This window comes from Lithobates pipiens, unplaced genomic scaffold (assembly GCF_037356315.1).
Source record: "Lithobates pipiens isolate NorthernLeopardFrog02 unplaced genomic scaffold, aLitPip1_a1.2 Scaffold_22, whole genome shotgun sequence".
Lineage (NCBI taxonomy): Eukaryota > Metazoa > Chordata > Amphibia > Anura > Ranidae > Lithobates > Lithobates pipiens.
Genome location: NW_027507784.1, coordinates 269683369 through 269755457, shown reverse-complemented (window position 1 = coordinate 269755457; position 72089 = coordinate 269683369).

The following is a 72089-nucleotide window of genomic DNA, read 5'->3' as shown; positions in this document are numbered from 1 at the left end:
CATGCTAGTGCTAATCGTCTGATGACTATTAACCCATGCTGCTTGTCTGTGATTACATTGACTCTACAGTACTAATGACTGCTATGTGTTTATTAATATGCATTTACATGCTGACCTTAATGCTGAAATGAAAATCAGGATCTGCTTAGTTACATTTCCTTAGTCCTTTACCTGTTAGCAACGTGTAATTGCTTCTGTTATTTGTGGTACACCGCAGAGGGATATGTGGTTTGCTGCTTGTAGTGGTAACTACTGGCTCCAGTCTTTCATCTCATCTGTGGGCCAGTAGCAATCAGCCTTCCTAGAGACCAGCAACATTCATTAAGGTGAGGGCAGGTAGGTATATTCTATAGCCTAAAAGAGTGCACATTATGGGCATAATGGATTGTAAATCTCTCCAGCCCTCAACACCAACACCACTTCTCAGGAAGGGGAGAGCCAACCTGCTTCTGCAACAGGGACAGGTCCTCTTTAGCCCTGAAGTAACCACTATGTATTTAACTGCCAGAAGAGGCAGACCAAGGAAATCTTTACAATAATCATCTGGGGTGATAGTGGACCGGTGGTAGCTGGTGTGTCGGCCAAAATGCATGCCAAGTTGCAGGCCAGTGGCAAATGGGCAGAGACTGAGAAGACCTATAAAACACTAATGGTTCCATACCAAGCCTAATCAAACAGCTGTGTTTATTTAAAGTCAACCTCTACCTCAGAAGTAGTTGGTCAGGGAGTCTCTATCAGACTGGCCAGATGGGTCAGCCTTAACTTGCTTCTAGAAAGTTGCTATGGCAAGTTGGCATATCACAAGCAAAAGTGGATGTTTTAACTCTGTCCAAACTGACTGTGTGGATCTCTATTCAATAATGCTCAGGTACTAAGCTAATCAAACAACTAAGTTGTTTAAAGTGTACTTCTGCCTCAAAAGTAGCCAGCCAAATGGTCTTCAGCAGATTAGCCAGGGGTGCCATTCTGCCAGCAGAAAAGCAATATCATTTGCAGAGGCCCTTGAACAGCGAATGGATCTGGAGATGAAGGGTCATACTACTATTAAATAGTGTTTTGTGACCTATGGTTGAGCTCACTTCGGTAGCCAGACTGTCAGGAGCTCAGACTACATGAAAGCAGAGCTCTGACCAGTGATTAACGCTCTATGATGGCTGATCCTAGAGTGAAAATTAAGTAATCAATGATGCAATTCAGGGATAAAGGTGTAAAAAGGTCTGAAATTACTTATCTTTGTCTATTTTTCTTTTTTACATCACAGAAACCTGACATTTTAACAGAGGTGTGTAGACTTTTTATATCCACTGTACTTCAGTGAGCATACTCATACACAGATTGTTCTTTCCCCCAGGGTCTTCCAAATAATGTGGGACACATTGTTCCACCTCTCCATTCAGAGGGATAAGACATCCTCAATATGGCCAGTAACACTGAAGAAGTATTTTGTATGGCTAATTCTCGAGTCTAGAAGGATCTCAAATATCCAAATGTCAAGCCATAAACTACCTTGTTGCTGAAATTATCAGGAAAAATGGCTCTAGTGTCTCCCTCAGCACTATGGAGAGGTCTGCATCTTTGCATCTGGGTTAGAACATCATCCATCCAGCATATCAAAACGAAAGTGTTTGAAGTACCACAAGCATTGGAAATTGATTCAAGGTTGAAGAGAGATCTAGAACTGGCCCTTCTTCAAAGAACAAACAATAGGCCCTTCAGGCCTAACAACATCAGAAGAAGACAATCGCTGTCCATTAAAGACAAGCACAGTGGTGCGGATCAAGTTAGTCAAGGGGCTTAGATGGCTAGGACAAATCCATCAATTGAGGGCAGAGACCACTTTCCCAGACGGACTGCACATCTATGGACAGAACTCCAAATGAGTCCCTCCAGAACTAATATGTAAACTATGGGGCCCATTTTCAAGTGGACCCAGTGGCCTCAGCTACAATACATTTCAGTTGTTAGTGGAGATAGAACTAATCCTTGAATTAAACACTTCAGCATTACCCACCCTTGTTGTCTGGTGATTTTGTACATCCCATACTTATATGCTGTCATGCTGTGTCAAGAAAGACGAAAATGTTATACTTACCTGATGATAATTTTCCTTTCCTGATGCAAAGCATGACAGCATATAGGTCCCTCCAGAAAGGGCTTTGCAGTGATACTAAGTTACGAGAATGCTCCCTGCAGGGAGGAGACTTATATAGTATAACTGGTCCTGGAATAGGGCAGGGGGCTGAGCCTACCCATACATATATGCTGTCATGCTTTGCACCAGGAAAGGAAAATTACCATCAGGTAAGTATAAAATATTTTCCTCTATTCAGACCCCTGTCAGCACAGACAGCTAAAACAAAGAACTGGCAGAGGAAGATTTCCATTACTTACTTACTCTGCCAGGCTCATACTGATTATTTCATTTAATGCAGAGCCTGGGTGAGACAGAAAGTTGTGTTAGCCCTTGTACACACGGTCGGAGAATCTGTCGGAATGAGTCTTATCGGATCGTGTCGCCAGATAATCCGACTGTGTGTGGTATGCATCGGACTGATTCCGTCCGAATCTCCGTCCGCCCCAATTTTCCAACATGTTGGAAATATTTCCCGACCAACTGGACCGGACGGACCTAATCCGATCATGTGTAGAGCATTTTCATCGGACCAAGTGCCACGCATGCTCAGATCAAATTCCTACATCAAAGCTATTGGCTACTAGCCTGAATGTAGTCATCACGTTCTGAAAGATCGGATTTTTCACCAACTTAGCCCGACCGTGTGTATGCAACAGTTTCGGACACAATCCGTCGGACTAAATCCGACGGGCAAAATCCGACGGATTTGGTTGGCAAAATCTCCGACCGTGTGTACGTGAACTAAGTGTTCCTGTGCTAGCTCTATGATCACAAGTGCTGAATGAGACCTGATTTAGGCTGGGTTCTCACTGCTGCCGGATGCGTCTCGCAGCAGGGGGTCTGGTGCGTCCCTGTTCTCCATTTCAGGGATGAATCGGGGCGGAATATTTGCCTGAATTTGGCCCTGAAAGAGAGCCAAAGACGCACAGGACTCCTGTGCAATTTGCTCTGCAGCCGCCCCGGAATATGTGAACCAGCTCCATTGAGAGCCCGTAACAATCTCCTGTCATGCGAATTGGATGCGTCCTATTTGCACTAGTGTGAACCCAGCCTTAAATACACAGGCACCCACCAATCCATATGCATGGGGCCGAATCATCATCTCCCTCACCTTTCGGAAGGGGAGGACAGAGCAGGGTAAATATCAGCCTGAGCAGCATCTGCGAGTTCTTTCTATTGAGGTCCATGTACACTGCTGCTTGGCATTAGCACACAAGCATTTATGTTTTTTTATGCTGAGCATTAACGTGTTTTGTGTTAAAGTGGTTGTAAACCCTCCCCCACAACTTTGTCCCATGTAAATCAGCATAAAAAACCCTAAAGCCCCATACACACTATCAGATTATCTGCTGAGTTTTTCCTTCAGCTTTACCTAAACCATGTAGTAGAAGGGCCTGCCTAATTGCATACGCATTGAAACTCCTAAGGTTTGTCCTCATAGTATATGGTTTTGGTAAATCTGAAGGAAAAACTCAGCAGATAATCTGATAGTGTGTATGGGGCTTAACCACTTGACCACTGGGCACTTAAACACCCTTAATAACCAGACCAATTTTCAGCTTTCGGTGCTCTCACATTTTGAATGACAATTACTCAGTCATGCAACACTGGACCTATATGAAATTTTTGTCCTTTTTTTCACACAAATGGAGCTTTCTTTTGGTGGTATTTAATCACCGCTGGGTTTTTTATTTTTTGTGCTATAAAAGAAAAAATACAGAAAATTCAGTAAAAAAATGAATTTTTCTTCATTTCTGTTTGAAATTTAGCAGATTAGTAATTTTTTCTTCATACATTTTGGCCAAAATTTATACCACTACATATCTTTGGTAAAAATTAAATAAGTACAAATTGGTGGATATTATTTGGTCTTTGTGAAAGTTATAGAGTCCACAAGCTGTGGTGCCAATATCTGAAAATTGATCACACCTGAAGTACTGACGGCCTATTTCAATTCTTGAGACCCTAACATGCCAGAAAAGTACAAATACCCCCCAAATGACCCCTTTTTGGAAAGAAGACATTCCAAGGTATTTAGTAAGAGACATGATGAGTTTTTTGAAGTTGTCATTTTTTCCCACAATTCTTTGCAAAATCAAGATTTTTTTTACTTTTTTTTTTTTTCACAAAATTGTCATATTATCAGTTTATTTTTCACACAGCATATGCATACCACAAATTACACCCCAAAACACATTCTGCTATTACTCCCGAGTACAACGATACCACATGTGTGAGACTTTTACACAGTGTGGCCACATACAGAGGCCCAACATGCAGGGAGCGCCATCAGGCGTTCTGGAGCACCCAGGACAATTCTGACATTTCTCTCCTACATGTAAAAATCGTCATTTATTTGCTAGAAAATTACATCAAATCCCAAAACATTATGTATGTTTTTTTTAGCAAACACCCTGGAGAATACAATGGTGGTTGTTGCAACTTTTTATCTCGCACGGTATTTGCGCACCAATTTTTCGAATGCTTTTTTTTGGAAAAAAAACAGTTTTGTGCTTAAAAAAAAAAACACAGTAAAGTTAGCCCAATTTTTGCATAATGTGAAAGATGAAGTTACACCGAGTAAATCGATACCCAACATGTCACTCTTCAAAATTGCACAGGCTCGTGGAATGGCGCCAAACGTCGCTACTTAAAAATCCCCATAGGCGATGATTTAATTTTTTTTTTACTGGTTATATGTTTTGAGTTACAGAGGAGGTCTAGGGCTAGAATTATTGCTCTCGCTCTAACGTTCGCAGCGATACCTCACATGTGTGATTTGAACACCGTTTTCATATGTGGGCGGGACTTACGTATGCGTTCGCTTCTGCATGCGAGCACATGGGGACAGGGGCACTTTAAAAAAAATAATAAAATTTATTGTTCATTTTACTTTATTTATTTTAGTTTGACATTTTTTTCCTCAAAAATAATTTTTTTGATCACTTTTATTCCTATTACAAGGAATGTAAACATCCATTGTAATAGGAATATGGCATGACAGGTCCTCTTTACAGTGAGATATGGGGTCAATAAGACCCACATCTCACCTCTAAGCTGGGAAGCCTGAAAAAAAAAGATTCTGGATTTGATCGTATTGGCGAGTCGGTAGAAGCACCGGAGGGCGGCGGGAGGGGGGGTGTCTATGGCTGGGTATTGCAGGGTATCACCGACTATGGCTGGGTATGGCTGGGTATATCAGAGTATGGCTGGGTATCTCAGAGTATGGCGTTGCAGAGTATTGCGTTGCAGAGCATTGCAGGATATTGGCGGGTGTTGCAGAGCATTGCAGAGTGTTGCACGGTATTGGCGGGTATTGCAGAGCGTTGCAGAGTGTTGCAGAGCATTGCAGAGTGTTGCAGAGCATTGCAGAGTGTTGCAGAGCATTGCAGAGCGTTGCAGAGCGTTGCAGAGTGTTGCAGGGTATTGCAGAGTGTTGCAGGGTATTGCAGAGTAATGCAGAGTATTGCACGGTATTGCACGGTATTGCACGGTATTGCAGGGTAATGCAGGGTTATTGCAGAGTTATTGCAGAGTTATTGCAGAGTTATTGCAGGGTTATTGCAGGGTTATTGCAGGGTTATTGCAGGGTTATTGCAGGGTTATTGCAGAGTTATTGCAGGGTTATTGCAGGGTTAATTTTCGGTGAGCAGTGATGTGGGCACTGCAGATGCAGCCCACATCGCTGCTGACACCGATCTCTTCCCCCTCCGCTGTTCCGATCGGTACAGAGAGGGGGAGGGAGGAACCAGCATCATAACATGACGCCGGTTTGTTTACAAGTGATCACTCCGTCATTTGACGGAGCGATCACGTGGTAAACGGCCGCTATGAGCGGCCGTTTACCGTGATCCGTGATGCGCCACACGTGATGCGCCACAGGACCCGGCGGTCACGGATGCTCTCGAGTGCGCGCCCCAGGGGGCGTGCGAGAGCGGAATTCTGGGAGGACGTCATATGACGGCCTCCCAGAGTTAAGAAACCGCCATGAAGCCGTCATTCGGTCATTAAGTGGTTAATGAACACTGCTTGTAGATATCTCCTTACTTGCTTAGTATTGTTGTAATCCTTGTTACTTTGTAGAATGAAGTCACTGAGCATGCCCAGATCTCCCCTGATTTAAGGCACACTCTCTATGTCTTATCTATCTGTTATCAGGAACACAGAACTCTGCTAATCACTCAGAGCTTCCTCCTACACAGCATGTGACCATGTGACCTCACATACAGTCTAAACTTTGAAAATACTGCTGCCTAACCCCTGGAAACAAGTTTTTTAAAGTTTCTTTAAACAGTAAGTAATATGCGATTTGGGCTGGATTACAGTGGCTATAGTCTGATAATGACTTATTATAATGGACTAAATGAAAAGAAGCATCAGAGTGGGAGAGTTTACTTCCTCTTTAAGACAGTCCATTTATTTGAATAGGCTGCCTAACACACCAAAAGCATTAAAACGATGAATGTAGTATTTTTTGTAATACAGCACACTACAACTTACAGTAGTGTATTATGATGCATTGTGTTGTACTATAACATAAGTACATTAGCAAGGTGAATTGGGGTGTCATTCATGGAACCACATCACACCAACACATGCGGTAACACATTTCCAAAATGGTGTAATCAATCCCTTAAGGTATCAAAAAATCTGTGATATTATACTACTGTATGTTCCCTATTCCACAACACCTCATTCCATTCCATCCTGTTAAGCCTTATTCCATACACTGTACCATGTTGTGCATTCACTATTCCACATCACCTCATCCCATAGATAATTTTGTGCATCCTCTACTCTACAGTGTCTCATTCCATATGCTATGCCGTACAATCACTATTCTGCATTACCTCATTCCATAGTTAATGCTGTACTGTCCCAGTTGTGCAATACTTCATTCCATATACCATGCTGTAAATTCCCTATTCCACACTGCCTCATTAAGCGTACTTTTAATCAAAGTATACTTATCCTTTTTCTATAGTCTGGCTGAGTAAAACCCACCCTCATTTTTCACAGATCTGTATTTAAAGTGTTACTAAACCCATAACAGTAAAATCAGTCTGTATATGCAATAATGCATTCTTGTTATACTCACTGTGGAACCTAAGGGGTTAATCCTCTGCATTGTGTATAAAGGCTGTGTGACCCTGTCTTTTCTGATCCTCCTCTTCTTTAACTGACTCCCACCCATCTCTCGACAGAACAGAGCATTAGGAGTCAGGCTACACATGCTCAGTTTGATGCGTATTGCTAGAGTTTGTTTTTTTTTCCTCTCGGGAGAGTGCATGTGATCAGAGCAGGGCCAATCAGCACTGTCCAGACAGGATCAGGGGAGGATGAAAACTCCTCCTACAAGCTTAAGCAGACACTGATACATGTCACAATACTCCTATATGTCGCTGATAAGAAAAGGTATTTAGCAGTTTATATTTACTAAAGCTATTGCATTTCCATGTTCTGTGTTCATGGGAGACCAGATATAGTGAGCGCAGGTTCTAGGTTTAGTAAAACTTTAACTCAATATCACCACCATCCTCCTGTCCTTAACCACTTGCCGCCCACCCATCGTCAAATGACGGTTGGGCGGTGCGGCTCTCGTTTTGGGTGGACATCATATGAAGGCTTCCCAGAACGACCGTTCTCACACACCCACTGGGGCATGCAGTGCGGGGATTGTGGCCTTGCGGTGTTGCTAGGACACAGCACGACCCTGATCTCTGTGAAGAGCCGAGGCTGTGGCTCTTTAACCATGTGATCAGTTGTGTCCAATCACAGCGGTCACATGTAAACATGGAGATGCAAGTAATTGGCGCTCCTCGCCTCACACTGACAGAGGGTGAGGAGAGGAGAGCCATTCAGCGGCATCTCCTCACGGGGGGACATCTAGGTATGTAATCAGGGCACTGATCATCAGTGCCCAGATTACAATTAAGTGCTGCCAGTGCCAACAATGAGTGCCCTCCACTGCCAGCAATCAGTGCCAACCAGTGCTCACAATTGCCAGCAATCAGTACCCACAATTGCCAGCAATCAGTACCCACAATTGCCAGCAATCAGTGGCCATTAGTGATGCCAGTCAGTGCTGGCTATCACTGCTGTCCATCAATTCCCATCACTGCTGCACATCAATGCCCATCAGTGGTGCCTATCAGTGCTGCCTATCTGTGCCCACCAGTGCTGCCTATCAATGCCCACTAGTGCCACGCATCAGTGGTGCCTATCAGTGATCATCAGTGCCACATATCAGTGCCACCTATCAGTGCCCAAAAGTGTGGCACATTCGTGCATCCTCATCGGTGCCACCTAATCAGTGCCCTTCAGTGCAGCCTATCAGTTTGTTCTCCTTTGCTGTGATGTGTTGTTCAATGGAGTTTTGCACTTGCATTTGAAGAAATAAAGGCACTTTATTTTTTACTCAATCCGGAGTGCGGCTATCCAGAGTTTTGTTCAGATTTTGCACACTTGGCTTATGCAATCAGCCTGCACCTGGAACCCCTACCTACTTGGAGAGCCAGCAGCCTGTCAGTGGTTTGACCTGGAGCGGTGAAATTTCTGTTCGTGCAGCCTATCAGTGCCGCCTCATCAGCGCACATCAGTGAAGGACAAAAAATTACTTATTTACAAAATTTACTGACAGTAACTAAGAAACTTTTTTTTTAAACAAAAAAAAACAGAAGTGATTAAATACCACCAAAAGAAAGCTATTTGTGTGACGAAAATGATAAAAATTTCACATGGTTACAGTATAGAATGATTGTGCAGTTGTTATTCAAAGTGTGACAGCTGAAAATTGGTCTGGGCAGGAAGGGGGGTGTAAGTGCCCTGTACTGAGGTGGTTATTCACCTGTCTTGGTAGTTAGGAACTTTAATAATTTTTTAGTTTTATTTTTTAATTTCTGTTTGGGGCTCTTGAAAATGTTTGCTATGGTGTCCTGTGATTTCTAGTTACATCTTTGCCAGCACTCCTAAAATCTGCAGAACAGTTAGCAAGCAGATGCATATAGACTTTTTTTTCACTAACCCTCTGATCCATAATGCTTTAGAAACAGGCAATGTGAATAGAACAGCCCAGCTGGACTGCCATAAACTAGAAAGTATGGAAATTATATGCATTGTATTCTGCTGGTGTCTGTCACTTCTTTCATTTTTCAAATCTTTGCATAGTCTGCCTTGGCATAAATGAAACTGATTTACAGCATGCATGGCATGAAAGGTACTGGATTAACAAAACAGTATTGTTTGATACTAGCACTAGCAAAAATAAGTGAAGCGGACAAACTACTGTATTTGACATGTCAAATCGCATGTCAAATCGTACCAATGCGAGCCAGGGCTAAAGGTGTAAAAAGTTCTGAAATTACTTATCTTTGTCTCGTTTTTTACATCACAGAAACTTGACATTTTAACAGAGGTATGTAGACTTTTTATATCCACTGTACTTCAGTGAGCATACTCATACACAGTAATTGCAATTACAGATCAATGATTACTAACTGAGCAACATATGCAGGGCTTTTCATTTTTAATTATAAATAGTACAGTCAGTAATTTATAGTAATAAAAAAAAGTATTAGAAAGATATGAGTTTCAGTGCATAATGGAAACAAAGTTGTCTTAGTCTATTCAAATATTATTATTATTATTATTATTATTAACGATTTATATAGCGCCAACAGTTTACACAGCGCTTTACAATGTAGGGGGGGGGGGGGCAGCACAATTACAGTACAATACAGAAGGGACAGGAGGGCCCTGCTCGTAGAGCTTACAGTCTAAAGGGAGGGGGTGGTGGTACAAAAGATAACAGATGCGGGGAATGATTTGATGGGGTTGTTATTTGGGTGTGGGATAGGCTTCCCTGAATAGGTGAGTTTTCAGGGATCTTCTAAAGGTGGACAGGTTAGGGGCTGATATACTGGGCCAGGGAATTCCAGAGGATGGGGGAGGCTCTGGAGAAGTCCTGATATAAATATATAAAGTTCATGTAAACCATATAATATGCCAGTGCATAGTCATCATGTCATGTGGCAGAATAAAGCTACCCTTTGGTAAAGTCCACCCTTTGGTCTATATAGGCTAATTTATAAACTTGCAAAGCCTTGTGCATTAACCTCTAAGGTCACTGCATTACTAAGCTTATTGCCTTAGCAATTCCTCTGTTATAATTACATCTTAAGGTATAATACTGTAACCATCTTAATGGTTACATATGGGAAATTAGGGTAAGAATATCACTTTTGTGAAGGTTGCAATGGTAAAGATGACTGTTACCTAAAAGAGCTGGGAACAACTATAGCTTCAAAAGGTTCCCATGCTTAGGTCCACACAGAGCAACCAAATCCTGAAAATACATACTAGAAGAGCGCTTACTGCATAACAGCACAGAAATATAATTTTAAGTATCAATATATCTGAAACAACATATGAGCCACAGAACATTGAGTGCATGTGGATACATGGAGGGGGGATACTAGGGGATATTATTTGCATTTTTCAGCAAAGCATACTCTCCTCCTGTTTCTAGTTGGGGATGCCCAAGTTTGCTAAGTAAAAAAATCTCCACATTTTTATTGCACTTAATTCAAAAGTGGTCAAACATTTAATTAAAAATATTCAATATATTTACTATAAATCATTTTGTGAAGATTTTGTTAAATCAAAGGTTAGTTAGGGAAAACCAAAACAGCTTGTATGAGGGGTACCATTGACCCTTGATTTTTCTGAGAAAAATCCTGGTCTCAGTAACTAAAGCTACAAGCCAAAGTGTCCAATCCATTGTTCCCATTCTGTAATATCCCTTGTTAAATCACCTTTTTTCTTTAAAGCTAAACTTGAATGGGACATACCCACATTGTAGAAGTAACATCCCACTCAAGCCCAACTCTAGATTTTTAGACAATGCAGAAGGCTGCTGCCTTTGGAGGTAAGTAAACATCTGAAGGAAGGTGTGGTCATCTTCAGCTGGCCATAGATGGATAAAATTTCAAACAAAAATTCTTAAGAAAAGTCTTAGCTCTTAGAGGTGGAAGACGGCGCTGGACTGACTTGCTCGGTTGAGGGTCTGTCAGTGAGTGGTGGTGGGTGTGTGTTGGGGAAGTTTGCTCCTGGTGAGTCAGGCCAAACTTGGCAGAAAGGTGGCGGTGGGCCCCTTTTAGGGGCATGGGCTGCTGAGCCTCAAGGTAATTTCCACATAAACTTGTGAGGGTAGGTATACAGAGCGCCCAGTATCCAATCAGAAGTAAAATAAAGGTGAATAGTCTTTTTATTGGAAATGGTAGAGCTTGATAAAACCAATGCGTTTTGGGGGAACAAAGATGCCCCCTTCTTCAGGAGAGCTTCTGCTCTATGCTATGATGGATGGAGATGGGCCTCAGATGGTGTGTCTGTGACACTGGGATTGGTATGGTTGCGGTATTCTCCATGCTGCCACCGCCGGAGATTACCGCAACCGTCCCAATCCAGTGTCAGACACATCATCTGGGGCACATCCCCATCCATCATAGCATAGAGCAGCAGCCTTGAAGAAGGGGGAGTCTTTGTTCTCCCAAAGCGCGTTGGTTTTATCATGCTCTACCATTTCCAATAAAAATGACTATTCACCTTTATTTTACTTCTGATTGGATACTGGGCTCCTTATACCTACCCTCATAAGAAAAGTCTTAAGAAAAGCCGTATGAAATTTCTCAGAACATTAGTTTGCTGTTTAACCACTTCCGCTCCAGAAGATTTACCCCCCTTCATGTTCAGGCCATTTTTTGTGATACGTTGTGTGACTCTGTACCCTAAAAAAGCTCATGTCCTTTTTTTCCCACAAATAGAGCTTTCTTTTGGTGGCATTTATTCACCTTTGTGGGTTTCATTTTTTTGCGATATATACAAACACCGACAATTTTAAAAAAATATATATATTTTTTACTTTCTGCTATGAAACATACCAAATAAAAAAAATATTTAGGCCAATATGTATTGTGCTTCATATTTTTGGTAAAGAAAATCCTGTATATTGATTGGTTTGTGCAAAAGTTACAGTATCTATAAACTTTGGTATATTTTTATTTATTTGAAAATTTGTATTTTTTACTAGTAATGGCAGTGATTAGCAACTGATAGTGAGACTGTGATATTGCGGCAGACAAACTGGACACCTAGCTGACACGTTTGACCCTTTTTGGGGACCAGTGACACTAATGCAGTGATCAGTGCTAAAAAAATATGCACTGTTACTGTACTCATGGCATTGGCAGGGGAGGGGTTAACATCAGGGGTGCTCAAAGGGTTAAATGTGTTCCCTAGGAGTGATTGCCAACTGTGGGGAGGTGCTTTGACTGGAATAATGTAAAGATCAATGTTCCTGCTTAGCAGGAACACAGGATCAGCACATTCCCCTCTCACAGGACAGCAGACTGCCATTCTGCCTTTCTCACAAACAATCGGTGGGTCCTGGCAGACAACTCATCTATTAGACTCATCTATTGGACCCATTAATCACGCTGCAAACCCAGAACTGTCCGATCACATACCAGGTACGTGATCTTGCGCAGAGTGGCTGTCCTGCTGCAGTAAATCTAAAGTGGGCGGTTGCCAATTTTTTGTTTAACCACTTAAGGACCGCCGCATGCCAATGTACATCATCACAATGGCATGTACAGGCACAAGCATGTACATGTACGTGCTTGCCTTCCAGCGGGTGGGGGGTCTGATCGGACCCCCTCCCGCTGGATGCGGTGGTCCGTTTCGCTGCAGGAGCGATCCGGGATGAGGGGATAACCGTTGGTTTCTGGCCATCTCCTCTCGATCGTTCCTGGCGAATGAGAAGCTTCCTCCCACTGTGTATAGTAAACACAGGCAGGGAGGAAGTGATGTCATTCTCCTCAGGGCGGTCTTTTTGACCGGACTATGAGGAGAAGTGAAAGTAAGTGTGCACCAACACTACACTGACATGTAGGCGCACACAGGCACACAAACCCCCCCGATCACGCCCCGATCGCCCCCCCCCCCCCCCAGTCACAGTGTCACTGATTGCAGTGATCATTTATTTACTGATCACTGCATTCAGTGTCAGTTGTGACAGTAAAAACTGTCAGGACAGTTAGTGTTAGGTCCAGGGTAGCCCCCTACCACCCCCCCCAATAAAGGTTTAACCCCCTGATTGCCCCTAGAGTTAACCCTTTCACCCCCTTTTGCCAGTGTCACTAAGCGATAATTTTTCTGATCGCTGCATTAGTGTCGTCAGTGTCGCTAGGTAGCTAGTTATTTTTTTAGGTTCACCGCCAGGTTTTTATATCGCTAGGTACCCTGATATACTACTAGTGATGGCCGAACGGTTCGCCCGGCGGTCGTTTCGCGGCGAATTTCCGACTTTCGCCGTCCGCGGGTTCGAACGCCTTTTTCCGTCGTTCGCCCCGGCGGACTTACGTGTTTAATGTATACAAGAACTTTAACCTTTCGTGACACGTTTATCATGTGTTACAGGACAACCAATTGAGACATGACAGCTCATGGACACTTGGACATTCCCCCTAACCTATAAATACACCCGATCCGGTGGCCATTTTACATTCTTTCTTCTGTCACTGTAGGGAAAGGATCCTGTGTGGAGTAGGGACAGAGAAAACGCTAGCTATTTGGTACACAAAAGTTCTTTTCAGGACTGGTATAGGTGTTAGGTCAGCAGCCTGAGTTTCTTTTGTCAGTTTAGATAAAGGGACAGAGCGCTGTATGCTGCTATTTTAGGGACAGCTCAGCCAGATTAGTCTTTCTTCATCATCATCATCATCATCATCATTAGCTGTTACTATCAGGTCCACAAAAGAGCTGTTCCAGCTAATCGTTCCAGCCTACTCTTTTTTGCCAATTTGTATAGGGACAGGCAGGAAGCAGTGTGTCAGGCAGTGAGGATAATTTTAAAGACTTGCTGTTACTATTAGTTCCACAAAGGTTCTTTTCAGGACTGGTATCAGTGGTACGGTAATAGGCTTGTACACGTATAATATTCTTTCTTCCAAATATAGAAAGAATATTATACTTGACTGCTGCCCTTCTGCTGCAGTCTGCTAATCATTCACAACTCACTTGTTCCACAAAGCTCTTTATCAGGACTGGTAACTTGGTCTGTCTAGGGTGCTACGGTACATAGGCTTGGGTGCGGTACAGTCTGCTGTTCTGTAAGGACCGCTATCGGTCCACAATACATAGGGTTGCCGTGCACTACTGCTGACCGCTGCCCTATACTGCAGCAGTCCTTCATTGGTATAGGGACTGACGTACAGTCTGCTAATCACTAACACACAACCTGCTTGGTCCACAAAAGTTCTTATAAGGACTGGTAACTTGGTATAGGGTGCTACGGTACATAGGCCTGAGTGCGTTACAGTCTGCTGTTCTGTAAGGACCGCTATCGGTCCACAATACATAGGGTTGCCGTGCACTACTGCTGACCGCTGCCCTATACTGCAGCAGTCCTTCAGCGGTATAGGGACTGACGCACAGTCTGCTAAACACTAACACACAACCTGCTTGGTCCACAAAAGTTTTTATAAGGACTGGTAACTTGGTATAGGGTGCTACGGTACATAGGCCTGAGTGCAGTACAGTCTGCTGTTCTGTAAGGACCGCTATCGGTCCACAATACATAGGGTTGCCGTGCACTACTGCTGACCGCTGCCCTATACTGCAGCAGTCCTTCATTGGTATAGGGACTGACGTACAGTCTGCTAATCACTAACACACAACCTGCTTGGTCCACAAAAGTTCTTATAAGGACTGGTAACTTGGTATAGGGTGCTACGGTACATAGGCCTGAGTGCGTTACAGTCTGCTGTTCTGTAAGGACCGCTATCGGTCCACAATACATAGGGTTGCCGTGCACTACTGCTGACCGCTGCCCTATACTGCAGCAGTCCTTCATTGGTATAGGGACTGACGTACAGTCTGCTAATCACTAACACACAACCTGCTTGTTCCACAAAAGTTCTTATAAGGACTGGTAACTTGGTATAGGGTGCTACGGTACATAGGCCTGAGTGCGTTACAGTCTGCTGTTCTGTAAGGACCGCTATCGGTCCACAATACATAGGGTTGCCGTGCACTACTGCTGACCGCTGCCCTATACTGCAGCAGTCCTTCATTGGTATAGGGACTGACGTACAGTCTGCTAATCACTAACACACAACCTGCTTGGTCCACAAAAGTTCTTATAAGGACTGGTAACTTGGTATAGGGTGCTACGGTACATAGGCCTGAGTGCGTTACAGTCTGCTGTTCTGTAAGGACCGCTATCGGTCCACAATACATAGGGTTGCCGTGCACTACTGCTGACCGCTGCCCTATACTGCAGCAGTCCTTCAGCGGTATAGGGACTGACGCACAGTCTGCTAAACACTAACACACAACCTGCTTGGTCCACAAAAGTTTTTATAAGGACTGGTAACTTGGTATAGGGTGCTACGGTACATAGGCCTGAGTGCGTTACAGTCTGCTGTTCTGTAAGGACCGCTATCGGTCCACAATACATAGGGTTGCCGTGCACTACTGCTGACCGCTGCCCTATACTGCAGCAGTCCTTCATTGGTATAGGGACTGACGTACAGTCTGCTAATCACTAACACACAACCTGCTTGTTCCACAAAAGTTCTTATAAGGACTGGTAACTTGGTATAGGGTGCTACGGTACATAGGCTTGAGTGCGGTACAGTCTGCTGTTCTGTAAGGACCGCTATCGGTCCACAATAGATAGGGTTGACGTGCACCACTGCTGACCGCTGCCCTATACTGCAGCAGTCCTTCAGCGGTATAGGGACTGACGTACAGTCTGCTAAACACTAATACACAACCTGCTTGGTCCACAAAAGTTCTTATAAGGACTGGTAACTTGGTATAGGGTGCTACGGTACATAGGCTTGAGTGCGGTACAGTCTGCTGTTCTGTAAGGACCGCTATCGGTCCACAATAGATAGGGTTGACGTGCACCACTGCTGACCGCTGCCCTATACTGCAGCAGTCCTTCAGCGGTATAGGGACTGACGCACAGTCTGCTAAACACTAACACACAACCTGCTTGGTCCACAAAAGTTTTTATAAGGACTGGTAACTTGGTATAGGGTGCTACGGTACATAGGCCTGAGTGCGTTACAGTCTGCTGTTCTGTAAGGACCGCTATCGGTCCACAATACATAGGGTTGCCGTGCACTACTGCTGACCGCTGCCCTATACTGCAGCAGTCCTTCATTGGTATAGGGACTGACGTACAGTCTGCTAATCACTAACACACAACCTGCTTGGTCCACAAAAGTTCTTATAAGGACTGGTAACTTGGTATAGGGTGCTACGGTACATAGGCCTGAGTGCGTTACAGTCTGCTGTTCTGTAAGGACCGCTATCGGTCCACAATACATAGGGTTGCCGTGCACTACTGCTGACCGCTGCCCTATACTGCAGCAGTCCTTCAGCGGTATAGGGACTGACGCACAGTCTGCTAAACACTAACACACAACCTGCTTGGTCCACAAAAGTTCTTATAAGGACTGGTAACTTGGTATAGGGTGCTACGGTACATAGGCTTGAGTGCGGTACAGTCTGCTGTTCTGTAAGGACCGCTATCGGTCCACAATAGATAGGGTTGACGTGCACCACTGCTGACCGCTGCCCTATACTGCAGCAGTCCTTCAGCGGTATAGGGACTGACGTACAGTCTGCTAAACACTAATACACAACCTGCTTGGTCCACAAAAGTTCTTATAAGGACTGGTAACTTGGTATAGGGTGCTACGGTACATAGGCTTGAGTGCGGTACAGTCTGCTGTTCTGTAAGGACCGCTATAGGTCCACAATAGATAGGGTTGACGTGCACCACTGCTGACCGCTCACCTATACTGCAGCAGTCCTTCAGCGGTATAGGGACTAAGAGTTTTGTCACAGGGTCATTTAAAAAATGACATGCAGAGGAAGAGGCAGGCCCTTCCGCAGGGGTGGTAGGGGTAGGGCAGGAGCAACAGGCTTGAGCCAAAGTGGGAAGTTGCAGAAGGTGCGTTCAATTACTTTAAAGGATGCACCAGACTTGGTTGAGTGGCTCGCTCAGCCTTACTCTTCTGCACCCTCCTCATCCTCTCGATCTGCACCCTCTTCTTCACTCTCTGCTATGTGCACCCCCAAAGACACTACCACCAACAACACGACCACCACCACCACCACCACATACCTTCCGCTTGAGTCACTGGAATTATTTTCCGATCCATATCAAGAGGACATTTCTGATGCGCAGCCACTCTTGGTATTGGATCAGGAAGAGGAGGTAGCAACAAGCGCTACTCAGCAGTCTGACGCCAGTACCCAGATCAGCCCAAGGAGGAGGTTGGTCCCCGGTGTTGCTGCCTACTCTACTTATAGCGGTGGGGAAGGTGACGTTGATGATGACGTGTCTAGTGATGTCACGTGGGTGCCCACAAGAGAGGAAGAGGAGGGGAGTTCAGAGGGAGATATGGACCAGCAGATAGGGAGGAGAAGCAGCAATGACTTACATTGCACAGCAGGGACAAAGCAGACTGCAAATGTATCAGGAGCGAGTCATCGACCATGTACGGTCACATCTGGCGCTCCCAGGACACCGGCACATGGCTCCGCAGTGTGGGCTTTTTTTAACGTGTCCGCTGCTGACAATAGCGTTGCCATCTGCAATCTTTGCAGTCAACGCGTTAGTCGCGGTAAGCCCAATACTCACCTAGGGACGACCGCCTTAAGAAGGCACATGAGCAGCCATCACCGAGCCCAGTGGGAGCAACGGAACACACAAAGCCACACTGCAGGCTCTCACCGTCCAGCCTCGTCTTCTACTTCTCCTTCTCCTCTCTCCTCACAATTGTCCTCCACTCCACCTTCCATCACGCCAAGCTCACATTTTTCTGCAAAAAGGCAGGCTTCCGTGGGCCTAATGTTTGAGCGTAAAAAAATGATGACGCCGGATAACCCTCTTGCCCAACGGTTGGCGGCTGGCTTGTCAGAACTCATAGCCCGCCAACTACTGCCATATAAACTGGTGGACTCGGAGGCCTTTCGCAAATTTGTGGCCATTGGAACACCACAATGGAAGGTCCCAGGAAGGAAGTATTTCTCAGAGAAGGGCATCCCAGAGCTATATGGCCATGTTCAGCGGCAAGTGAATGTATCTCTGGCACACAGTGTCGGTGCCAAGATACATCTGACCACAGACACGTGGTCTAGCAAACACGGGCAGGGAAGGTATATCAGTTTTACTGCCCACTGGGTGAACCTTCTGACGGCCGTCAAGCATGTAACCCGTGGCACCCGTGTAGATTTGGTTTTACCGCCACGGATTGCATGCAGGCCTGACTCTTCTTCTCCTCCTCCTACTCCATCCTCCTCCCTCTCCTCCTCAGCTGCCTCCTCCTTTTCCGCTGCTAGCGTCTCTTCCACTGCACCGCCCAAGCTCCCCAGAACCTATTCCACATGCCAGGTGAGACGTTGCCATGCCGTGCTGCGTCTGTTGTGCCTGGAAGCAAAGAGCCACACTGGCCCGGCACTCCTTTCAGCTTTGCGTTCACAGGCAGATGAGTGGCTAACACCGCTCAATTTGACAGTTGGTAAAGTGGTGTGTGACAACGGTGCCAATCTGCTTAGCGCATTGAAACAGGGCAAAATCACGCACGTGCCGTGCATGGCACACGTCTTAAACTTGGTCGTGCAGCGATTCCTTGTCAAATACCCTGGGGTCCAGGACATCTTGCGGCAGGCAAGGAAAATCTCGGCCCATTTCAGAAGATCTTACACGGCCATGGCTCGCCTTGCTGACATTCAGCGGCGACACCATCTGCCGGTCAGACGTCTTATTTGCGATTGCCCGACGCGATGGAACTCAACCTTCTATATGCTTGATAGGCTGCTCCAGCAGAAACGTGCAGTTAACGTCTACCTGTATGAACTCTGCGAAAGAAACGGTTCTGGGGAGCTGGGTTTTTTTTCACCGCGCCAGTGGCTGCTCATGCGCGACACATGCAGACTTCTGCGGCCATTTGAGGAGATCACCAAACTGGTCAGTCGCAGCCATGGCGCCATCAGTGACATGGTACCTTATGCCTTCTTTCTGGAGCGTGCATTGCGTCGTGTCATTGATCAGGCTGTGGAGGAGCAGGAGCGGGAAGATGAGGAAGTCGCAATGCTGGATGAATTCCCAGGGGGGGCTACTCTATCTGAGACAAGTCAACAACAGGAGTCTGATGAGGAGTCAGAGGAGGATGGTGCCGGGGCGGATGAGCAGGAGCAAGAAGAGCATGCTTTAAACCTTTCTGGGATCCCTGTTGTGCGAGGATGGGGAGAGGAGAATGAAGAGGACGACATTATCCTGGATGATGAGCAGGAGCCAGGCCACCACACCGCTTCCACTTTAGTGCAAATGGGGGCCTTCATGCTCCAGTGTTTTAATAGGGACCCCCGTATAAAAAGCATGAGGGTCAAGGACCAGTACTGGGTGGCAACGTACTTAGACCCCCGGTACAAACACAAAATGGCGGAAATGTTACCGCCGTCGCAGAGGGCTGTCAGAATGCAGCACTTCCAGGCCTTGCTTCGAGAAATGCTGCATTCTGCTTTTGCGTGCGCTGGCAGAGGAGCAATTCCCACTCCCAGAGAAGGATTTGCGGGTACCAATCCAACAGCGCCTGCAAGAAGAGGCCGGTTTGAAGATGTGTTGGTGACTTCGGATATGAGGTCATTCTTTCAGCCGACCCATCGACAGGTGTCATCCGGATCCAGCATCAGGGAACGCCTAGACCGTCAGGTGTCCGACTACATTGGGTTAACGGCCGATGTGGACGCTCTGAGGAGTGATGAACCCCTAGACTACTGGGTGGGCAGGCTTGACCTCTGGCCAGAGCTTGCCCAATTTGCAATCGAACTGTTGGCTTGCCCCTCATCCAGTGTCCTGTCCGAAAGGACGTTCAGCGCAGCAGGGGGGATTGTGACCGATAAGCGTACTCGCCTAGCTCACCACAGTGTTAACTACCTCACATTTCTAAAAATGAATGAGGCATGGATCTCGGAGGAATTCAACACATGTGATCAGTAGACCATGTATATGTCTATAAACAATTTTTGGAATCAAGCACACAGACCTTCTTAATTCATTTGGCTCACTTCCCTGACCCAAAAAAGCACACCGTACTATATGCCCCTACCCTCCTCTTTGAAGAGGTTGAGCGGTGTCATATTTCTACTGGGGCTGCTTATTATGAGGGGTTCCCACCATCCCTGTGCTGTGCTGACTTCCTCCTGGGTGTTCTTATTATGAGGGGCTCCCACCATCCCTGTGCTGTGCTGACTTCCTCCTGGGGGTTCTTATTATGAGGGGATCACACCATCCCTGTGCTGTGCTGACTTCCTCCTGGGGCTGCTTACGGTGCTGCTGTCAGCGCTGTATGTCACGGAGCTGCTGTCAGCGCTGTATGTCACGGAGCTGCTGTCAGCGCTGTATGTCACGGAGCTGCTGTCAGCGCTGTATGTCACGGAGCTGCTGTCAGCGCTGTATGTCACGGAGCTGCTGTCAGCGCTGTATGTCACGGAGCTGCTGTCAGCGCTGTATGTCACGGAGCTGCTGTCAGCGCTGTATGTCACGGAGCTGCTGTCAGCGCTGTATGTCACGGAGCTGCTGTCAGCGCTGTATGTCACGGAGCTGCTGTCAGCGCTGTATGTCACGGTGCTGCTGTCAGCGCTGTATGTCACGGAGCTGCTGTCAGCGCTGTATGTCACGGAGCTGCTGTCAGTGCTGTATGTCACGGAGCTGCTGTCAGCGCTGTATGTCACGGAGCTGCTGTCAGCGCTGTATGTCACGGAGCTGCTGTCAGCGCTGTATGTCACGGTGCTGCTGTCAGCGCTGTATGTCACGGAGCTGCTGTCAGCGCTGTATGTCACGGAGCTGCTGTCAGCGCTGTATGTCACGGAGCTGCTGTCAGCGCTGTATGTCACGGAGCTGCTGTCAGCGCTGTATGTCACGGAGCTGCTGTCAGCGCTGTATGTCACGGTGCTGATGTCAGTGCTCTGTATTACGGTGCTGCTGTCAGTGCTCTGTATCTCCTGCACCCTCTTGTTTGCCTACCCTGGTCCCTGACCTTCCCTCTCCTCCATTGCCTTCATTAGCTCCATAGTCCTGAATTGTCAGAACAATTTCCCAAATAAAAAAAAAATGCTTGTAGTTATCGATCCCAAATTCACCTCATACATGTATTATGCTATTGTCCAGGTGGTGGGACTACGTGCTACCCCCTAATAATTACCCCGTGGCCGCAAATTCGACCTAAAGGTTTGCGAAATTCGCCTCCCATTGAAGTCAATGGAGCCCGCGGCGAACGGTCGTTTTCGCGAACGTTTGTGTCCGTTCGCGTTTCGCGTTCGCGAAACGTCCCGTCGGAAGTTCGTCCATCACTATATACTACCCAATAATGGTTTTAACCCCCTGATTGCCCCTAGTTAACCCTTTCACCCCCTTTTGCCAGTGTTACTAAGCGATCATTTTTCTGATCGCTGTATTAGTGTCGCTAGTGTCGCTAGATAGCTTGTTATTTTTTTAGGTTCACCGCCAGGTTTTTATAGCGCTAGGTACCCCGATATACTACCCAATAATGGTTTTAACCCCCTGATTGCCCCTAGTTAACCCTTTCACCCCCTTTTGCCAGTGTCACTAAGCGATCATTTTTCTGATCGCTGCATTAGTGTCACTAGTGTCGCTAGGTAGCTAGTTATTTTTTTAGGATCACCGCCAGGTTTTTATAGCGCTAGGTACCCCCATATACTACCCAATAATGGTTTTAACCCCCTGATTGCCCCTAGTTAACCCTTTCACCAGCGATCACAGTATAAGTGTCACTGGTGACGCTGGTTAGCCAGTTAGTTATTTAGGTTCCCCGTCAGGTTTTTATATAGCGCCAGGGACCCCCATATACTACCTAATAAAAATTTGAACCCCCTGATTGCCCCTAGTTAACCCTTTCACCAGTGATCACCGTATAAGTGTTTTACGGGTGACTCTGGTTAGTTTGCTTTTTATAGCATCAGGGCACCCACCATTTATTACCCAATAAAGGTTTAACCCCCTGATCACCTGGCAGGTGATATCAATTAGGTTTTAGGTTCAGGGTCTGCGTCGCTCCAGGCAGCGCTAGGTTAGTGCCAGTACCACTAACACCCACGCGCAAAGCATAAACCTCCCGTAGTGGTATAGTATCTGAACAGATCAATATCTAAATGATCAGATCTATACTAGCGTCCCCAGCAGTTTAGGGTTCCAAAAAAACGCATTGTTAGCAGGATCAGCCCAGATACCTGCTGGCACCTGCGTTTTGCCCCTCCACCCAGCCCACCCAAGTGCAGTATCGATCGATCACTGTCACTTACAAAACACATAACTGCAGCGTTCGCAGAGTCAGGCCTGATCCCTGCGATCGCTAACAGTTTTTTCTGGTAGCGTTATAGATTTAAATCCGGAAGGCAGTGCTTGGTTTTCGGGGTCCCGTACGTGGCTAGGCTCCAAAAAAGTCCCCCACATGTGGTATCCCGTACTCAGGAGAGGCAGCAGAATTTATTTTGGGGTGTAATTTGACTTATGCCCATAGCATGTGTGAGCAATATATCATTTACTGACAACTTTGTGCAAAAAAAAAAAAAAAATTGTAATATTCCTGCAACTTGTGGCAAAATATAAAATATTTCATGGACTCAACATGCCTCTCAGTAAATAGCTTGGGGTGTCTACTTTCCAAAATGGGGTCATTTGGGGGGGGGGGGTTTGTGTTATTTTGGCATTTTATGGCCTTCGAAACTGTGATAGGTAGTGAGGAGTGAAATCAAAAATTTGCACCCTTAGAAATCCTGAAGGCAGTAATTGGTTTTCGGGGTGCCGTACGCGGCTAGACTCCCAAAAAGTCCCACATATGTGGTATCCCCGTACTCAGGAGAAGCAGCAGAATATAATTTGGGGTGCAATTCCACATATAACTATGGCATGTGTGAGCAATATATCATTTAGTGACAACTTTTTGTAAATTTTTTTTTTCTTTTTTTTTTGTCTCATTATTCAATCACTTGGGACAAAAAAAAAAAATATTCAATGGGCTCAACATGCCCCTCAGCAATTTCCTTGGGGTGTCTACTTTCGAAAATGGGGTCATTAGTGGGGGGTTGTACTGCCCTGCCATTTTAGCACCTCAAGAATTGAGATAGGCAGTCGTAAATTAAAAGCTGTGTAAATTCCAGAAAATGTACTCTAGTTTGTAGACGCTATAACTTTTGCGCAAACAAATAAATATACGCTTATTGACATTTTTTTTATTAAAGACATGTGGCTGAATACGTTTTGCCCTAAATGTATGACTAAAATTGAGTTTATTCGATTTTTCTTATAACAAAAAGTAGAAAATATCTTTTTTTTCTCAAAATTTTCGGTCTTTTTCCATTTATGTCGCAAAAAATTAAAAACGCAGAAGCAATCAAATACCATCAAAAGAAAGCTCTATTTGTGGGAAGAAAAGGACGCAAATTTTGTTTGGGTACAACATTGCATGACCGCACAATTACCAGTTAAAGCAGTGCAGTGCGAAATTGTAAAAAGACCTCTGGTCCTTAGGCTGAAAATTGGTCCGGGGTTTAAGTGGTTAATACGTTCGATTTTGGAATAAATTGACTTTACCAACTAAACAATGCACTTAGAAATGTGTTTATTTGAGAAAAATGTTTCAACCTGTTTCTTCAAATGTTCTTGTCAATGTGGTGGAAATCCAATGTCAATTTGACCCACTACCGATTAGAAAAAGGAACAAACTTTCTTAGAACCTTCTGTCCCCAAGGATTCTACCCATCTATGGTCAGCTTTAGGTTAGTTGAGGAGGCAAGGGAGGTGAGGTGTGAGTTTTTATAGAATTAGTGAACTTGTTCCTTAAAAATCGATTTTGTATTTTGCCAAAACTAGCTCTCTACAGCCACAACCAGGATAGTTTACAATTTCTTGTTAAATTTTTTCATTGAATTTCAAGAGAAAAAAAAAAGGGAAGTTTACAGATCATAACGAGCATCATATCATGAGTATCGTAAATTAACAATATAGTTATAATCAGGTATTGATCATATAGATTAGCTATGTTATAAGTGAAAGTATAAGTAACATAGAGATTGTATACTATAATATTATAGTACTGAACTAAATTAGGAACGAACTATATGAGAGAATTAATGAAATATGCCTCCAGACCACCTGTCCACCCCAAATGGGTTGATAGTCCATTCTTACTCAAAGAAATTGTAAACTGAGAGGGCTTATTTGAGCCTAAAAAGCATGGGCATGTGGCCGCCCCCCTTCGAATTTCTTTGTTATAAAAAAAAGGGGGGGGGGGTCACATTAAGAAAAATGTATGTGATTCTTAGGCAGGAAAAATGGGGTCATGTAACAATGGGGAATTTCCCGGAATGTCACATGACCGCCTGGGAAATTCCCAGAGGGTCATCTGATCAGTTGGAGTGTTCTAGAAAGGGGGGCTCTCTGTATAAAGCGCCCTCCTCAGGAATATTCTACTGTTTATTAGAAGTTAACAACAACCTCCCCACCCCACCCCCGCCCCAACCCCTTGTGGCGGGAATGTTATGTGGTTGGTCACCCTTTACATTTAAGGGGGGGGGCTGTTTATTGATATGCGGTATTACTCGAGTCCTGAAGACTGAGCGGTTTTGTATTTATTATTTACAAGTTAAGAATTGTACGCATTACTAAACATGATTAAATGGATTTTAATTTATTTAAATATGACACCAATAAACGCGCCAATTATATACCAAGCTCCGGAATTGAGTGTCTTTATTTGTTAGAAATTAATACTGTTAGTATTTGGGGAGGGAGAGGTGAGGCCTACATTCCTATGAATACAGTGGAATGTAAACAAGCCAAATGTGCCAGGATACACCAGCATTTTAAATTACACCACACAATGTTTCATTCATAGGAATTAGGCTGTTACTGATTAAAATTTGCCTGTTCGATTAATCGTTTTTTTTTTTTAATCAACTCATTTCGATTAATTATAATGCACATACAGATCCAACTACTTTTAGCTGATCTCCATGCATTGCAACTCTGCATTAGTCAGTGGTAAATGTGGTATACACTATATACAATCACCCGACACTAATTAGTTTCCATAATCCATGACTTAAGTTCACAGTTCATACAAATATGTTTTAAATTCAAACTGTAGCACTGACGTAAGTCATTTTTTAAAATTAACTTTAAGAAAAACGTAGAAAGTTAGTTTAAGTTTAATTATAAAACTTATCTAGTATATTGACTGTCAGTCACTTTATAGCAGGCAAGTAGGCATCACTTTAGCCAGTCACACCAGAGTGTTTACATTTTGTTGTTTTTTTTTTTGTTTTTTTTTACAAGAATGTTAAAAACGGAGGTTATCAAATTTGCCTACACTTATCTCACTGAATGATCCCAGTTAACCACATTCATATTTACCATCACTGTCCAGGCTGTCCGGTGACGTCACCGGACTCGTCCCCCTTTCCCTTCGTTAGCAGACGGAGGCACTTGGGGAAGGGGGGAGGAGTCCATTGATGTCGATGTCCATGACGTCACCGAATCTCCAACAGGAACTCCCTGAAGACCCAGAAGCCGGCGTAGAGGTGAGTACCGATCAAAAGAATTTTGATCGATCAAAAAAATTAACGTTTAATCAAGGAATTAATATTTAATTTTCCTAGCCATAATAGGAATGGTTCTAACGTTTCTGAAATTGCGCTAGAAGTATGTTATTTGGTCCACTTACAAACTAACAGAGTTTGGCGTTGTTCTTCCAAAAGACAAGCAGATGCGCTTCAGGTTTTCTGGCCCTTTAATTGATTAAAAAAAGTACCACACAAATAAATACATGTTTATTTATTGCTGTGATTTGGCAGGAAAAAGACAGCAAACAGTGCTCACTTAGCACTCGGCAAGCATTGTTCTCTGTTTTTGATTAAATCAGTAATTCTGTCCTTAAGGCTTAAATGCTAACCTGGTAATTTATAAACAAGTACATGCGCCTAATTTACAAATTAATAGAATATCATCTGCAAACGCAATACCAGGGCTGAGGGGAAAACAAGGATATGCTCCTGAGCATTTTTTTTTTATTTATCACAGGGAACTAGCTATAATTTTTCTATAATTTCATGTGAATAAATATTAATATATTGTCTGTAAGTGATGCAAATATTTAAGCAGACCATGAAGTCTGAATGTAGTAACTGCCATATTTTAGCCCCCCCCCCATCCTAAATCACTAGGTCTAACAAAAACAAAAGATACCTTAGTCCTTTGTCTAGGTGAGGGTGAGATTACTTCTTGCAGGATCCTGGGAAAGATGATGATCAAAAATTACAAGAGAAGGTGGTCCAACACAGTGCACCTTTTCCTGAAAGGTGGGATTCTGAGATGTTCCAGTATCTTGTAAGAAGGGCAAGTTTTGCCCCTCTTGCCTAGGTGCACAGCCCGGAAGCTGAAGTCTAAAGTTAGATATTTTTCCTTTTATTGTTCGGTCATTTTTTTTTTGACCTAACAATTAACCACTTCCCGACCGGCGCACGCCGATGTACGTCGGCAGAATGGCATGGGCAGGCATATTGGTGTACAGGTATGTCCAATTTTAAATGCGCAATTGAAATTTTTCAATCGACGCGGGCATACCCGCAATCGTCTCACGGGGCGGCTGAATGAGGAGATGCCATTGTAAACAGCATCTCCCCATTCTGCCTAGCAACAAGTGACACTGATCTCTGCTCCATGTGATTGGAGCAGAGATCAGTGTTCACTAAAACAAAGCCCAGCCCCCCATAGTTGGTAACACGCCCCTAGGAACACTTAACCCCTACACTGCCACCCACTGGTTAACCCCTTCACTGCCAGTGTCATTTACACAGGAATCACTGCATTTGTATAGCAGTGATTGCTGTATAAATGACAATGGTCCCAAAAATGTGTCAAAAATGTCTGACGTGTCCACCATAATGTCGCAGTCACAATAAAAATCGCCACCATTACTAGTAATAAAAAAATTATTAATAAAAATGCCATAAAACTATCCCCTATTTTGTAAATGCTATAACTTTTGCGCAAACCAATCAATAATCACTTATTGCGATTTTCTTTTACCAAAAATATGTAGAAGAATACGTATCGGCCTAAACTGAGGGAAAAAAATGTTTTTTATATATTTTTGGGGGATATTTATTATAACAAAAAGTGAAAAATAATGTGTTTTTTTCAAAATTGTCGCTATTTTTTGTTTATAGCGCAAAAAATTTAAACTACAGAGGTGATCAAATACCACCAAAAGAATGCTCTATTTGTGGGAAAAAAGGACGCCAATTTTGCTTGGGAGCCACGACGCACAACCGCGCAATTGTCAGTTAAATTGACGCAGTGCCGAATCACAAAAAGGGGCCTGGTCCTTTTGGCTGTAAATTGGTCCGGGGCTTAAGTGGTTAAACAATATGTTATAACAACATTTCATATTACTAATATGTCTGCTTTAACATGTATTTGTATTAAAAAAAGTATCCAGTTTTTGTATGGCTTCCTTTGTGTGAAATTCCTTATGTTCCTGCCAGTCCCTCTGCTTTCCTATAAAAAAAAACTGACCACACTAGGCATGGCAGGGCAGTGTGATCAGTTTTTTGTCTGTGCTGGGGACTCAGCCTGCTCTCCTCCAATAGTCGGAAATGTACTGACTTGTCCCTCCTGCACAGCCGTTCACTGGGCAGTTTCCTGCTATTTCTCCTCCTCTAGCTCTCTGAGCTCCTTATACAGTTGAAAACAGGTGATATGTGATCACTTAAAAAAGAGGGAAAAGGGTATATATAATGTTTTATAAATACACACCAATATTTTGCCTCTCATTTTGGGTTGTTTTACAGGGTGAGGGTTCACATCCAGCTTTAAAGGGTTGCCGCTTTTGACCCCAGTCATTTAACAGCTCTGATTTTGATCACAACAGAATATAGTTGGCCAGTGGGCCAATGGGAAAACAAAAGCACTGACTCGCTGGCAAAGGAGAGGATATATATGGTGGGGCTACTGCTAGGTTGAATATACAGTACTGTGCAAAAGTTTTAGGATGGTGTGAAAAAAATGCTAGAAATTGGGAGTGCTTTCAGAAATAGAAGTGTTAATAGCTTATTTTTATGTATCAGTTAACATAATGGAAAGTACATGAACAGAAGAGAAATCCAAATCAAACCAATATTTGGTGTAACCACCCTTTGCCTTCAAAACAGCATCAATTCGTCTAATGCCGTGTACAAACGATCACACTATCCGGCGGACTTAGTCCCTGCCCATTATGATGTCACAGTCCCAGCATCCTCTGGGACTGTGATATCATAATGGGCGGGGACATCACCTGTTTTTTTTCACAGGTGAATGGGTAGGGGTACATTGTACCCCATACTCATTCACATAGGGTGGGGGGCCGGTATCTGGGGGGCCCCCCTATTAAAGGGCTGCCCAGCCCGCAGACCCCGACAACCAATGGCCAGGGTTGTCGGAAAGAGGCCCTTGTCCTCATCAACATGGGGACAATGTGCTTTGGTGAGCGGCCCTCCCTTCCCCAAAGCACCCCCCCATGTTGAGGGCACGCGGTCTGGTGTGGCTCAGGAGGGGGGGCGCTCGCTCATCCCCACCCCCTTTCCTGACCGGCCAGGCTGCGTGCTCGGATAAGGGTCTTATCCGGACCTTGGGTGGGACCTCCACGCCGTTTTTTTGGCGTAGGGCTTCCCCTTTAAGTCCATACCAGGTGACGGGGCCAGCTGCGTGTCAATCTCGCCGCCGTAGGCGGCCACATTGATTTCCTTCGCTAATCCCGGCTACTTGGAGCCGCATTCAAAATGAACGGACTTTCCTCCATGTGTGGGCAAGTCTGTTCATTTCAAGAGTAGTAATAACTGCAGCGTTCGCAGAGTCAGGCCTGATCCCTGCGATCGCTAACAGTTTTTTTTTGGTACTAGGTCCTCCGGAAAAGTCCGGTCGTGTGTGTGCAGGTCCGCGCGTTCGGAAAGTCCGGCGGACTTTCTGGCGGTTTGTCCGCCAGACTAAGTCCGATGGATAGTCTGATCGTGTGTACGTGGCATAAGTACACCTGTACATAGTTTTTGAAGGAACTCAGCAAGTAGGTTGTTCCAAACATCCTGGAGAATTAGCTACAGACCTTCTGTGGATTTAGGGTGACTCAAATCCTTCTATTTCTTCATGTAATCCCAGACAGACTCCATGACGTTGAGATTAGAACTCTGTAGGAGCCAAACCATCACTTCCAGGACTCCTTGTTCTTCTTTACACTGAAGATAGTTCTCAGTGTTGTCCTGCTACAAAATACATGTGGGGCCAATCACATGCCTACCTGATGGCATGGAATAATGGATAAGTCTCTGCCTGTATTTCTCAACATTGAGGACGCCATTGTTCCTGAGCAAATCTCTGGCCTTCCATAGTCTCTAGTGGGGGAGAATTATCACCAATGAGGATGAGCCGAAACCCCCCTTTTCGGTTCGCACCAGAACCTGCGAACAGACCTGAACTTCGTGTGAACTTTAGAACCCTATTAAAGTCTATGAGACTCGAATGTTCAAAATCTAAAGTGCTAATTTTAAAGGCTAATATGCAAGTTACTGTCCTAAAAAGTGTTTGGGGACCTGGGTCCTGCCCCAGGGGACATGTATCAATACAAACAAAAGTTTTAAAAACTGACGTTTTTTTCAGGAGCAGTGATTTTAATAATGATTAAAGTGAAACAATAAAAGTGTAATATTCCTTTAAATTTTGTACCTGGGGGGTGTCTATAGTATGCCTGTGAAGGGGCGCATGTTTCCCGTGCTTAGAACTGTCCCTGCACAAAGTGTCATTTTGCAAGTCTTTTAAAATGACTTTCAATTGTCGGCTCCCGTAATACAGAGAACACTCAATGAGTGTTCTCTGTATTACGGAGCACAATTCATTCATTGATAAAAAAAAAAATACCAGACCCTTTATCCGAGCACGCAACCTGGCAGGCCGCAGGAAAAGAGGGGGGGACGAGAGAGCGCCCCCCCCCGAACCGTACCAGGCCACATGCCCTCAACATTGGGAGGATGCTTTGGGGGTCTGTGACCCCCTCAAAGCACCATGTCCCCATGTTGATGGGGACAAGGGCCTCATCCCCAAAACCCCTGCATTACATCAGAGGGGGGCGGGGTCACCCATACATCACTGGGGAACCCCATGGCTTCCCTCACCAGCGTCAGAGGGGGCGGGGTCAGGTGACGGGTGGCCCCACCCTCCTAATATAAGAAACGTCAGCGCTGGGATCTCCGCAGTGTCTCCGCAGTGGAGACAGAAGACGGATGCATGTATGGACAGCGCTGGACTGAAAATCACCCGTCGCTGGATCAGATCAGCCATCGCTGGACCCCGGAGAGATGATCATCCATCGCTGAATAGCAAGAGTGGATTACCACCGCTGGAATCTTTTTTTAAATTTTAATAAAGGAATTTTTCACAAGTGTGTTTGTCTTATTTAACAATTTTTTTACACTCTCTTTGTGAAATGGTAGGGGTACTTTTGTACCCCCTTACCATTTCAAACAGGGGGGGCCGGGATCTGGGGGTCCCCTTGTTAAAGGGGGCTTCCAGATTCTGATAAGCCCCCCGGCCTCATCCCCACAACCCTGGCCGATGGTTGTGGGGATGAGGCCCCATCAACATGGGGACATGGTGCTTTGAGGGGTCACAGACCCCCAAAGCATCCTCCTAATGTTGAGGGCATGTGGCCTGGTATGGTTCAGGAGGGGGGGCTCTCTCGTCCCCCCCTCTTTTCCTGCGGCCTGCCAGGTTCTGTGTTCGGATAAAGGGTCTAGTATGGATTTTTAGGGGGACCCCCCACATCAATTTTTTTTTTTATTTGACGCGGGGTTCCCCTTAATATCCATACCAGACCTGAAGGACCTGGTAATTGAATTTAGGGGAACCCCACGCTTTTTTTTTTTTTTTTTATCAATGAATGAATTGCCGGCTCTGTAATACAGAGAACACTCATTGAGTGTTCTCTGTATTACTGGAGCCGACAATTCAAAGTGATTTTAAAATACTTTTTTTCCTTGCGAAATGACACTTTGTGCAGGGACAGTTCTAAGCATGGAAAACATGCACCCCTTCACAGGCATACTATACACACCCCCCAGGTATGAAATTTAAAGGAATATTACACTTTTATTGTTTCACTTTAATCATTATTAAAATCACTGCTCCTGAAAAAACTGCAATTTTTAAAAAAATTTTTTGCATTGATCCATATCCCCTGGGGCAGGACCCAGGTCCCCAAACACTTTTTAGGACAGTAACTTGCATATTAGCCTTTAAAATTAGCAATTTAGATTTCTCCCATAGACTTGTACAGGGTATTCCGGCTTTTTGAATTTGCCGCAAACAGCCCAAATTGTTCACTGTTCGCTGAACAGGCAAACAGGCAATGCTCAAGTCGAACATGAGTTTGACTCGAACTCGAAGCTCATCCCTAATCACCAATAGCTGTGCTGCAGACATTTCCTTTACCATAGTTGCCAATATTTGAAAAAGGTTTTCAGGGACACCTTTTTTTTCTGTGTGTATAGAAAGCAGCTGCAGGTGGAACATGTACTTTAACCACTCGCTGACCGTGAAAGACGGCTACAGCACGGTCGTGTTTTTCTGGGTGGACGTCCATGGACATACTCTGCTAATACTCGCCAATAAATTTTAACAGAAACAAATAATTTTTTTTACCGAATTTTTCCTCTTTTTTGATTTATAGCGCAAAAAATAAAAAACCCAGCTGTGATTAAATACCACCAAAAGAAAGCTCTATTTGGGTGAAAAAAAGGACAAATATTTTATATGGGTACAGTGTTGCATGACTGAGTAATTGTCATTCAAAATGTGAGAGCACCGAAAGCTGAAAATCTGGTCTGGTTAGGAAGGGGGTTTAAGTGCCCAGTTGTCAAGTGGTTAATTAGGGCAGGGACATTCATTTAATATGGGCATGGTTTTACAAGAAGGTTAATTGTGTGCTTCCATCTGGGATCTGATAGCACTGAAAGGGTTAATTATATACAGCCAGCAAGATTCTACTAGCAATAAAAGGGTTAATCATGTCTCTAGCCACCAGGGATCTTACTTGCATATGGCTAGAAACATGATTAGTCCCTTTATTGCTAGAAGATCCTTGCTGGCGATAACAACATTTTTTTTGATAGTGGATACCTGGTAGCTGGGCACGATTAACCCCTTTAGTGCTAGCAGATCCTCACTGGCTGTACATAATTAACTTTTTCATTGCTAGCAGTTCCCTTTGTCACTGTACATAATCAACAAAAGGGTTATTTATGTCTCTAGCCACCAGGGATCTTAGACTAGTAAGATCCCTGGTGGCTAGAGACATGATTGACCTTTGTATTTCTAACAGATCCTTGTTGGCTAAGCATTCTTGGCAACTATGAGCCAGCTATCTCACACACACTTCCCTGCTCTTCTGACCTAACTTGTCACCATTAACCCTTCTCAGTAATATCAGCTATGCCCCATCTCCGAGTTCACAGCACACAACAATGGAGATCAGGGGAGGGGGCGAAATGTGAATGTATGAGGGCACAAAGTGAGCCTGCAGGAGACTGCTGGGGGAGTTAGGAAAGATCTGGAGCTTGGAAATACATACACCACCAGCAGTGTATGTATTTAGAAGCAAGTACACTGCTGCTGTCCCCCCAGTCCAGCTTCCAGGACAAAGCCCAGGACTGAGCTGTAGCGGGACACAGTACTAGAAAGTGTGGCTGTGCGGGCCAATTCGGTACAGTTGGCAAGTATGCCTTTACTTCTACTACCATAGTGCTATGTGACAGGTCAATTTTGTTGGTTACTGGCTGGTTGGTAGGTTTGAGCTTGGAAATCTCCTTGTATTTGTTTGTTGACAGCGGCCATAATAATTACAAACAACAAGCACTATAGGGGTGAACAGGCTGAACAGGCTGCCTTTTAGGTTCCCCCTTGCTTTTCTTCTTACTCAGCGGGAAATTGGTTCGCTACAATTATTGGAAGGGATCACTACACTCAAAGTTCAGGGGATACCCAGAGTATCTACCACCATACGCCTCTCGGCCACCCACATATCACAAATACCTACCAAAACCGTATGCGTGAAGCCCTAGGGCTCAGCACAAGCTGAAGTGATCCCATCGATTTTAAACCTATATTCTCATTTATTTTTTAATTTTTACTCCTTTTTTGGAAAAATTGCTTTTTTTTAAACTTCATCAACCTTCCTGCCTCTTTCTGTGGTTTGGTTCTCCCGTTTGGGACACACCCACGAAGGAATAACACTGTTATCAGCTCCTGAAGAAGCGTTACCCAATAAACGCGAAACATGTAGAGCATCAGAACATATTTAAGTTTCGACTGTATATTTGATATCCTCTATTTTATATTTATATAAATGTGTATTTCTTTTTTTTTTTTTTTTTCTTCTTGGAAATTCTGAGTGGATTATACTACCTTTGATAGGATATCAACTAGGTCTTAAATGTGTATTTATAAGGAGGAAAAAAACTTTTTTGTGTTTGTATTTTTAATTTTGATTGCTTATATTTTATACATAATCTGTTTTGATAATAAATAGAGATAATTTCTCTTAAACATATCGGTTGTTTCTACAACTCCTTTTATGCCTAAAAAGTCCAATTGAACCCACATTTTTCTTTTTGAGGTCTTTTATGTGAAGGTTCTCTTAGCTACATTTTTTTATTTTTTATCCCCAATTCCCCAATTCCTGAAAGTGTTTATATTTGTAAAGTGATAACCAGGACGTGGCATCTGTTTAATTTTCTTAGTGTATCCACAGACACCACCCTGTGATAGATGCACACCTCTATTCATTTAAACACTGCTGCCTCTGCATTGTTTTGGGAAAGAACCTGTACCACTCAGCGACACTTGTGGGTGTAGTGGTACCCCCGTAGGGGCGGCTGATACTTTCGGTCCATCTCTCACCCTGCACATTCAGGCACACAGTTCTCAGTCACTCTTAGACAGAAAACCAGTCCTTGAACTTTGATTTTTTTTTGTGTGAATTCAACTTGGATGGGGTAAGGGTAAGTATGGAATGCCCACTTGATGGAAGAAAATTAAAGACTTGGGACTCTCTGCATATACACCTCCTCACTTCCAGCTCCAGCACATCACTTAATTACTGCTTATTCCGCGCTTGCATCTCCAAAACATCACTTGATTACTGCTTATTCCGGACCAGCTAGCACGGATGTTTTGGCCTGCCACTGGTTCAGCCGGGCCTGAGTAAATGCCCTTTTCAGGCATGGACTGTGTGCCCCTTTGGTGTAGCAAAAATGGTGGTAGTCCTAATGTTACCCGTAAACATGGCTACTGATCCCAGCATGACATCTTCAGGCCCTGCCAGCCCTTCTAGCTGCAGCTGCCTCTTTCCACTGCCTGTGCCACCACAGTCCACTCCACTAGCTCAGCACCCATCCCAGACTGTACTCTCCCAGTCCTCTCAGGTGTGCCTCCCAGTCCTCCCAACTGTGTGAACACTCATTAGCCCTCCTGGCTGCCTCTGTGGAATTCCTGGAGACTTTTCCTGGCAATGTTCTCCTGCTATCCTCTCTTGCTCCTCCTGTGGCTCCTGGTCAGAACACCTCTGTGGGTTCTAAGAGGGTCCTATTCACACCTGAGCCCAGGCCATGGTCACCCCCCCCCGCAGACTGGAGAGCTCCCTCAAAGGCCCCAACAGCCTAACACTACATCTCCATCTTACACCTGATTAACTCCTCCGCATCTGGGCTGACCCCAAGTATTTGATGCTGCCTGTGAGTCACCCAACTCTTTCTGGCTTCCAGCCAACCCAGAATCAAAACAAACAGGCTTGGCTACCAGCCAAACCTGCTTAAATTTATCTACTCTAACAAAAACCTATCTGTACACACCTAACACAACTAGAGGATGCTACACGGGTTAGTGCTACATACTGTATTGAGAGAGAGAGAGAAAAAAAAAAAATATATATATAGGGGAAAGGTGTGCAGATGAGTTTTTAATTGGCTTGTAAGCCCAACTTAGGGGGCTCAAAGTTGCTACTTGCCCGGGGCCCCGTTATGTCTTAATCTGGCTCTGATGAGGTGTTGGGCTAAATATATGAAGGTGCCAGTGCTAGTGCTTTATATTCTCTTGAAAAATTAAAATATGATTGTTAACTATAGGCTCTCCTTTGCTGCATACTTCTTTCTGCTTTCACAAATCAGCATTTAAATCACCATAATAAAGAAATGTTTTCTGTTTTCCTACAATTATTAATCAGTTCTAACCTTTTCTTCTCCATCATTCAGTACAGAACAGCTCTTATTTAAATGAGGTCTAGAGTGGATATTTTCTTACCTAGATTTATAGTTTGGGGGGTAATTACTTTTTATTCAATTACTGCTATTTCCCTGTCACGTAAACAGATCATTTTAATCAAGGCCATACCTCTGCAGAAGAGACAGGAAAACAGTGAGGTGAGCTCAGCACAAAGAACCAGTGAGAGCTGTGAGGGACCATGGAGACTGACATTGCTAGAATTGTTGGTTTCCCAGTGGACTGCATGAAACCAGTTGTAATGTTTGGCTGGCATTCAATGGGGCAAATGGCATGTGGAGTAAATATTCTGTCTTTTCTTTACAGGTTTGGCCTTGGCCTCATAATTTCCAACACAGTCCTGGTATCTTCATGAAAATCTAAAATGCAGGATATGTTGTGTATTTTGCTGTTGTAATTACTATTTCAAAAAAGCTGAGAACACTTGCATATGGGCATTGTATTGTATTATATCTTTTTGTTATATACACTGGGTGGGATTCTCGTTTTTTTGTTCTTTGTATGTACATTACAGATAGGCTGAAGTAAACCACGGATCTTTGAAACATTGCAACCTTATCACTGTGATGTGATCACCTGAATAAACTTTAGGACATTTTGGTTTCTAGCTGGTAGTTGCTACAGCAAACCCTTACTTCTTGCTATTTCCAGGAATGCGTGTAAGTGGAATATTATACATGGTCTGTATATAAATATAACACAGGATGCTTACTATACCTCTCAGTATCTATTCTTGCCCTGCATGTATAGACTTCGTAGAGTACCAATTCTCTTGTATGGTATGCTTGGCGTAATTCTCGCTATGTACAGTATTATTATGTCTGTATGCTAAGTGCACAGTACCATGTCACTTGGATTATGGAAGTGATGCTTGGCATCTGTTCTTATTTGCTAAATGCACTGCACAATTTCCTATGGATTTGTGCCAAAAAGTTTTTGTTACCAGCTCATAGAAGGAAATTTGCAATTTGTTTCCACTGATTACTGTATAAATGACACTGGCAGGAAAGGGGGTTAAACACTAGGGGGCGGTCAAGGGGTTAAGTGTGTCCTAGGGAGGTGTTCTAACTGTGGGGGTGTGGGCTCAATACAACATGACAGAGATCACTGCTCCCGATGACAGGGAGCAGTAGATCCATGTTGTGTTGCTAGGCAGAACAGGGAAATGCCTTGTTTACATAGGCATCTCCCCGTTCTGCCTCTCCTCAATGCAATTGTGGGTCGCCAGCAAACATCGAGTTCATGGGACCCGCGGGCACACTCCCATGGTGCGTGCACACGCGTGATAGGTGGTAAATTTAAATCCATACCAGGCCCTTATCCGAGTATGCAGATTTGCTTCTATAGGTCAAAGGTAATAAAAAAAAACAGGTCAGAAGGAGGTCAAATGCAAACCAGGTTCACTTGTAAAAGACCAATGAATGAGCTTATAAGTGTCCCAACCCCTTGCTGCAAGAAGGAGCTGGCCCTTTAAGTCAGCCATGAAGCTGAAAGCCAGTAGGAGGGGCTTCCATTCATTCATTCACAGTGATTGGCTGCACAATGGTATCATATTTGGGAGCCTGTTCTACTAGTTCCCAATCGTTGGTAGTCGACCATGAGCTGTCAGTGACAGCTCAATCACAGAGCATGCCCCAAAACAACAGAGTGGCACATATAGTATCTCACAAAAGTGAGTACACCTCTCACATTTTTGTAAATATATTATTATATCTTTTCATGTGACAACACTGACAAAATTACACTTTACTACAATGTAAAGTAGTGAGCATACAGCTTGTATAACAGTGTAAATTTGCTGCACCCTTAAAATAACTCAATACACAGTCATTAATGTCTAAACCACTGGCAACAAAAGTAAGTACACCCCTAAGTGAAAATGTCCAAAGTGTCAATATTTTGTGTGGCCAGCATTATTTTCCAGCACTGCCTTAACCGCCTTGGGCATGGAGTTCACCAGAGCTTCACAGGTTGCCACTGGAGTCCTCTTCCTCTCCTCCATGACGATATCACAGAGCTGATGGGTGCACTCCTCCACCTTCCGTTTGAGGATGCCCCACAGATGTTCAATAGGGTTTAGGTCTGGAGACATGCTTGGCCAGTCCATCACCTTTACCCTTAGCTTCTTTAGCAAGACAATGGTTGTCTTGGAGGTGTGTGTTGGGGTTGTTATCATGTTGGAATACTGCCCTGTGGCCCAGTCTCTTAAGGAAGGGGATCATGCTCTGCTTCAGTATGCCACAGTACAAGTTGGCATTCATGGTTCCCTAAATGAACTGTAGCTCCCCAGTGCCAGCAGCACTCACGCAGCCCCAGACCATCAAACCCCCACTCACCAGGTTGCCGCCACACACGCTTGACACCATCTAAACCAAATATGTTCATCTTGGACTCATGAGACCAAAGGACATGGTTCCAGTAATCCATGTCCTTAGTCTGCTTGTCTTCAGCAAACTGTTTGCAGTGTGCGGAGTATGGTTGAAGCACTGACAAGATGACCCCCTACTCCTTCAACCTCTTCAGCAATGCTGGCAGCACTCATACATCTATTTCCCAAAGACAACCTCTAAATATGACACTGAGCACGTGCACTCAACTTCTTTGGTTGACCACGGCAAGGCCTGTTCTCAGTGGAACCTGTCCTGTTAAACCGATGTATGGTCTTGACCATCTCAGTTTCAGGGTCTTGGCAATCTTCTTATAGCCTAGACCAGCCTAGGTTATGTAGAGCAACAATTCTTTTTTTCAGATCCTTAGAGAGTTCTTTGCCATGAGGTGCCATGTTGAACTACCAGTGACCAGTATGAGAGATTAAGAGCGATAACAACAATTTAACAAATCTGCTCCCCATTCACACCTGAGACCTTGTAACACTAAGCCCTTGTACACACGGTCGGAGATTCCGACGGAATGTGTCCGATCGGACCATATTGACGGATAATCCCACTGTGTGTGGTCTCCATCGGACTGTTTCCATCGGAATATCCGACGGACCAAGTTTTCCAACTTTTATAAAATTTTCAGTCAACATGCTCCGATCGGACATACTCCGATCATGTGTAGCCTACTCCGACGGACAAAGTGCCACACATGCTCAGATCAAATTCCTAGACCAAAGCTATTGGCTACTAGCCTGAACGTAGTTCTGTTGTAACGAAATAACATCATCACGTTATGTACAATCGGATTTTCCGACAACTTTGTCCGACTGTGTATATGCAACAGTTTCGGACAAAATCCATCGGACAAAATCCAACGGATTTGGTTGTCAGAATGTCCGACTGTGTGTACAAGGGCTAACGAGTCACATGACATCGGGGAGGAAAAATGGCTAATTGGGCCCAATTTTGACATTTTCACTTAGGGGTGTATTCACTTTTGTTGCCAGCTGTTTAGACATTAATGGCTGATTGTTGAGATATTTTGAAGGGACAGTCACAGCAAATTTACACTGTTATACAAGCTGTAATAAAATATTTACAAAAATGTGAGGGGTGTACTCACTTTTGTGAGATACTGTATAAAGGGCAGCTGGGTTTTAAGGTTTACCTGCTGTTCTGCCACAGATATGCCTTAGGCTTTCTTAAAGCGTTAAACTGAAGTCAAAAGCAAGCTCATCTACACATCCCAAAGTCCATCAATGCAGACCCCATGTTTGCACAAAAAAAAATCCACTTTTCAAGTAAAACCCATTTCTTAGCCTATACACTTTCCTTACAGGTTACCATGTCTTTAAATTGGTGAAATTTAAACTTAGGTACTGCTAAAGTTTAATATGATTATGAGAGATGCATGCTTCTCTTGTTATAGTGCCAGCTTTCCATACCTGTCAATCACCTTGGCTCCCATCTTGTTATTCTTGCCTTTGGCAATGCTACAGCATAAGAGATTCACAGGGACAGTAGAAGCCTGGAGTAGTCAGTTGGGGAGATTTATCAGTCTTTCTGCATAGCAAGGCAGAGCATAACAGGAGCCAATACACAGATTAGGAGAGGTATTTACTGCAAGTTTACTGCTTGATTCATATATTTTTACTTTGGCTACTCAATAGTGGAGCTGTATGAGTATAAAACTTGCTCCTGATCAATCAATAATTGTGTACTTGAAGTGAAAATGTCTCCATTTCCATATCTGTGTCAGATCTTCGTGTCACTGTCTCAGCTGACTGACTGGGTTTGCAAGCGCAAGAGTTGCCAATACGCATAAAATAAGAGGCAGGTGGATTTGCACTTTAAATACACCTGATTCTGCCAGAAACGTGTGGTTTCTAAAGGCAGAACCTTAATGCATTCTCTGCAGTGGGAGAAATTGTACCAAATTCCTGTTCAAATCACATGCAATTATTTGAAGTGCGTTTTGCGCCATTTTTTTTGTATTGACACAAATCGCACCTCAAAGTATCGGTACTCGGTATCAGCGAGTACTTGACCAAAAGTATTGGTACTATAAAAAAAACAGTATCTGTGAAACACTAATTGTGGCACCAATGTCAGTGTTAAATGGTTTATCTCAAACCACTAACTGACTCTTTTGTTGGACAGCTTGGTTTGTAAAAGAAAATCGAAAAATAACAGACTTACTGGCTGGATTGAAAATAAAGGAAAAGCGCTTAAAATAGAAAGTAATGCAGCCATCATATCTAAGAATTGCTAAACTGCAATATATAACATTTTTGTTTTTGAGTTTTTCCCGCCGCCACCTCCCAGCCTTCAAGAGGTTCTAAATGTTGAGAGGTGGAAGAGGGCATTCCAATCATGTGACTGCTGTGATTGGCTGTCACATGATTGGAAAGCTCCTGATCACTAGTAAGCATTGAAATCTTTCTGGTAAATGTGCTGGGAGGGCACAAGGTACACACTCTTAGCACAGAAATGTTTACAATTGGGACACATATATGTGGCCTCTCTGCAGTAAAGTCCACCCGCCGAGAGGACGCATATATGCATATGGCCAGTGGAAAGAAGTTATGACTAAGGATAAGCCGAACATTTAAAGTCTATGGAACACGAACATGAAAAATCAAAACTTCTCATTTTAAAAGCTCATATGCAAGTTCTTGTCATAAAAAGCGTTTGGGGACCTGGGTTTAATGCCCCAGTGGACAGGTATCAATGCACATTTATTTTTAAACCGGCGTTTTTTCGGGAGCAGTGATTTTTTTTTTTTTACGCTTAAAATGAAACATTAAAAATGAAATATTCCTTTAACCGCTTGCCAACTGCCTCACACCGATATACGTTGGCAGAAGGGCTCGTACAGGCAAACTAACGTACATGTACGTTGCCCTTTAAGAGGCAGCCTGCGTGCGCGTGTCAAGCTCCGTGACTCAATGTCCATGGAGATATCCGTGATCGTCTCACAGGGAGGCAGAACGGGGAGATGCTAATGTAAACAAGCATCTCCCCATTCTGCCTAGTAACAGTGTCACTGATCTCTGCTCCCTGTGATCGGGAGCAGAGATTAGTGACGTGTCCCACATAGCCACGCCCCCCACAGTAATGCCCAGTACACAGGATCGGAATTTTCGGAAAAAGCTCTGATGGTTTTCCCATCGGAATTCCAACGGAATTCTGCTTAAACTGTCTTGCCTACACACGGTCAAACCAAATTCCAACCACGAAGAACGCGGTGGCGTACAACACGTACGACAGGACTCGAAAAAGGAAATTCAATACCTAGTAGCCAATAGCGTCCATCTCATAGTTGAATCTGAGCATGCGTGAGTTTTTGCATGTTGGTATTGCATACACACGATCGGAATTTCCGATAGAAAGTTTTTTCCATTGGGAAAATTGAGAACATGCTATCAAATTTTTACTGGCGGAAATTCGACCAGCTAAATTCTGATGGAGCATACACACGGCCGCATTAAGCCATTCACTGCCAGTGTAATTTACACAGGAATAAGTGCATTTATATATTTATAAAAATGCCATAAAACTATCCCCTTTTTTAAACAATATAACTTTTGCACAAACTAATCAATAAACGCTTATTGCGATTTTTTTATTTTTATTTTTTTACCACAAATATGTAGAAGAATACATATCGGCCTAAACTGAGGGAAAAAAAAGTTTTTTTTATATATTTTTGGGGGATATTTATTATAGCATAATGTAAAAAATTATGTGTTTTTTTTCAAAATTCTCGCTCTTTTTTTGTTTATAGCGAAAAAAATAAAAACCGCAGAGGTGATTAAATACCACTAATAGAAAGCTCTATTTTTGGGGAAAAAGGACGCCAATTTTGTTTGGGAGCCATGTCGCACAACCGTGCAATTGTCAGTTAAAGCAGCGCAGAGTCGAATCGCAAAAAGTGCTCTAGTCTTTGGCCAGCAAAATAGTCCGGGGCTTAAGTGGTTAAATATTGTGCCTGGTGGGTGTCTATAGTATGCCTGTAAATTGGCACATTTGTCCCGTGTTTGAAACAGTAGCACAGCAAAATTACATTTCTAAAGGAAACATTGTCATTTAAAACTGTTCGCCCTGTAATGAACTGTCGGGTCTCGGCAATATAGATATATACAGTGCCTTGCGAAAGTATTCGGCCCCCTTGAACTTTTCAACCTTTTGCCACATTTCAGGCTTCAAACATAAAGATATACAATTTTTATTTTTTGTGAAGAATCACCAACAAGTGGGACACAATTGTGAAGTGGAATGAAATCTATTGGATTTTTGAAACTTTTTTAACTAATAAAAAAATGAGTGGGGCGTGCAAAATTAAAGTTCAAGGAGGCCGAATACTTTCGCAAGGCACTGTATATATATAAAATCATTGAACAAAAGGACATAGGCTCTTCCCCTTTGGGTCTGGCATGCTTATTAAGGGGAACCCTGAACCAAATTTTTTTTTAAATGTGTGGGGGGTCCCCCCAAACACTATACCATACCCTTCAGGTCTGATATGGAAATTAAGGGGAACCCTGTGCCAAACTTTAAAAAAAAATGGTGTAGGGATCCCCCCCAAAATCCACACGAGAACCTTATCCGAGCACACAACCTGGCAGGCCACAGGAAAAGAGGGATGAGAGAGCACCCCCTTCCTGAATCATACCAGGCCACATGCCCTCAACATGGGGAGGGTGCTTTGGGGTATGACCCCAAAGCACCTTGTCCCCACGTTGATGGGGACAAGGGCATCATCCCCACAACCCTTGCCAAGTGGTTGTGAAGGTATACGGGCAGGGGACTTTTTAGAATCTGGAACCCCCTTTGACAAGGGGACCCCCAGATCCCGGTCCCCCCATGTGAATTGGTACCCCTACCATTTCACTAAAGTGTAAAAAATTGTAAAAAAGACAAGAGACAGCTTGGGACAAGTTCTTTATTAAAAAATAAAAATGTCCAGCAATGTAAATTCATGCCACCCGATGGAACGAAAAAAACAAAAAAAGCTGCAACCATTCCGCCTCCACGTGAGGCTCCCACCGAGTGATGCTTCTTCTGGGTGACGGCTGTTATGTAGCTGAGGGCGGGGCCACCTGGTGACGTAAATGGGTGACCCCGCTTCCACTGACGCCACGGGGCTACCCAGTGGCTTCCCCATGGCGTCAGAGGAGGGCAGGGTACCAGACCCCAAAGCAAACTCTCCATGTTGTGGCCTGGTATGGTTCAGGCGGGGGGGCACGCTCTTGTCCCCCCTCTTTTCCTGCGGCCTGCCAGGTTGCGTGCTCAGATAAGGGTCTTCTATGGATTTGGGGGACCCCTACGCCATTTTTTTTTATTTGGCGCAGGGTTCCCCTTAATTTCCATTCCAGACCTAAATAGCCTGTAATGGACTGGGGGGGGGGGGGGGAACCCATGCCCTTTTTATCAATGAGTTTTATCTATATTGCCGAGACCCAACAATTCATTACAGCCCATATCAGTTTTAAATGACAATGTTTCCTTTAGAAATGTAATTTTACTGTAATGTAATTTTACTGCGGTACTGTTCTAAACACAGGAAAAATGTGCCACTTTACAGGCATATTATAGACATCCCCCAGGTATGATATTTAAAGGAATATTTCATTTTTATTATTTCACTTTAAGCATTAAAAAAATTGCTGCTCCCAAATAAAAACGTTAAAAAAAAAATTGCATTGATACATTTCCCCTGAGTCAGGACTCAGGTCCCCAAACACTTTTTGCATATAAGCCTTTAAAATTAGCACTTTTGATTTTTTTTTCTTGTTAGTGTCCCACAGACTTTAATGGTGTTCTAATGGTGCTCGGTGTTCACATCTGAACAACTAAAGTTCAGCGCGATCTTATGCTTGGACCGAACCTTTTGCTCAGCCCTAGTTATGACCGCTTTTGATTCTGTGAGCTTTTTCAAATAATCTATTTTTTTTTCAGATGAGGAACACTCTATAACCACAAATTCATTTAAAATGTAATTTGCCAGCAGCTTGCTATGGAGTTACTCTGTTATCAGGTTACAGAAAGCCTCTTATTCTGTGTCCTGATTTCAAAAGGTTCACCCCAGGAAAAAATGCATTACATGCCAGCGAGGAGTGCCAGTTAAACAATTATTTTCTAATTTTGCCAGGGCTCGTGTCTACTCCTTCTTCAATCCTGGCATTATACAGAATCGTGTCCAAATACAGTCACTGGTTAAAATTGTACATTCAGTCGGCCACAAACCATTTTCATTCTTACTAGGCTGAAACTAAAATGCTGCAACTGGACCATTGTAAACATGCCAGAATAATTTCTCTGCATTATGTTATATACGACAATTCAGGAATCTCAGCCAGGCACCAACGGAGCTGTCAGTTAATACATTTAATCTGAAAATGATGCAGGTTGTGCACCAAAATCAGCCTGGCACAGCAATGTAGACCATCGTTATGTGCCTGACTGTTTCATATGTATATAGATTTGTGTATATAAGGCATTGAATGAATATTTAACTGCATCCGCAGAGGATGTCAATAACTAAGGAACTTTGTCAGACATTATTATCTTTAATAATGTAGCATTCTGACACCTGCTGCAATGTTCAATAATAAATGACCCTCATTTATAGCAAACACAGGAGCAAATGCGGCTATTATACTCCGGGAATGATTGCATGAATAGGCTTGTTAATTCAATCAGTTTGAACTGTGCTTAATTGAATGACCACATTTAATAAATTGTGCATGTGATTTGTTTTATCTGGGATGAAAAGTACATTGATTTGCTTTGGACTTTTTTAAGGTCGGGCTGGAGGTTTAAATACAATACATTTCATTTAGTAAATCTATTTAGTGACATGAAGTGTTCATTCTTAAACATAGGAACCCATAATAACCAATTAGAAACACCATGGATTGGTTTGACTTTATCATAAGAAATTTGTATTAGCTACATATAAGAACTGGCTGTTAAAGAGACCCTTTCACTAAACCTCACTTAAAAGGAATAAGCACATATTTTTGCAGAAAAATTAATCTGCATTTATTTTTTTTTCTCACAGAAACCTGTAACGCATTGCACCCACAATCAGTGGATTGCAGGTGCAATGTCAGGCTTTCCTTTTGAGAAAGTACAGATCATGTGACGACACACATTAGTGCTGGAGCCATGTGATGTCATCACACCCGGAACCAGAAGTAAACCATCTTGGATATACATATATGGTGATGCTGATCCTTAAGGGGGCAAATATTTGTGAGTGCTTTTCTCTCTGCATTTAATAAAAGGTTATATCAAGTACCTAGTGCTCGAGGCCAATTGAGAGAGGGTTTCCCTTGCGGCTAAGTTTGACACTCCCCTGACGGTGGAACAGAAGGAGTCAAGCCCAGGTCGCCTGTTGGAATGCTTGCAGGGGAACCCAGTAGTACAGCTGATGCACTGGAGCGGTGTCTGCAGAAAGGCGTAGCAGGTCTTTGGTAGCTCAGAGACAAGAAAGAAGTTGATTCAAAGCCATGGTCAGGTGCCAGGTGGGCTTTAGAACAAACGTGGTCAGGTGGAAAGCTGGGGGCAAACACAGGAGAGCAAGAAGAGAGGATCCGTTAATCAAGCTGAAGTCAGATCAGGAGGCAAGCAGGAGACAGGTTCAGGACAAGCTGAGTCAGTAACAGCAACAAGGGAATCACAGGAATAATGCGGTGGAGGAACAGAAGATCAACCAGCAACTGCAGATACTAATTGGCTTCTTTATAAAGGCCGTTTGGCACTAAACGAAGCATAACTGTGCACCAGTACACATGCTTATTCCAGCGTGCATCCGTCCTTGTGCCTGCTCACCAGTGCGCATCCGTGCACGCTCCTGCAGGCCAGTGCACATGTGTGCACCAATGTGTGCACGCTCCTGTGCATTTGTTATGTGCCAGCACGAATTCTTGTGGCCATGCAAGTTGCTGGCAGGGATACCAGGTCTTCAAGAACCTCTGTTGTAGATGATGCCCTGACAGGTTAGTTTGATTAAATACTACACAATGAGAAACTTTTTCATTTTTTGAATGGCGCACAGATCTTGGGAGGAGTATTACAGACCGGGAGTTGATATATCTGGTGGATTCCTGGAGATAATACAAGTCCGGATTTATGGGCAAAGTGCATATTGACATTTGTGGTGTTTACACACTTATTTTTGGAAGAAAAATAAATCTTTGGAGGAAAAAAAAATAATTGATATATGAATTTTTGGATTTTTATATCGTTATTTATTTATGTTTGCACTGGAAGAGGTATATATGTGTGTGTATATATATATATATATAAATATATATATATATATATATATATATATTGTCACTCAAATATTGTTTTAAAATAACCACAGACACTGATTTGAAGTGTTAAATTTATTGTATTTTATTACATTTATTGTGCTGTGTTCATCAGTTATGCTTCACCTTTTTATATTTAGGCCAGAATGTAGACTTCTCGTGTCCAGCCACATAGCAGCCTGGACGTTTTTTCAGTGCGGACCATAAGAGAAGATATTTTTCACATATTTTTCACATTGTCAGATTCTTTTTTTTTTTTTTTTACTTCCCACACTTCTTTAAATTTGGCTTACTTTTAAGCACTCATTCATAGCAACAATGGAGGCATTCCAAAAATTGTTCAAAGAGTTTTCCCAAAAAGCAATTTACTCGTCATGTGATTAGCTGCCCAGGCAGCATTTCATTTTCACTTATTACAACACTGAAGTTGATGATGAGATTTTGACAGGCAAACCTTGCTAGGTATTAAGGAAAAAAAATGTGACTTCAGGAAGTTATGAAACAATTGGAATGCATGTATGTGATTCAAAGAAACAGCAGCAGGTGTGTTGCAATACATACAACTGAGTAGGACAGTTTTTTCTCAATAATGTTGAAGTTACATTTCAAATAGACTCTGTCACTTTACTTATTTGTGGCAAAATTACAGAGTTATTTTAAAACCCCCAACGCCACTTATATTTAGTAACCATATTCCCCTGTTGCTCCATTGCTCAGTTGATGTCACTTCAATACAGTATCTCACAAAAGTGAGTAGGCCCCTCACATTTTTTGTAAATATTTTATTCTATCTTTTCATGTGACAACAAGAAATTACACTTTGCTACAATGCAAAGTAGTGAGTGTATAGCTTGTATAACAGTGTAAATTTTCTGTCCCTTCAAAACAATTTAACGCACAGTCATTAATGTCTAAACCGCTAGCAACAAAAGTGAGTACACCCCTAAGTGAAAATGTCCAAATTGGGCTCAATTAGCCATTTTCACACCCCGGTGTCATGTGACTCGTTGGTGTTACAGTATTAAATGCAAAATCAGTCAGCGCAAAACAAAAACCTTCTGTTTAAAGTATAAGTAACGGAGCAGCTGAACACTTATGCCCCGTACACACGAGCGGACTTTTCGACATCCAAACTCCGACGGACTGAGTCCGGCGGACTATCCGATCGTGTGTGGGCTGCAACGGACTTTAGCGAAGCTAAAGTCTGACGGACTTTAGAAATGAAGCATGCTTTAAATTTTCCCGACGGAACTCCGCCGGACCCGGTCCCCTTTGAAAAATCCGCTCGTGTGTGTGCTACTCCGACGGACTAAAACCGACGCTAGGGCAGCTATTGGCTACTGTCTATGAACTTCCTACGTCGAATCCAGTCGTACGTCATCACGTTCGACTCCGTCGGAGTTTGGTGTGATGGTGTGTGGTCAAGTCCGTTCGGTCGAAAAGTCCGCCAGAACTCCGTCGGAACTCCGGCGGAACTCCGGCGGAACTCCTTTGGAGGTCTGTCAGACTTAATCCCTCTCGTGTGTACGGGGCATAAAGGTAAATATAACAAAAAACCTCAAAGAAACATCATAAACAGAGCAGTGCAGCGCTGAAACAAACCCCCCTATTAGTACTATATAAAGTCTCTCGAGATAAACAACAACATAAAAAGGAAAATTATACAAAGTGAATGAACAGTCTATGATGGTACCATCATAGACTGTTCATTCACTTTACATCATTTTCCTTTTTATGTTGTTGTTTATCTTGAGAGACTTTATATAGTATTAATAGGGGGGTTTGTTTCAGCGCTGCACTGCTCTGTTTATGATGACTCATTGGTGTTACAAGGTCTCAGGTGTGAATGGGGAGCAGGTGTGTTAAATTTGGTGTTATTGCTCTCACTCTCTTATACTGGTCACTGGAAGTTCAACATGGCACCTCATGGCAAAGAACTCTCTGAGGATCTGAAAAAAAGAATTGTTGCTCTACATAAAGATGGCCTAGTTTATAAGAAGATTGCCAAGACCCTGAAACTGAACTGCAGCACAGTGTTCAAGACCATACAGTCCATAACAGGACAGGTTCCACTCAGAACAGACCTCGCCATGGTCGACCAAAGAAGTTGAGTGCACATGCTCAGCGTCATATCCAGAGGTTGTCGTTGGGAAATAGACGTATGAGTGCTGCCAACATTGTTGTAGAGGTTGAAGGGGTGGGGGGGGGGGGGGGTTAACCTGCCAGTGCTCAGACCATATGCCGCACTCTGCATCAAATTGGTCTGCATGGGTCCCAGAAGGAAGCCTCTTCTAAAGATGATGCACAAGAAAGCCTGCAAACAGTTTGCTGAATCAAGAAGACAAAGGACATGGATTGCTGGAACCATGTCCTGTGTTATGATGAGATCAAGATAAACTTATTTGGTTCAGTTTGTGTGTGGCATCAACCAGATGAGGAGTACAAAGACAAGTGTATCTTGCCTACAATCAAGCATGGTGGTGGGAGTGTCATGGTCTGAGGCTGCATGAATGCTGCTGGCACTGGGGAGCTACAGTTCATTGAGGGAACCATGAATGCTAATATGTACTGTGACATACTGAAGCAGAGCATGATCCCCTCCCTTTGGAGACTTGGCCGCAGGGCAGTATTCCAACATGATAATGCCCCCAAATACACCTCCAGGATGGCCAGTGGCTTGCTAAAGAAGCTGAGGGTAAAGGTGATGGACTGCCCAAGCATGTCTCCAGACCTAAACCCTATTGAGCATCTGTGGGGCATCCTCAAAAGGAAGGTGGAAGAGCGCAAGGTCTCTAACATCCACCAGCTCTGTAATATCATCATGGAGGAGTGGAAGAGGACTAAAGTGGCAACCTGTGAAGCTCCGGTGAGCTCCATGCCCAAGAGGGTTAAGGCAGTGCTAGAAAATAATGGTGGCCACACAAAATATTGACACTTTGGGCCCAATTTGGACATTTTCACTTAAGGGTGCACTCACTTTTGTTGCCGGTGGTTTAGACATTCATGGCTGTGTTGAAGTATTTTGAGGGCACAGCAAATTTACACTGTTATACAAGCTGTACATTCACTACTTTACATTGTAGCAAAGTGTCATTTCTTCAGTGTTGTCACTGAAAAGAAAAGATATAATAAAATATTTACAAAAATATGAGGGGTGCACTCACTTTTGTGAGATACTGTATACCCACTGCTTCTTGGTATGGGGAGAACTCTGACATGCTTGGAAGATGTAGTCTTTAAACAAGAGCAGCCAATCGCCATGTCACAAGAAAGGTGGCATCATCAACCCTGTGTAGGCTTTGATACCATCCAAGGTGGAGCCTACACAGAGCTAGGGCCACAGCAGAAATGAGAAGCAGGGAATGTAAGTATAAGTGGGTCATAGGTGGGGCTTAAAAGACTGTTGCTTTGCCTTGAATGGACAATGTGATCAATAGGGTGCTTTACTGAAGGCAAACAGACTGTACACTTTGCAAGGGAATTTTCCTCAGAACTTTGTGAATGAGGTGAAGCTCAGCTGACTTCCACCATCCAATCACGTGCAAGCAATTATCAATTGATGTTGTTTTCACATTATTAGCACTGCATCTATATTTAATCACATTGTATTTGAGTTTTTTGTATTAAGACTTTTTGATACTGGCAGCTTTTATTCACGTATCAATATTTTTATTATTTCTAGCGCAGCGTTAACCTTCGGGTTTTTTTACACAAGCAAAAATGTGTTTTTTTTTCTTTGCGTTGATTTGGGTATTCTTTGCAAAGTAAAATTTTAGCACATTCACTAAACTTTCTAAAAAAATTCCTTTGCAAAGTAGAACTTGCCTTACAAAGTGAACAGCCTATTTGGCTTTTGCAAATCAACCACCGAGTCTCCTTAAAAGCTTGAATAGGCAGGCAGATTTTGTCTAACAATTCTTTGTGCACTGCTGCATAAAACTGTTTTGCAACACAAAAAAATAAATTATATGTTTTCCTCTAATCATATTAATCAAAGGATTGGCAACCAAAATAAGTCTGGCAGGTTCCCTAAAAAGCTTGATCCACATCTTGAAAGTAAACATTGATACAGAATGATGGGAAGCATTAGATTGGCTAGAGTTGTGTGTGATGCTGCCTGAGTAAAATAACCTTTGTTCATCCTTGAATTATTAACAAGTTGGACGTGTAATATGAAATTGAATCTTTAACAAATGCATTCATTTTGCCAAGTTTCTTTAAATGTAAATTATTTATTATGGGTTATTGGGGTTGTATAAAAACAAGATAACTAGCTAAAGTATACCTTCATTTCAGCAGATCTGTTATAGCAACGTTTTCCAGGCTTTTTACTGAAATATGATTAAGGGCTTAGCTACACGGGAGATTGTAAGTACTCAGTACTGAGGTTTGGTCATGGTGTCCATACGTAATTTTGTTAAACATTATGGTTATTCTTGCCACTAACAGATTTGTGAGTTGAAACTGCAATGAGAAATGGCATTCTACATTTTACTGGGTGCTGCAGCCAGCATACATGGCATAGATGCCAGGGTCTTCTGGTACATACAGGGCAGCCATCAAAATGTTTGGGCCCCTTACACAGCTTTAGGCCTGGGCCCCCCACCCCCTGAGCCTGACCACCAACATTCCCCAGAGCTTGCCCACGGGCCATCCTACCGAATCTGCACACCGGCCACCCCACCTGTACGCACTCAGCCCTTCTCTATCCTGTATATATGTCAGCCTTCTTCACACCTGTATATATGTCAGCCCCCCCACACACCTGTATATATGCCAGCCCCCTCACACCTGTATATATGTCAGCCCCCCCACACACTTGCATATATGTCAGCCCCCCCCCCACACACACCTGTATATATGCCAGCCCCCTCACACCTGTATATTTGTCAGTCCCCCTCCCACCTGTATATATGTCAGTCTCCCCCCCCACACACTTCTATATATGTCAGCCCCCCCCACACACCTGTATGTACAGTGGTGTGAAAAAGTGTTTGCCTCCTTCCTCATTTCCTGTTCCTTTGCATGTTTGTCACACTTAAGTGTTTCGGAACATCAAACCAATTTAAACAATAGTCAAGGACAACACAAGTAAACACAAAATGCTATTTGTAAATGAAGGTGTTTATTATTAAAGGTGAAAAAAAATCCAAACCATCATGGCCCTGTGTGAAAAAGTGATTGCCCCCCTTGTTAAAACATACTACAACTGTGGTTGTCCACACCTGAGTTCAATTTCTCTAGCCACACCCAGGCTTGATTATTGCCACACCTGTTCACAATCAAGGCATCACTTAAATAGGAGCTACTTGACACAGTAAGGTCCACCAGAAGATCCTTAAAAGCTACAAATCATGCCGAGACCCAAAGAAATTCAGGAACAATTGAGAAAGAAAGTAATTGAGATCTATCAGTCTGGAAAGGGTTATAAAGCCATTTCCAAAGCTTTGGGAATCCAGCGAACCACAGTGAGAGCCATTATCCACAAATGGCGAAGACATGGAACAGTGGTGAACCTTCCCAGGAGTGGCCGGCCGCCCAAAATTACCCCAAGAGCGCAGCGACGGCTCATCCAAGAGGTCACAAAAGACCCCACAACAACGTCCAAGGAACTGAAGGCCTCACTTGCCTCAGTTAAGGTCAGCGTTCATGCCTCCACCATCAGGAAAAGACTGGGCAAAAATGGCCTGCATGGCAGAGTTCCAAGGAGAAAACCACTGCTGAGCAAAAAGAACATCAAAGCTCGTCTCAATTTCTCCACAACACATCTTGATGATCCCCAAGACTTTTGGGACAACATTCTGTGGACCGATGAGACAAAAGTGGAACTCTTTGGAAGGTGTGTGTCCAAGTATATCTGGCGTAGAAGGAACACTGTATTTCATAAAAAGAACATTATACCAACAGTAAAATATGGTGGTGGTAGTGTGATGGTCTGGGGCTGTTTTGCTGCTTCAGGACCTGGAAGACTTGCCGTGATAAAAGGAACTATGAATTCTGCTGTCTACCAAGAGATCCTGAAGGAGAATGTCCGACCATCTGTTCGTGTACTCAAGCTGAAATGAACTTGGGTTCTGCAGCAGGACAATGATCCTAAACACACCAGCAAGTCCACCACCGAATGGCTGAAGAAAAACAAAATGAAGACTTTGGAGTGGCCTAGCCAAAGTCCTGACCTGAATCCTATTGAGATGTTGTGGTATGACCTTAAAAAGGCCGTTCATGCTCGAAAACCCTCTAATGTAACTGAATTAGGACAATTCTGCAAAGATGAGTGGGCCAAAATTCCTCCAGGACGATGTAAAAGCCTCATTGCACGTTATCGCAAACGCTTGGTTGCAGTTGTTGCTGCTAAGGGTGGCCCAACCAGTTATTAGGTTTAGGGGGCAATCACTTTTTCACACAGGGCCATGATGGTTTGGATTTTTTTTCACCTTTAATAATAAACACCTTCATTTACAAATTGCATTTTGTGTTTACTTGTGTTGTCCTTGACTATTGTTTAAATTGGTTTGATGTTCCGAAACACTTAAGTGTGACAAACATGCAAAGGAACAGGAAATGAGGAAGGGGGCAAATACTTTTTCACACCACTGTATGTGTGTGTGTGTGTATGTGTGTATGTATATATATATATATATATATATATATATATATATATATATAATGCAATTTGTAAATTGAAAGCATATCCCTTCTCAAGCGTCTCTTCTCCAGAGAGAATAAGGTCAGTGAATGCGACCTTTCTTCATAACTAATATCCTCCAGACCATTTATTAGCTTTCATGCAATGAAAAGCCATGCAGATGCTTTTCATTGCTTGATAAGGGATGCAAAGGGATTTACAAATACCATATGGTGACCACACAATAGGGATAATAAGACACGTGGCCACTCATTAAATTTAGAAGAAAAGAGGTTTAACCTTAAATTGCGTAGAGGGTTCTTTACTTTAAAAACGGCAAGGATGTGGTATTCCCTTCCACAGGCAGTGTATGTATATACACTATATATATATGTGTATATATGTATACACACACACACACGTCAACCCCACACATACACAAATCTGTAAACACACAAGGCTCTGGCCCCTCCCTTTTGTACACAAACAGCTCCCTCCCTTTCACAGCCTCTACTTGTAAAGAATTTCTTCCTACCTGGTCCTAGCTCGTTTTCACAAAGCTGACATGTTACAAGGGGTGCACATGCACATAGTAGCCAGAGGTGGCAGTAAAGATCTTGATGCCTGAGCTCAATGCCACAAAGAGCACACGCTGTGAGGTCAATTCTGTAATGCACAGCACGGATCCCCTTCACCCATCCTGCCTTCTTCTGGCCTGGGCGGGGCACCTCACCCCCCCCCCCCCCGGGGCCCCTTACAGTTGTAACGGCTGTACCCCCTGATGGCAGCCCTGGGTACACAGTAACCTGATGTTAATGTGGAGTTCTGGTTTTATAATAGTCTTGTTGCACTATAAACAACATCCCAAAACAGCAGTTTGCCTTCCAATGTGGATCTTCTATGTCCTGTTTGAGCATGACCACATCGCTCATGCGGTTATTACCTTACTTAGTATATACGCACTTCCACCTGTAGCCTATCACAGGGACCTACTAAAAGATGTGACCCAGGGTGCAGAGTCTGTCCTCCCATTAGAGAGCTTGCCCTTGTCATCCCATCATTCCTGAAAGTATATGCTGCAGCCATATAGCTCTGGATGTGTTTGATAGCTTATCTCGCACTGGGGGCTGTGGTTCCTCCCACCAGCTACTGTGCCAATACAACCCATAGCAGATGGCGGAAGGAACCACAGAGCCCCATGGGAGACATGCTGTCCAACATACTCCATGCTGCAGTATATGCTTTCAGGTCTGGTATGAAGAGGTGACAAGCAGTGGCATAATAAAGCCATAGCAGCTCATCAAGGGTGCAATAGTGTCCAATAGGGTCACATTTTAAAGAGATTGTCTGTCTGATGTCTCAATTCCAAAACAGCTGATTTCAGATGAACATACTTTAAAAATATGCTGTTGTTCATCAGCTATCTCTTTTGCATCATCCACCTATTTGTGAGTACTTTTATTACCCTCAGAAGCTTCTGGTAACACAGAGAGGGTGGCTTACTAAAACTGGAGAGTGCAAAATCTGATGCAGCTGTGCATGGAAACCAGTTTCCATGTATTTGTCAAAGCTTAAATGAATAAGCTTAAGTTAGAAGCTGATTTGCTACCATGCAGAGCTGCACAAGATTTTGCACTCTCCAGTTTTAGTGAATCAACTCCATAATGTCTTCTCAGCTATAAAATGTTAAGGTATTTAAGGTTTGTAATCCTTAACCACTTGTCGACCACCCATAGCCAAAAAAAAAAACGGCTACAGAGCGGCTGGATAACTCTGGGAGGGAATACTATAACATCCTCCCAGTATTATGCTCCTACACGCCCTCTGGGGCTCACACTCAGGAATATCTGGGACGGCTGGGATGGCTGGGTCCGGGGGACCCGACGCATCACGGATCATAGGGCATATGGAAGCAGCCCTTTACCATGTGATCGCTCCATTAAATTACGGAGCGATCACTTGTAAAGAAGCCGGTGCATGTCTGGTTAATCTCTCCCCTTTTCGTACCAATCGGTACAGTGTGAGAGGAGAGGGGGAGAGATCGGTTGCAGCAGCACTATGGGCTGGATCTATAGTCCCCACAGAGCTGCTCTGTGCACATTCCTGCCTCATTCATCCATCCACTCAGCCATGCCATCCATACTCAACCATCCATCCATCCATGCTCAGCCATCCATTCATCCATTCTCAGGCATGCCATCCATACTCAGCCATTCATCCATACTCAGCCATCCATCCATACTCAGCCATCCATAAATGCTCAGCCATCCATCCATACTCAACCATGCCATCCATACTCATCCATTTATCCATGCTCAGCCATGCCATCCATACTCACCCATCCATGCTCAGCCATCCCATTCATACTCGCTAGGCTTGTGCAATGCGTTTCGTAACGAATCGAATGTCCGAATAAAACAATAACGAATAACAACGAATACGAAAGAAATATAATGAATGAATTCGACATGATTCGGTAATTCTTTAAAGATCTAATGAAACAAAAGGTCAGCTCAAAGTAAATCTTATAGTCCAATCAGCTAATTAATTTTGTGCCGGAGGATGGATTACTGGCAAAGTGCATTCCTGAGAAGTGAGTTAGAAGGGGGTTGTATTGTATTTGAGCCGAGGAGAAGAGACGTTGTCATTATGTGTGTTAAGATTCAATAAACAAACGACTTTCCAAACTACGAATCATTATCACGAATGTCTATACATACATAAATAGCGAATTTCAACGAATACGAATGAATGAATTCGACACTCTACAAATAATAACGAATTATCCGAAAACGTATTACCGTAACATAACGAATATAACAGAAGGAAATGATGTATTTTACGAATGACAACGAACCGAAACTAAACAAAATTTTCCCGTTGTGCACAAGTCTAATACTCACCCATCCATGCTCAACCAACCCCATCCATGCTCAGCCATCCCAACCCATGCTCAGACATCCCCATCCATGGTTCAGCCATCCTCATCCACTGCTCATCCATTCAAAACCATGGCTCATCCATGCCACATCAGTTCTCATCTGTGCCACATCCATGCCACTACAGTACTAATCTGTGCCTCACAATAGTGTAATAGGTGGTCACATTTATTTGAAATGTATGTCCCTAAAACACCTGATGGTGCTCCCTGCATGTTGGGCCTCTATATGTGGCCAGGCTGTGTAAACGTCTCACATATGTGGTATCATTATACTTGGGAGGAGTAGGAGAATCTATTTTGGGGTATAAATTGTGGCATGTAGATGCTATCTGTTAGAAATATTGTATAAATGGACAATTTTGTGTAAACAAAGAAAAATGTGTTTTAATTTACTTTCCACATTTTCCAAAAACTTGTGGAAAAAATGACATGTTCAAAAGACTCATTATGCCTCATAGAATATACGTTGGGGTGTTTGATTTCCAAAATGGGGTGTAATTTATGTTCCTAGAATGTCTGACGGTACTCTCTGCATGTTGGGCCTCTGTATGTAGCCAAGCTGTGTAAAAGTCTCACACATGTGGTATTGTCATACTCAGGAGGAATAGGAGAATGTGTTTTGGGGTGTAATTTGTAGACATGTGCATTCGTTTTCGTCCGAATGCATTTTCGTCCGAATTTCAGCTATTTTCGTTTTCGTTTTGACAAACGATAACGAAAGCTCAAAATCCGAAAAACGAAAGATCCGACATAAATAAATGCTTTATTTTCGTTTTCATTGTTACAACAGTTCGATATAGAATAGGAGATTCGACATGACTCTGACAATAACAATCTGTCTATAGAACCTGTGGTCGAATGTGCCTAACCTTACTTCTATTAGTCCAAGATTATATAGAGAAAATATTCGACAGAGAAAAAAGATTTGACAGAGAGAAAAGATTCTGCAAGTTACTGTCCTAAAAAGTGTTTGGGGACCCGGGTCCTGCCCCAGGGGACATGGATCAATGCAAAAAAAAGTTTTAAAAACGGCCGTTTTTTCGGGAGCAGTGATTTTAATAATGATTAAAGTGAAACAATAAAAGTGTAATATTCCTTTAAATTTCGTAGGGGGGGGGGGGGGTTGTCTATAGTATGCCTGTGAAGGGGCTCATGTTTCTGGTGCTTAGAACTGTCCCTGCACAAAGTGTCATTTATGCAGGAAAAAAAGTCCTTTAAAATCACTCGCAGCTATTATTAATTGTCGGCTCCCGTAATACAGAGAACACTCATTGAAAGTCATTGATAAAAAAATAAATAAATAAATTTAAAAAAAAGCGTGGGGGTCCCCCAAATTCAATTAACAGGCCCTTCAGGTCTGGTGTGGATATTAAGGGGAACCCTGCCTCAAATTTAAGAAAAAAATTGATGTGGGGTTCCCCCTAAATATCCATAACCAGACCCTTCAGGTCTGGTATGGATATTAAGGAGAACCCCGCATCAAATGTAAAAAAAAATTGACGTGGGGGTCCCCCTAAAAATCCATACCAGACCCTTTATCCGAGCACGCAACCTGGCAGGCCGCAGGAAAAGAGGGGGGGGACGAGAGAGCGGCCCCCCCTTCCTCCTGAACCGTACCAGGCTACATGCACTCAAAGCACCTTGTCCCCATGTTGATGAGGACAAGGGCCTCATCCCCACAACCGTGGCCGGTGGTTGTGGAGGTCTGCGGGCGGGGGGCTTATCAGAATCTGGAAGCCCCCTTTAACAAGGGGACCCCCAGATCCCGCCCCCCCCCCCTGTTTGAAATGGTAAGGGGGTACAAAAGTACCCCTACCATTTCACAAAGAAAGTGTAAAAAATAGTTAAATAAGACAAACACACTTTTGAAAAATATCTTTATTAAAAATAAAAAAAATAAAAAATAAAGATTCCAGCGGTGGTAATCCACTCTTGCTATCCAGCGACGAACGGTCATCTCTCCAGCGATGTCTCATCTCATCCAGCGCAGCGAATACATCCTTCTTCTGTCTCCGCTGTGGAGACACTGCAAGGATTCCGGCGGCCTGACGTTTCTTATATACGGAGGGCGGGGCCACCTGTCACCTGACCCAGCCCCCCTCTGACGCAAGGGGAAACCCGGGGTTCCCTGTGACGTATGGGTGACCCCGCACCCCTCTGATGTAACACAGGCAGGTTTCCGTTATATCAGAGGGGGCGGGGTCACCCATACGTCACAGGGAACCCCGGGTTTCCCCTTGCGTTAGAGGGGGGCGGGGTCAGGTGACGGGTGGCCCCGCCCTCCGTATATAAGAAACGTCAGGCCGCCGGAATCCTTGCAGTGTCTCCTCTGCGGAGACAGAAGAAGGATGGATTCGCTGCGCTGGATGAGATGAGACATCGCTGGAGAGATGACCGTCCGTCGCTGGATAGCAAGAGTGAATTACCACCGCTGGAATCTTTTTTTTTTTTTTTTTTTTTTAATAAAGATATTTTTCAAAAGTGTGTTTGTCTTATTTAACTATTTTTTACACTTTCTTTGTGAAATGGTAGGGGTACTTTTGTACCCCCTTACCATTTCAAACAGGGGGGGGCCGGGATCTGGGGGTCCCCTTGTTAAAGGGGGCTTCCAGATTCTGATAAGCCCCCCGCCCGCAGACCTCCACAACCACCGGCCACGGTTGTGGGGATGAGGCCCTTGTCCTCATCAACATGGGGACAAGGTGCTTTGAGGGGTCACAGACCCCCAAAGCATCCTCCCAATGTTGAGGGCATGTGGCCTGGTACGGTTCAGGAGGGAGGGGGGGCCGCTGTCTCGTCCCCCCCTCTTTTCCTGCGGCCTGCCAGGTTGCGTGCTCGGATAAAGGGTCTGGTATGGATTTTTAGGGGGACCCCCACGTAAATTTTTTTTTACATTTGATGCGGGGTTCCCCTTAATATCCATACCAGACCTGAAGGGTCTGGTTATGGATATTTAGGGGGAACCCCACGTCAAATTTTTTCTTAAATTTGAGGCAGGGTTCCCCTTAATATCCATACCAGACCTGAAGGGCCTGGTAATTGAATTTGGGGGACCCCCACGCTTTTTTTTTTTATTATTTTTTTTTTTTTTTATCAATGACTTTCAATGAGTGTTCTCTGTATTACGGAGCCGACAATACATAATAGCTGCGAGTGATTTTAAAGGACTTTTTTTCCTGCATAAATGACACTTTGTGCAGGGACAGTTTTAAGCACCAGAAACATGAGCCCCTTCACAGGCATACTATAGACAACCCCCCCCCCCCCCTACGAAATTTAAAGGAATATTACACTTTTATTGTTTCACTTTAATCATTATTAAAATCACTGCTCCTGAAAAAACGGCAGTTTTTAAAACTTTTTTTTGCATTGATACATGTTCCCTGGGGCAGGACCCGGGTCCCCAAACACTTTTTAGGACAGTAACTTGCAAATTAGTCTTTAAAATTAGCACTTTAGATTTTGAATGTGGGAGTCCCATAGACTTTAACAGGGGTTCTAAAGTATGCTATATACTAGCTCCGTCGAATCTTCTTTATACATTCGACAGACACCATAAGCCTTCAAAGACAGATTCGACCGTAATTCATGTGGATTTTCAGACGAATGCAATTTTTGAACGAAAAACGAAATAAATAAAAACGAATTTCGGGAATAACTAAATAAATTAAGTTTTCGGACGAAAACGAAATTCCGAAAGGAAATATTTTACTCTGCACATGTCTAGTAATTTGTGGTATGCATATGCTGTGTGTGAGAAATAACCTGTTAATTTGACAATTTTGTGAAAAAGAAAATAAAAATCTTAATTTTGCAAAGAATTGTGGGAAAAAATGAAAACTCCAAAAAAGTCTCTATGCCTCTTACTAAATACCGTGAAATGTCTACTTTCCAAAATGGAGTAATTTGGGGGTTATTTGTACTTTCCTGGCTTGTTATGGTCTCAAGAAATGAGGCCGTCAGTGCATCAGGTGTGATCAATTTTCAATGATTGGCACCATAGATTGTAGATTCTATAACTTTCACAAAGACCAAATAATATACATGGATTTGGTAATTTTTACCAAAGATATGTAGCAGTATAAACTTTGGCCAAAATGTATGAAGAAAATTTACTAATTTGCTAAATTTTATAACAGAAACAAAGAAAAATGCCTTTTTTTTACAAAATGGTCAGCCTTTTTTCATTGATAGCACAAAAAATTAAAAACCTAGAGGTGATAAAATACCACCAAAAGAAAGCTATATTTGTGTGAAAATAAGGACAACAATTTTATATGGGTACAGTGTTGCAGAGTAATTGTCATTCAAAATGTGAGAGCATAGAAAGCTGAAAATCGGTCTGGTTAGAAAGGGGGTTTAAGTGCCTAGTGGGCAAGGGGTTGAAGCCCAACTCTTATAAAAAAAAAAAGCCACATTAGAAAAAGTTCATAGAGTAATTGTGCATAGGAGCATTAATAATTATGTAATAATATACATTTTAAATAATATTAAAATACACCTCAATGTTTAGCTATTGCTGGCTGAGGTGTTAAAGGAGCAGGTGAGCTTAGAATTGACAGCAAAGGCCATTGATTTTATACTCTACCAAAGATCAACCGATGTAAAGTGCCGGCGAGCTACAGGAGAATTGAAGAAGAACTATCATACTAATCAGTGTCAACCTCACCACATTACACATTCCTTGTGTGGGTTCTAGTATTTTAGGACACCTACAAAGAAGTAGTATATGTATTTTGTCCTATCGGGAACTAAATAATGTAAAAAAAAAAATAGTAGTAGTTCTTTTTAGACCCCTTTCACACTGGGGCACTTTGCAGGCACTACAGCGCTAAAAATAGTGCCTGCAAAGCTCCCTGGAAGAAAAGCACACTGGAGTGGTGCGCTAGCAGGACAGTAAAAAAAGTCCTGCTAACAGCATCTTTGGAGCAGTGAAGGAGCAGTGTGTATACCACTCCTCCACCGCTCCTGCACGGCTATAATGAAGCGGCGATTTTCCGGAGGTTTTAACCCTTTTCCGGCCGCTAGCGGGGGGTTAAAACCGCCCCGCTAGTGGCTGAATAGTGCCCGCACCACCCCAGTGTGAAAGGGACCTTAAGGTTGATAGTTAAAGCAGAATTGAACCTAGAAATCAAAAAATGCTGACAGGTAGGATTTTTACAACTTAAGAGACTCTATTGATCTCTTCCATCATAACTGCTTATCCCTGGTCATCAGCATTTATGTACACTGAGCCTTGCATTGGCAGCTCTGCGTACATTTACAATACCACTCTGTGCCATGATGATGTAACTCCTGTGCTCATGTGCAGGAGGGACATTATCGTGGCCTGGCCAATCAAGTGACCAAGCAGTCGGAACCCAGAAGAAAGACCAGGAATAGATGGAAGTGCCCATGACCAGTGGTAGCACAGGATTGGAGTGGATCACTTGAAAGGTATGTTTGCCATAATGCAGTAATATACTGGGCATACCGGCACATTATGGGGCTCATTAAAAAAAAGTTTCAGAATTAAATTTTTCTTTAATGCTCTTCATTGCTGCTTTTCTCTATCCACAGCACCAGTCCCTTATAGCATACTGACTATGCTAACTGCTTTCCTGCTGTCACTTCTTGGTTTAGATATACTTTATGTTAAGATCAATGACATGATTGTCCCAACTGACATTGGCAGGTGTCACAGAGACAGGTCACTGGGGGAGGGGTCTATTAAAATGTTGCTATGGGGCCCCATGAATTGGAGTTACACCTCTGCTGAGAAGGGCATGCTCCCTAAGGTGAGGAGCAACTTTAAACTTTGATACGGTAATGTTACACCTTTTTAAACAGCTTCTTGTATTGCAGTTGTATTGGAGCAGTATTGCTGGCTGAATTTTCTAAGAGCTGTGTTATGGGTCGCTTTAAGAGACCAGAGATTTAATGCCTACAGGCTCCCGACTAATAAATCTGATCCTGTGCTTATTCTGGTTTTATATAAAAATAGATTTAATTTTAATTAAGAGATATCTAAATTCAATTGTGTTTTATTATATTCTTCCCAAGTGCCACTTTAAGTGACAATTTGATGTGATCATCATCTCCTTACATGCACAATAATGTCACAGTGATGTCATCGATGCATCCTAGGCTGGCCTTGATCCAATATACTTCAGTGCTGTTGATCTTTCTGTTATATTTCTGCAATGTTAAAAGACAAATGATTCTCAGATCAAACATTTTTATTCTGGTGAAAACTCCTTAAGACAAAAATGTTTTATTATGCTGTTTAAGGCAAGAAAATAGTACAAAAACAGGCCCCGAGGTTCCAGACTGCAGGAATTCAATCTGTCAGTTGCTGAACAGATTTCAAGAAACATATTTCAGTGAATATGATGTCAAGTTTAACAATGGTAAAATTTACTCATTTTGCAAAATATCGCTGAAGTCCTATCTGCATTTCAGTTTAATGGGAAAAATGGATGTGCTAAGCCAGAAAAATGTCTCTTCAATTTAACAGTTTTCTTAGGTTTGAAAAAAAAAAATCTGCACAGGAGTTCAAGAAAAAGTCTGAAACATATAATACAGTTTTGTGCTGCCAAAAATGTTTTCCTGTTATTTATGCTTATTGATATAAAATGATTTATATATGCATTTAGGGATATGTGTTCATTTTTTTGCATCTAATAAAAACATTCTTGTTTTCACCCACTTGCTTGCTTTCACCCACCTGTGCTTCCAGTGAGCTAACAGGTATTAGGTAGTCCATTATTCCATTATCTGACATCTACATGTTCCACATATCTGATACACGCTTACTATAACTTTATACCAAAAATGTAAAGAGATGCAAAGCAATATTTAGGGTGACAAGCAGTAGTGTAACTAAAGATTTAAGGTCTCTGGTGCAAGTCTTGGCTAGAGCCCCTAAATTTTCTATTTGACTCTTCCTCAAATTCCTACTACCCACTATCATGGACAACTCCCGCAGTACTAGACTCAAGAACAGTATAGTGTTTAAACTTACAGATCACACGGTCAAGTGCATGGAACACAATGGGCAGCTTTGGCTCTCCAGTAGGGATGAGCTTCGTGTTCGAGTCGAACGTACGTTCGACTCGAACATTGGCTGTTCGTGCGTTCGGCGAATTCCGAACGTTTTGGCCGTTCGCGTCAAAATTCGAGTGACGCGCGCGCGGACCACAATGCACTGCGTTGGCGCAGTGCATTGCTGCCCGATGATTGGCCAAGCATGCACTGTGACCCCGCATGCTTGGCCAATCGCAGCGCCGGCAGCGAGGAGAGCCATGATTGGCCACAGGCATCCTGCCTGTGGCCAATCATAGCTCAGGCTGTGTAGTGCACGCCCCACACTATATAAGGCCGCCTTTAAGGCGGCCTCCTGTAGTGTGTTACTTTGCATCTGAAGCAGTGGGTGTTCTGTGTACCTTCAACACAGTACACACCAATCGTTTTTGGCTGATTTCCTATCTTGCTGCTGTGTAGTGGTTGTTGTCTGTGCCCTGACTGCAGTATACACCACTATATTCACCTCACCTATATAGCTAGTGATCTAGCTTTAACCACTTAACAACTGCCCATTGCCGATTAACGGCTTCAGGGCGGTTGTTTAACTCAGAGAGGCCGTTAATTAACGGCCTCCCAGAATTCTGCTCTCGCGTGCCCCGAGGTGTGCGCACTCGAGAGCATCCGTGACCGCCGGGTCCATAGGACCCGGCGCATCACGGTAAACGGCCGCTCATAGCGGCCGTTTACCACGTGATTGCTCCGTCAAATGACGGAGTGATCACTTGGAAACAAACCGGCGTCATGTTATGACGCCTGTTCCTACCTCCCCTTTCTGTACCGATCGGTACAGCGGAGGGGAAAGAGATCGGTGTCAGGAGCGATGTGGGCTGCATCTGCAGTGCCCACATCGCTGCTCACCGAATTTAACCCCTCAATTCCCTGCCAATACTCTGCAATACCAGTGCATACTCTGCAGTACCCTGCCATTACTCTGCAGTACCCCGCCATTACTCTGCAGTACCCCGCCATTACTCTGCAGTGCAGTACCCCGCCATTACTCTGCAGTGCAGTACCCTGCCATTACTCTGCAGTGCAGTACCCTGCCATTACTCTGTAGTACCCTGCCATTACTCTGCAGTGCAGTACCCCGCCATTACTCTGCAGTGCAGTACCCTGCCATTACTCTGCAGTGCAGTACCCCGCCATTACTCTGCAGTACCCCGCCATTACTCTGCAGTGCAGTACCCCGCCATTACTCTGCAGTGCAGTACCCTGCCATTACTCTGCAGTGCAGTACCCTGCCATTACTCTGTAGTACCCCGCCATTACTCTGCAGTGCAGTACCCCGCCATTACTCTGCAGTGCAGTACCCTGCCATTACTCTGCAGTGCAGTACCCTGCCATTACTCTGTAGTACCCCGCCATTACTCTGCAGTGCAGTACCCCGCCATTACTCTGCAGTGCAGTACCCTGCCATTACTCTGCAGTGCAGTACCCCGCCATTACTCTGCAGTACCCCGCCATTACTCTGCAGTGCAGTACCCCGCCATTACTCTGCAGTGCAGTACCCTGCCATTACTCTGCAGTGCAGTACCCTGCCATTACTCTGCAGTGCAGTACCCTGCCATTACTCTGTAGTACCCCGCCATTACTCTGCAGTGCAGTACCCCGCCATTACTCTGCAGTGCAGTACCCTGCCATTACTCTGCAGTGCAGTACCCCGCCATTACTCTGCAGTACCCCGCCATTACTCTGCAGTGCAGTACCCCGCCATTACTCTGCAGTGCAGTACCCCGCCATTACTCTGCAGTGCAGTACCCTGCCATTACTCTGCAGTGCAGTACCCTGCTATTACTCTGTAGTACCCCGCCAATACCCCGCCAATACTCTGTAATACCCTGCCATAAATTGCCATACCCAGCCATACTCAGAGATACCCAGCCATACTCGGTGATACCCTGAAATACCCAGCCATAGACGCCCCCCACCCCTCACCGCCCTCCGGTGCTTCTACCAACTCGCCAGTACGATCAAAGCCAGAATCTTTTTTTTATTTTTTATTTCAGGCTTCCCAGCCTAGAGGTGAGATGTGGGGTCATATTGACCCCCCAGATTTCACTGTAAAGAGGACCTGTCACCCCATATTCCTATTACAAGGGATGTTTACATTTCTTGTAATAGGAATAAAAGTGATCAAAAATATATTTTTGGGAAAAAAAATGTCAAACTAAAATAAATAAAGTAAAATGAACAATAAAAAAATAAAATAAAAATTAAAGCGCCCATGTCCCCATGTGCTCGCATGTGCCACACATGTGAGGTATCGCCGAGAATGTTAGAGCGAGAGCAATAATTCTAGCCCTAGACCTCCTCTGCAACTCAAAACATGTAACCAGTAAAAAAAATGTAAGGCGTCGCCTATGGGGATTTTTAAGTAGCAACGTTTGGCGCCATTCCACGGGCATGTGCAATTTTGAAGAGTGACATGTTCGATATCTATTTACTCAGCATAACTTCATCTTTCACTTTATGCAAAAATTGGGCTAACTTTACTGTTTTTTTAAGCACAAAACTGTTTTTTTCCCCCAAAAAAACGCATTGCTGCGCAAATACCGTGTGAGATAAAAATTTGCAACGACCACCATTGTATTCTCCAGGGTCTTTGCTAAAAAAAATATATAATGTTTTGGGGTTCTCTGTAATTTTCTAGCAAATAAATGATGATTTTTACATGTAGGAGAGAAATGTCAGAATTGTCCTGGGTGCTCCAGAACGCCTGATGGCACTCCCTGCATGTTGGGTCTCTGTATGTGGCCACACTGTGTAAAAGTCTCACACATGTGGTATCGCTGTACTCGGGAGTAATAGCAGAATGTGTTTTGGGGTGTAATTTGTGGTATGAATATGCTGTGTGTGAGAAATAACCGGATAATATGACAATTTTGTAGAAAATAAAAGGAAAAAAAATCTTGATTTTGCAAAGAATTGTGGGAAAAAATGACAACTTCAAAAAACTCATCATGCCTCTTACTAAATACATTGGAATGTCTTCTTTCCAAAAAGGGGTCATTTGGGGGATATTTGTACTTTTCTGGCATGTTAGGGTCTCAAGAATTGAAATAGGCCGTCAGTCCTTTAGGTGTGATAAATTTTCAGATATTGGCACCATAGCTTGTGGACTCTATAACTTTCACAAAGACCAAATAATATCCACCAATTTGTACTTATTTTTACCAAAGATATGTAGTGCTATACATTTTGGCCAAAATTTATGAAGAAAAAATTACTAATCTGCTAAATTTTATAACAGAAATGAAGAAAAATTCATTTTTTTGCAGAATTTTCGGTCTTTTTTCTTTTATAGCACAAAAAATAAAAAACTGAGAGGGGATTAAATACCACCAAAAGAAAGCTCTATTTGTGTGAAAAAAAGGACAACAATTTCATATAGGTCCAGTGTTGCATGACTGAGTAATTGTCATTCAAAATGTGAGAGCACCAAAAGCTGAAAATTGGTCTGGTTATTAAGGGTGTTTAAGTGCCCAGTGGTCAAGTGGTTAAACATTGTGTAAATCTCATATTCTATATGTCCTTAATAGTATGTGTGAATACTGCAAACAGTTAATATATATATAACAAGAATAAGGAATATATAAAGGCCCAACTAACCAAAGCACTCAGTTGAAGTCCGTGTGACGAAACCGGTCAGAGCTTTGCTTACACGATACTACAGCGGTGACGCTCTGTGCTCCACAGCCCTCCAAGCTCTAACCAGCAGCGAGAGATACTTCCTGCAGGACGAAGGTTCTTCTGGAAACAGCTGAGTATAGCGAGAGTGCCCTATGCATATGTTAATTCATTGATGCTGATTACTTTTTATGTGATGTATGCAGCTTTTACCTAAGGGATGATTTTATTTGTATGAGGAAGTTTGTTTGAATAAAAGGTATTACTCTATATGCAAATCTGTTTTGCCTTATATGTTAACCCCCGCATTCCTGGTAAAATATGGTGAGGAGGAAATAGAAAGATTTCTCTGATGTATATTGGATATCTACTTGACGAGAAAAGTCTTTTCCCCTGCACACCTGGTGATCTATGATGAGGATGAGGAAATAAAACACGGCTAATGGTCTGCAAGCTTTGATTGAGTGCCTCCTTACCCAGTTTTTTCTGGTGAGTTTGCCCCCCAGAGGGAGTGTGCAAGCACATGGTGAATTGCATATCTGGTGACAGGTGCACCCTTTGGTATTAACCCTGAGGAAAATATGCAGAATATGTGCATTTGTTATTATTTTCATATCTGTTATTATTCATTCACTTCACATCTGTTGATTTACATTTTAGTTGCTTCATGAACCCTTGCTTTATTCAGTAAAAAGAGATTTTACCCTATAGTCTGTTAGTTTCTACGTTCCAACAAACCACTCGCTTGTTTAGCACTCTCCTACGTTAGGTTGTTTCTGAGGTCAAAGTAATATTTAGTCTTTTTGGTTCCTTTGTAGCCAGTAGAGCAGAGTACGATTTTTTTTTTTTTCTGCTCTGGGTCTCACAGGCTGAAGGCTCAATTACGTCTCCCTGCCTACCAGCCGGTTCTAGAATGAAGTGGGCTGGAAGAAGCAAACCCTGAGCTTGACTATTTATTGGACTCTAGCCAATCCCTGGACAGGTGTGTCCAGAGGGTAGAGAGAGCCCATACAGTATATAGTCTGAGGCCTGAAGCAGCAGGGTTCTTGTCCTAGAGGAGAAGATCCCAGCCTGAAAAGGCTGCTGCCTTCTTGACAAGTCAGCTGAAGCTTGCAAACAATGAATCAAGGTCCCAGCTATACTAGAGCTGGGGGGCTATTTTCCTGGAAGCAGTTCAGAGTCAAGTAAAGGGGTGCACTGAGGATCCAGACTGGATAGTCACAGTACAGTGTCTAGGCAATATTGGACAGGAGGTATCCAGGTATCTGCAGACACAGTAAGTAGAGGTCTGGAAGTGGGATCCTAGTGACTTTTTGCTGTTAACCCCTTGTGTGACTGTGGAGTCCCAGAACTGCTTATGTCCCTAGTTTATGCAAAGGAGGGGGATATCCCCTGAACAGATTAAACAAGATAGAAAGAGGTCTCCAAACATTTTGTGCACTAAATTTTGGAGTGTCCCAAAGCTTTTCCAAACACACCACATCCAAGTTTAAGCAATAAAACCAAGAAAAGACACCCACAGCCTGGTTATTGTGCATGAAACCTACAGTGGCTGCCATGAACTTACTTACAAATTGAACCTGCCACAAATCTGCTGGGCTGGTCAGGGGTCTGTGCTACACTTGTTACAAGAAACTGCTAGAGGCTACACATATGTTAAAAGTGCATGTCTATGACTACCAGCACGGTACAAAAGACTGTTAGCCCTTGTACACACGGTCGGACATTCCGACAACAAAATCCGAAACTGGTGTTGCATACACACGATCGGACAAACTTGTCGGAAAATCCGATCGTTCGGAACGTGATGGCGTTATTTAGTTCAAGCTAGTAGCCAATAGCTTTGGTCTAGGAATTTGATCTGAGCATGCGTGGCACTTTGTTCTCATCAGAATTCCCTACAAACGATCGCACAAATTCAGATCAGATCATGTTGTCGGAAAATTTTTATATCCAGCTCTCAAACTTTGTTGGTCGGACATTCTGACGGAAAAAGTCCAATGAAGCCCACACATGATCGGATTATCCAACAACACGGTCCGATCAGACATTTTGCGTCGGAATGTCCTACCGTGTGTACAAGGGCTATGAGATTATTAAAAAAATAAAGAAGATCATAATAATAATACGTATTTCACACAGTCTGTCAATAACCAAATACTATATTTATACATTGGCAACAAAAATGACAACCCTACCATTTAATATATTAACTATCCATCTGCTTAGTAAAAATGCTACCACCAAATATTCAGTTACCAGTATATCTCTTTAAATAATCCCAACAATAGTGGAGACAAATAATATGACCTGTATGTGACTACCTGGATGCACATGCCTAAGGGTTGCTTACCCTAGGTCCGTGGACAAGTGTTTCTTCTCCTTGGTTTCTCTAGCAGGATATCTCATTATGGTAAATAATATTTCATATAATGCCATCATCAGTGGCATTAATTAAATATAGTTATGAAATATTCACATTACATCCATATGGTAGCTATTCAAACCTAGTGATTTTCTGACCTAGTCTCTTTAGTAATGTCATCAGTAATGATTCAGCACTGCGTCACTTTAGCTGAAAATTGCACGGCCATGCAACGTTGTACCCAAACAAAATTGACATCCTTTTTTTCCCACAAATAGAGCTTTCTTTTTGTGGTATTTGATCACCTGCGGTTTTTATTTTTTGCGCTATAAACAAAAAAATTATGACAATTTTGGAAAAAAGCAATATTATTTACTTGTTGCTATAATATTCCCAAAAACTATATAAAAAAAAACAAATTTCTTCCACAGTTTAGGCCGATATGTATTCTTCTACATATTTTTGGTAAAAAAAACAAATTGCAATAAGTGTATATTTATTGGTTCGCGCAAAAGTTATAGTGTCTTCCAAATAAGGGATCGATTTATGCCATTTTTATTATTATTTTTTTTTTTTACTAGTAATGGCGGCGATCTACAATTTTTATCATGACTGCGACATTACGGTTGACAGATTTGGACACTTTTTACACTATTTTGAGACCACTGACTTTTATACAGCGATCAGAGCTAAAAAATAGCCACTGGTTAAACACTAGGGGGCAATCAAGGGGTTAAGTGTGTTCCTAGATGTGTTATACCTGTAGGGGGGGTGGCTCACTACAACATGACAAAGATCACTGCCCCCGATTACAGGGAGCAGTAGATCCCTGTCATGTTGCTAGGCAGAACAGGGAAATGCCTTGTTTACATCTCCCCGTTCTGCCTCTCCTCACCGGAATTGCGGGCTGCTAGCGAACATCAAGTTCGTGCGTGCGCCTGCTAGGCAGGTATTTCAAAGGGACGTACGGGTACGCCCTTTTGCCTGCCCAAATAACAAAAACCGGGAAATCGCCCCAGAATTTTAAATGAGGTGAATGCGGTTAACCAACAATTGACAGTGTAAATGCAGTCTCAAAATATATTAAAATTGTCATGCAAGCATAAACAACATGAATCATAGCCAAGCCACTGAAATGGTACATACAGTAAAAAATGTAATTACATTTTTCATGGTATAAAATGTAAATTGCAAAGTACACAAGCATAAAAGTATCCCAACACATTTCGCAAGACCATGCTCGCTTCATCAGGGGTAGATGCATGTGTTGTACATCTGTAGGGGGTATAATGAACAAAATATATATCAACACAGAGATGGTATCATGACAATCAGTCAAGAGGGTCCAAAATGCATGGCCCTATACTCACCAGAGGCTGGATCAGACTACCAAATGCTGAATACCCAGAGGCAGCAGTATTGAGCATCCAGCTCGAGAGCTGAGAAAGCAGAGGAAAAACCATCCCAACAGAGCACAAACAGGGGGACAGACATGGCAGTGCCATTCTGTCCACGTAAATCAGCGTGTGGCGGTCGGCATGTGGTTAAAAGAGAATTACGGTAATTATTAAAAAAATTTAAAAAACATTTATACTCACCTAGGTGGATGGAGTATTGATCCAATTCTGCATCTGTCCTCCACCGGCTCTGCACTGGAAACTGACAGTTGATTGCTTAGTTCTCAGCATTCTGTAAACAGAGAGCAGGGATCTGTCAGTCTCCGACTCACTGGAGGGGCTGGCTCAGGCTCTTAGCAGATTGCTGAGAGGCTGTCTAGCTGTCGGTCCAGGCTTTTGGGCAGATCCCGACACTGTTTTCTCCAACATTACAGGTGCTCCTTAACCACTTAACAACCGCCCATAGCAGATTAACGGCTTCAGGGCGGTTGTTTAACTCTGAGAGGCCGTTAATTAACGGCATCACAGAATTCTGCTCATCACGAGAGCATCCGTGACCGCCAGGTCCAGTGGACCCGGCGCATTGCGGATCACCGTAAACGGCCGCTCATCGCGGCCGTTTACCACAGATCCCTCCGTCAAATGACGGAGTGATCACTTGTAAACAAACCTCTCTGTACCGATCAGTACAGCGGAGGGGAAAGAGATCGGTGTCAGCAGCGCTGTGGGCTGCATCTGCAGTGCCCACATAGCTACTCACCGAATTTAACCCCTCCATACCCTGGCAATACAATACCAGCTAATACTCTGCAATGCCAGCTAATACTCTGCAATACCCTGCTAATACTCTGCAATACCAGCCAATACTCTGCAATACCCCCCAATACTCTGCAATACCCCCAATACTCTGCAATACCAGCCAATACTCTGCAATACCAGCCAATACTCTGCAATACCAGCCAATAATTTACAAAAAAAGAACCGCGCTGTCCTAAATGTGAAATTAGGTCGTGTATATTCCGATAGAAATTAATAATAAATCAAATGTTTGTATAACCTTAATTCGTGAAATTGTATCTCAAAAATCAAATATAGTGATAAATACAATATAAGTATAAAGTGTCATCCATAAACACAACAAAGATAGGTATAATTGAATAACCCACAAGTATTGGTTCACAGATAGTGATAAGCAAAAATTACATATATAAAAAAAAAAAAACATATATTGGATGTTGTTAACTAAATCGCATAAATTGTCCCAATAATGAAATCAGTCCATGCAAAAAGACCTCCACCACGTGTCAACAGTGTGATTGTCACTTATTCTGAATTTCCAACAGTTCGATAACTGTGAGCGTGCACCACCACCATAGGTAAAGATGGCTCCTTACCGGATGTTCAAAGATAATGTGCTCAAAACATCAGACCAGGTTGTAACCAATCATCAGACATCCATAGGTTCCGCCATAGATCGAACAGTTAAGGAGTCAGGTTCCAGTATTCAACAATAACCGGTCAACCATAGAGAGGGGGAGAAAGCTCCAAATAGTGTAAAAACGTTTTTATTACAATATTAAAAAACAAGAAATGCACTTACAGGAAGTCAAGTACAATAGGGCATGTCACAGCAGGTAGCGCCGGCCGAACGCCAATCCTCCACTCCAATACCCTTTTTATCCTAGTTCGTTCCTTAAGAGGCAAATGAATAGCGTGTCACACCGCCCGACGCGTTTCGTGAAATATCACGTCTTCTCGGGGCTCTATACA